At 46.9% G+C, this 72,089-nt stretch overlaps 2 protein-coding genes and 1 long non-coding RNA gene across 6 annotated transcripts; 2 read left to right on the top strand and 1 right to left on the bottom strand.

The window, feature by feature from the left end:
- Positions 1-13,887: 13,887 nt before the first annotated feature.
- On the top strand, positions 13,888-17,791 carry LOC125519661. 2 transcript variants are annotated; one of them, XM_048684392.1, is made up of 4 exons: positions 13,888-15,874; positions 15,960-16,161; positions 16,268-16,454; positions 17,154-17,253. In XM_048684392.1, the coding sequence occupies exons 1-4, from the start codon at positions 14,114-14,116 to the stop codon at positions 17,236-17,238; spliced, it is 2,235 nt and encodes a 744-aa protein (XP_048540349.1). In that variant the 5' UTR covers positions 13,888-14,113; the 3' UTR covers positions 17,239-17,253. The 2 variants fall into 2 exon arrangements, with proteins under 2 accessions (XP_048540349.1, XP_048540350.1); XM_048684393.1 differs by lacking the exon at positions 17,154-17,253 and adding an exon at positions 17,600-17,791 and having other exon boundaries at positions 13,889-15,874.
- Positions 17,792-18,237: 446 nt separating this feature from the next.
- LOC125521972 lies at positions 18,238-24,544 on the bottom strand. 3 transcript variants are annotated; one of them, XR_007289535.1, is made up of 5 exons: positions 24,064-24,544; positions 23,720-23,960; positions 22,513-22,877; positions 22,117-22,333; positions 18,238-18,685 (listed from the first exon to the last, which is right to left on the bottom strand). XR_007289535.1 is itself a non-coding variant. In XM_048687039.1 (4 exons), exons 1-3 carry the CDS (start codon positions 24,181-24,183, stop codon positions 22,212-22,214), a joined length of 483 nt encoding a protein of 160 aa, XP_048542996.1. In that variant the 5' UTR covers positions 24,184-24,544; the 3' UTR covers positions 18,238-18,685; positions 22,117-22,211. The 3 variants fall into 3 exon arrangements, 1 of the variants encoding a protein (XP_048542996.1); XR_007289534.1 differs by having other exon boundaries at positions 22,420-22,877; XM_048687039.1 differs by lacking the exon at positions 22,513-22,877.
- A 1,412-nt stretch (positions 24,545-25,956) lies between these two features.
- Positions 25,957-28,883, top strand: LOC125521973. The gene is made up of 2 exons (XR_007289536.1): positions 25,957-26,557; positions 27,308-28,883. It is a non-coding gene; the product is annotated as an uncharacterized LOC125521973 (long non-coding RNA).
- The last annotated feature ends 43,206 nt before the right edge of the window (positions 28,884-72,089 follow it).

A 72,089-nucleotide genomic window follows, 5' to 3' on the forward strand; every position in this document is an offset into this window, starting at 1 on the left:
ATTCAGGTTCCATGAAGGCTTCTTCAACTTTCTTGGGTTCTGATATTGAGACGAATGCGAAGTGCCCACAGAAATTTGCTAGCTGAGTTGCCCTTGAACGAGTGAGTGGACCAGGTGCATTGATGCTGTCAATTATTCTGTCAATCTGCACTTCATTGGCAACACGAGGATGTACAGGGCGAAGACTTTGCTCTTGCTGATCTGTGTTGTTGTTGGGAGGAATGTCTTCAGGCTGAGCATTGTCTTCATGTTGATCAGGTGCTGAGATGATAAGTTCTTCTTCAGGATGAGCTTCAGAAGGTATAATCTCTCCAGTTCCCATTAGCTTGATTGATTCACTAGCTGGAATTTGATCTAGCACATTTGGCAGTTGCTCTCTTTGTGAACCACTTGTCTCATCGAACCGCACATCCACTGTTTCAACCACTTTGTAATGAAAGAGATTGAAGACTCTGTAGGAGTGCGAATCCTTTCCATATCCAAGCATAAAACCCCCATGTGCTTTTGGTGCAAACTTTGAGGTGTGGTGGGTCCTTGATCCAGCACCTTGAGCCAAATACTCTGAAGTAACTGACATTTGGCTTCTTGCCAGTTAGGAGTTCATAAGATGTCTTGTTCAGAAGCTTGTGAAGATAAACACGATTGATTGTATGACATGCAGTATCAATGGCTTCAGTCCAGAATTTTCTTGGAGTCTTGTATTCATCTAGCATCATTCTGGCCATCTCAATGAGTGTTCTGTTCTTGCATTCGACGACGCCATTCTGCTGTGGCGTGTACGGAGCTGAGAATTTATGTGTGATGCCCAAGGTATCAAGATATGTATCAAGGCCAGTGTTCTTGAATTTAGTGCCATTGTCACTTCTGATGTGCTTTATCTTGGCGCCGTAATTGTTCATAGCTCGATTGGCGAAGCGTCTGAAGACATCCTGCACTTCAGTCTTGTAAAGGATTATGTGCACCCAAGTATATCGAGAATAATCATCAACAATAACGAAGCCATAGAGGCAAGCAGTAGTAGTAAAAGTTGAGTAGTGAGTGGGACCAAAAAGATCCATGTGAAGCAGTTCGAAGGGTCGAGTAGTGGTCATGATTGTCTTCGAGGGATGTTTTGCCCTCGTCATCTTCCCTGCTTCACAGGCACCGCATAAGTGATCTTTCTTGAACTTGACGCCCTCGATGCCTATGACATGTTTCTTCTTCGCAAGGGTGTGGAGGTTCCTCATGCCAGCATGCCCAAGCCTCCGATGCCAAAGCCATCATTCTGAAGCTTTTGCAAGAAGACATACTGCAAGTTGTGGCCCTGCTGAGAAATCTACCACATACAAATCATCTTTTCGATACCCTTCAAACACTAGAGACTTGTCAGATTCCATTAGTACCAGGCAACGATATTTTCCAAACATTACGATCATGTTCAAATCACAAAGCATTGAAACAGACATTAAGTTGAAACCAAGGGATTCAACAAGCATGACTTTGTTGATCCTTTGAGATTGCAACTCTACCTAGACCCAATACCTTACTTTTACCAGTGTCAGCAAATGTGATGTGGCTCTTGTCGGATGGACGTAAGGTTGAGTCCATAAGAAGGCTTCTTTTGCCAGTCATGTGATTTGTACACCCACTGTCAATAGTCCATTCTGAAGACTTTGAAGACGCTGGTGTCGTACCCTACAGTGCAGTTAGGGGGATAGGCTTCACGAAGAGAATTGTGAAGCAAAAAAATTTGACGAACCAGTGGGTTATGAAAACTTAGATCCAGATTAGGACTAATAGGGAGAGTAGCATGCGATTCAGAAACGAAGTACATAATGATGCCATTCGGGCATTTTATCTTGCGCCCTACAAGATTTTTAAGGTCCCCAGCAATAGCGTCAGAAGATTTTGGTTTTCTGCTGGAGACCTTTCCCTGCAAAAGAGAGTTAAGCTTTCTTAACCACCCACATCTTCAAGGGTGGCTTAGAAGCAATAAGTCTAAGTGCAGCATCTGAAAATTTTGGTTTTGGAGCCCTAGCAAACAGTTTAGCAGGCGGACAATAGTACTCATAAGAATAGGCAGAATAGTTTTTGGTCATATGAACATGCCGGTTTGATAAACCGCTCTCATATTCATATGCCTGAGTATGGTTTCCCTGCAAAACATTTGCGTTAGTGCGACTCAGGTGAGTCCTCTGTCTGTATGAAGCCTTTAGACCGTATGAAGCCTTTGGTCTGAGGTTTGTCTTCTTCATGTGAGGTGTCATGAAGACATTCACAGGAAGATTTTCCAGACACGTTTTCGGAACCCAGATCTTCTTCATAGGCGGTCCATTCCTGCAGTTAGTACCAATGTACCTGGCAAACACTTCACCATTCTGATTCTTAAACAATTTATAGTTTGCATCAAAGGATTCATCAATGATAATGGGGTTAGCACAGGTAAAGCCAGATAAGTTGGATGGATCTGCTGAAGGTTCCTTTGCAGCAACCCATGTGGTTTTGGGGTACTGCTCAGGTCTCCAGTAAGAGCCATCTGCATTCATTTTCCTTACGAACCCTACACCCTCTTTCCTAGGGTTTCGGTTCAGAATCTGCTTTTTGAGGACATCACAAAGTGTCTGATGCCCTTGAAGACTTTTGTACATCCCTGTTTCAAGCAATGTCTTCAACCTAGCATTCTCATCAGCAATAGCAGTGGTATCCTCAGCAGAGGGGTTAGTTACCACATCAACAGTTGAAGATATTGCAACAGAGTAGCAGTGGAACATTCAGCAACAGAAGTGGCATTATCACGCTCAATGCATTTAAGACATGGTGGTTCAAATCCTTCCTGAGCGGAACTGATCTGTTTGGCGTGAAGTGACTCGTTTTCCTTTTGAAGATCTTCATGAGCCGCTCTCAATTTCTCAAGTTCTTGCTTCCTTTGAAGATAATCATAGGAAAGCTTTTCATGAGTTGTTGAGAGAGTATCATGACGATCTTCAAGTTCCTGATACTTAACGTGAAGATTTTTTATGTCTTCAATTAAGGATTCAGATCAAGTCATTTCAGCACCCAACAGATCATCGCCTCTGTCTAACAGTTTTTGAATATGTTCCATGGTTTTCTGTTGTTCAGTTGCAATTTTAGCAAGTGTTTTGTAACTGGGTTTTGAATCACAATCAGAGTCATCGTCACTAGATGTTTGATAGTGAGTAGTGCGTTTGTTTACCTTGGCACCGCGTGCCATGAAGCAGTAGGTAGGAGTAGAGTAGTCCTTGTCATTTGCATCGGTGTCAGTGATGAAATCATTGTCTTCAGTGTTGAAGATGGACTTGGCGATGTATGTTGTAGCCAGACTTGCAATGCCAGAATCAGACTCCTCCTCAGACTCCACCTCTGCCTCCTCAGAAGCGGACTCCTCCTCTGAATCCATTTCCTTGCCAACAAACGCACGTGCCTTGCCAGATGAGCTCTTCTTGTGTGATGAAGACTTTGAGGAAGACTTGGAAGAAGACTTTGTGTATTTCTTCTTCTTCTTGTCGTCTGAGTCATATTCCTTGCTCTTCTTCTTCTTTCTGTTCTCATTGTCCCACTTTGGACACTCAGAGATGAAGTGTCCAGTTTTCTTGCACTTGTGGCATGTTTTCTTCTTGTAGTCATGAGCAGAAGCTTCATCATTCCTTGAGCTTGATCGTGAAGACTTTCTGAAGCCTTTCTTCTTGGTGAATTTTTGGAACTTCTTCACTAGCATTGCAAGTTTCCTTCCAATGTCTTCAGGATCATCAGAACTACTGTCAGATTCTTCTTCAGATGAGGAAACAGCTTTTGCCTTCAAGGCACGAGTTCGCCCATAGTTTGGACCGTAGATATCTCTTTTCTCAGAAAGCTGAAACTCATGTGTGTTGAGCCTCTCAAGTATGTCAGATGGATCGAGTGTCTTGAAATCAGGACGTTCTTGAATCATCAGGGCTAGGATGTCAAATGAACTATCAAGTGATCTCAGCAGCGTCTTGACGACTTCATGTTTGGTGATCTCAGTAGCGCCGAGGGCTTGAAGCTCATTTGTGATGTCAGTGAGTGTCAAATGTGTGCTGGACATTCTCATTGTCATTTCGCTTGAAGCGGTTGAAGAGATTGCGAAGGACACTGATTCTTTGATCTCTCTGGGTTGAGATGCCTTCATTGACCTTGGAGAGCCAGTCCCAGACCAGCTTGGATGTCTTCAAAGCACTCACACGGCCATACTGTCCTTTGGTCAGATGACCACAGATGATGTTCTTGGCAGTAGAGTCCAGTTGAACGAATTTCTTGACATCAGCAGCAGTGACACCTTCTCCAGCCTTGGGAACGCCGTTCTCGACGACATACCATAGGTCGACGTCAATGGATTCAAGATGCATACGCATCTTATTCTTCCAGTAGGGATATTCAGTTCCATCGAAGACGGGGCACGCAGCGGAGACTTTAATTATCCCTGCAGTCGACATAGCTAAAACTCCAGGTGGTTAAACCGAATCACACAGAACAAGGGAGCACCTTGCTCTGATACCAATTGAAAGTGCGTTATATCGACTAGAGGGGGGGTGAATAGGCGATTTTTATGAAAGTCTTCAAAACGTGGAAGTTATGAAGACAAACAGTAGAGATATGCCTATTACTATGCAGCGGAAGTTAGATTACACTAGGCAAGCCATGGTCAAGTATTCAATAGAGTGAAGGCACAATGACAAGTAGCTGCAGTGTAATAAGGATCAGGTAGGAAGAAGTTATGAAGCCAAACAAATCATACAGTTACGTTGTGAAGACAAAAGATATAGCAGGCATGCAATGGCTTCACAATGAGTGCAGTAAGTTAAAGGAAGTGAAGATGAAACCAGTGACTCGTTGAAGACAATGATTTGTTGGACCAGTTCCAGTTGCTGTGACAACTGTACGTCTGGTTGGAGCGGCTAGGTATTTAAACCTTAGGACACACAGTCCCGGAACACCCAGTCCTGAACACGCAGCTCAGGACACCAAGTCCTCACCGTATTCTCCTTGAGCTAAGGTCACATAGTCCTCGCCCAATCACTCTGGTAAGTCTTCAAGGTAGACTCCCAAACCTTCACAGACTTCGTTCACTGGCAATCCACAATGTCTCTTGGATGCTCTGAACGCGACGCCTAACCGTCTGGAGGATGCACAGTCCTCAAGTGTAATAAGTCTTCAGATCACACAGACAAGAAGACCTAAGTGATGCCCAATTCTCTCTGGCTTTGGGTGGTTAGGGCTTTTCTCCTCGCTAGGAATTTTCTCTCAAAGGCTTCGAGGTGGGTTCTCTCAAACGACAAAAGCCGTGCACTGAAATCTGAGCAGCCAACCGTTTATGGTTGTAGGGGGTGGGCTATTTATAGCCACTTGGCAACCCGACCTGATTTGTCCGAAATGACCATGGGTCACTAAGGAACTGACACGTGTTCCAACGGTCAGATTTCGAACTCACACGGCAACTTTACTTGGGCTACAAGTAAAGCTGACTTGTCCGACTCTGGACAAGATTTGCTCTCATAGTCTTCGCTCGAAGACATAGGTTTTGAATTAGGCATCACTTCAGTCATTCTGACCGGTTCTCTTGGACCCCACTTAACAGTACGGTGGTTCCTATGACTCAACACAAAAGAAAAAGAACTACGAAAGATCTAAGTCTTCGAGCTCCATAGGCTTCATAACGTGTCTTCTTTTGTCATAGTCTTCAATGTGAATATCTTCATATACCACCTTTGGCTTCAATGTCTTCATACATTTTTAGGGGTCATCTCTGGTAGTAAAACCGAATCAATGAGGGACTTCTACCTGTGTTATCCTGCAATTCTCACAAAAACATTAGTCCCTCAACTAGGTTTGTCATCAATACTCCAAAACTAACTAGGGGTGGCACTAGATGCACTTACAGTTTGAAAGGAATTTTTCAAAGAAAGACCTCGGTAAAGCTGCTTACATATTGAGCATCAAGATCTATAGAGATAGATCAAGACGCTAGATAAGTTTTTTCAATGAGTACATACCTTGACAAGATTTTGAAGTAGTTCAAAATGGAACAGTCAAAGAAAGAGTTCTTGCCTGTGTTGCAAGGTGTGAAATTGAGTAAGACTCAAAGCCCGACCACGGCAGAAGATAGAAAGAGAATGAAAGTCATTCCCTATGCCTCAGCCATAGGTTCTATAAAGTATGCCATGCTGTGTACCAGATCTATTGTATACCCTACACTGTGTTAAGCAAGGGAGTACAATAGTGATCTAAGAGTAGATCACTGGACAGCGGTGAAAATTATCCTTAGTGGAATAAGGAAATATTTCTCAATTATGGAGGTGACAAAAAGGTTCGTCGTAAAAAGTTACGTCGATGCAAGTTTTGACACAGATCTGGATGACTCTAAGTCTCGATCTAGATACATATTGAAAGTGGGAGCAATAAGATAGAGTAGCTCCGTGCAGAGCATTGTTGACATAGAAATTCGCAAAATACTTACGGATCTGAATGTGACAGACCCGTTGACTAAAATTATCTCACAAGCAAAACATGATCACACCTTAGTACTCTTTGGGTGTTAATCACATAGCGATGTGAACTAGATTACTGACTCTAGTAAACACTTTGGGTGTTGATCACATATCGATGTGAACTATGGGTGTTAATCACATGGTGATGTGAACTATTGCTGTTAAATCACATGGCGATGTGAACTAGATTATTGACTCTAGTGCAAGTGGGAGACTGAAGGAAATATGCCCTAGAGGCAATAATAAAGTTATTATTTATTTCCTTATATCATGATAAATGTTTATTATTCATGCTAGAATTGTATTAACCGGAAACATAATACTTGTGTGAATACATAGACAAACAAAGTGTCACTAGTATGCCTCTACTTGACTAGCTCGTTAATCGAAGATGGTTATGTTTCCTAACCATAAACAAAAGATTTTTTATTTGATTAACGGGATCACATCATTAGGAGAATGATGTGATTGACATGACCCATTCCATTAGCTTAGCACCCGATCGTTTAGTATGTTGCTATTGCTTTCTTCATGACTTACACATGTTCCTATGACTATGAGATTATGCAACTCCCGTTTGCCGGAGGAACACTTTGTGTGCTACCAAACGTCACAACGTAAATGGGTGATTATAAAGGAGCTCTACAGGTGTCTCCAAAGGTACATGTTGGGTTGGCGTATTTCGAGATTAGGATTTGTCACTCCGATTGTCGGAGAGGTATCTCTGGGCCCTCTCGGTAATGCACATCACATAAGCCTTGCAAGCATTGCAACTAATGAGTTAGTTGTGAGATGATGTATTACGGAACGAGTAAAGAGACTTGCCGGTAACGAGATTGAACTAGGTATTAAGATACCGACGATTGAATCTCGGGCAAGTAACATACCGATGACAAAGGGAACAACGTATGTTGTTATGCGGTCTGACCGATAAAGATCTTCGTAGAATATGTAGGAGCCAATATGGGCATCCAGGTCCCGCTATTGGTTATTGACCGGAGACGTGTCTCGGTCATGTCTACATTGTTCTCGAACCGTAGGGTCCGCACGCTTAAGGTTTCGATGACAGTTATATTATGAGTTTATGAGTTTTGATGTACCGAAGGAGTTCGGAGTCCCGGATGAGATCGGGGACATGACGAGGAGTCTCGAAATGGTCGAGACGTAAAGATTGATATATTGGACGACTATATTCGGACATCGGAAAGGTTCCGAGTGATTCGGGTATTTTTCGGAGTACCGGGTAGTTACGGGAGAAGCAATGGGCCTTGATGGGCTTTAGTGGGAAGAGGAGAAAAGGCCAAGGGGCTGCTGCGCCCCCCCTCCCCTCTGGTCCGAATTGGACTAGGGAAAAGGGGGCCGGCCACCTTTCCTTCTCCTCCACTTCCTTCTCCCTTCCTCCCCTCTTGGTGGACTCCTACTAGGACTTGGAGTCCTAGTAGGACTCCACATCCTGGCCGCACCAAGTGCCTTGGCCGGCCTCCTCCTCCTCCATCCTTTATATACTGAGGCAAGGGGCACCCCATAGACACAAGTTGATCTTCATGATCGTTCCTTAGCCGTGTGCGGTGCCCCCCTCCACCATATTCCACCTCGGTCATATTGTAGCGGTGCTTAGGCGAAGCCCTGCGATGGTAGAACATCAAGATCGTCACCACGCCATCGTGCTGACGGAACTCCTCCCCAACGCTTTGCTGGATCGGAGCCCGGGGATCGTCATCGAGCTGAACGTGTGCCAAGAACTCGGAGGTGCCGGAGTAACGGTGCTTGGATCGGTCGGATCGTGAAGACGTACGACTACATCAACCAAACGCTTCCGTTGTCGATCTACAAAGGGTACGTAGATCACACTCTCCCCTCGTTGCTATGCATCACCATGATCTTGCGTGTGCGTAGGATTTTTTTTTTGAAATTACTATGTTCCCCAACAATGATGACGATGATTTCCCCCTCCGGGAGGGAAGTTCCCCCGATAGAATCGCTCCGCCGGAGGGCAAAAGTGCTCCTACCCAAGTTCCGCCTCGAGACGGCGACGCTCCATCCCGAAAGTCTTCTCTTTATTTTTTCTAGGTCAAAATGACCTATATACCAGAAAATGGGCACCGGAGGTGGGCCGAGGAGGCCACAACCCACCAGGGCACGCCAGGGGGACCTGGTGCGCCCAAGTGGGTTGTGCCCACCTGGTGGCCCCCCTCTGGTGTTTATTGGCTCCAGTATTTCTTAAATATTCCATAAAAAATCCTCGTGGAGTTTCAGCTCATTTGGAGTTGTGCAGAAATAGGTGGCCTAACGTAGCCTTTTCAGGTCCAGATTTCCAGTTGCCAGAATTCCCCCTCTTGGTGTGTACCTTGCAAATTATGAGAGAAAAGGCATTAGAATTACTCCAAAAGGCATTATTATGGATAAAAATATTATGAATAACAGTAAGAAAACATGATGCAAAATGGACGTATCAGGTACCTTCTTGTTAAAGTTGTTCTTGTTGGGAAGAGGCTTGGCCTTGTCTTTGCGAATAAGCTTGCCTCCATTCTCTTCTCTATTCTCATAAGGGCAATCTGCAACAAAAAGTGACTCACATTTCCACAATTGTAGCACGTTCTCATCCGTTGCTTTCCCTTCAAACCACTTGAGTTGTTCTTGGAGAAATTTGGTCGTGTGTTTTTCTTGTTGCCCCAAAATTGCATAGAAGAAAGAGCCATGTGTTCATGATAGGCATACTTGGTGTCTTCAGGACAACACTCCTCTTCTCCTTCTTCATCAACATCCTCAGAAACTTCCGTGGCCTTCAAAGCAAGGTTGGGCTTCTTTGACCATTGAGCACGCGCAAGGGCGTTGTCGGTGGTCTTGTTCAAGATGTTCATAGCAACAAACTCATCCAACACATCACTTGAGGACAAGGAATGAAAGTACGACCTCTGACGGATCACGATGGACATAGAGTTGTTGCGAGGCATGATGTCTTTGAGAAACTTGTGCTTGATCCAAGTGTCATCCGTGTCATTGCTCCCATGGCCTCGGAGTGAGACCGCAAGAGTGGCCAACCTTCGGTAAAGCTCACGAGGATCTTCATCTTCATTCATCACAAACTCATCGGCCTCATCAAGGATCACTTCAAAGTTAGAGCGTTGAATGCTCGAGCTTCCCTTGTACAAAGAGAAAATGTGTTCCCAAGCTTCTTTGGCAACTGTGAACGGCCGCAAGTGAGGGTGCTCTTCTTGAGGAACTACGGCTTGAAGAATCCACAATGCGGAGTGGTTGTATTGGTTGTCCACTTCTTCTCTTGGAGTGAGGTTGTGAGGATCATGAGGATAGAAACCCTGCTCAATAATTCTCCAAAGATGTGTTGAGCTATGATTCAAGTGAGACCAAGTAGGAAATTCTTTGACAACAAGCTTAGGTGGGGGCCTAAGATTGTTTATATGATAGGGCGCGACCGTTCCTCCATGGACTCGTGGAGGGGCAACCGCGGCATGGATGACTGATCCATTCCTTCCAAGTGGGGTGGTAGTATTAATACCATTAGCCCCCTCCTTGTCAGAGTTGGCCTTCGACTTCGATGGTGGGATTAACCACTTGCACCATGTCGGGTGTTTTTAACCCCTCAAAGAGCTCTTTAAACAAGGACTTGACCTTGGTTGCCATGGAGGTCTTAAGTGAAGTAATTGCCTTCATTTAAGTCCTCCCAGGTGACCGTGTCCACTTCCTCGGCCGCGGGAATATCACCAACCACATCCTCTATGTCATCCATACTCTTTAGGCGATGAACCCTTAATAAAGAGACGAGGCTCTAATACCAATCGAAAGGATCGATATGGTTGACTAGAGGGGGGGGTGAATAGGCAACTACCATTTTTTAGCTTTTCTTAAAAATTAGGTTTAGCAACAAATAGGTTGTCTAGATATGCAACTAGGTGAGCAACCTATATGATGGTAACAACAAAGGTAACTACAAGCAAGCAAGGAATACAACACAAAGTAGCTTGCATAAAGTAAAGGTAAGAAGTAACCACAAGTGGAGTTGGTGAAGATGAGGATGTGTTACCGAAGTTCCTTCCCTTTGAGAGAAAGTACGTCTTCGTTGGAGCGGTGTGGAGGCACAATGCTCCCCAAGAAGCCACTAGAGGGCCACTGTATTCTCCTCACGCCCTCGCACAATGCAAGATGTCGTGATTCCACTAGTGCTGCCCTTGAAGGTGGCGACTGAACCTAACAAGGTTGGGGCAATCTCCACAACAAACTTGGAGGCTCCCAACACCACCATGAAGCTTCACCAAAATGGGATGTGGCTCCGAGGTGACCTCAACCATCTAGGGTGCTCAAACACCCAAGAGTAACAAGATCAGCAAGGGATTAGTGGGGGGAATCAAATTTCTCTTCGTGGAAGTGTAGATTAGGGTCTTCTCAATCAATCCCTAGAAAATCAACAAGTTTGATTGGCTAGAGAGAGAGATCGGGTGAAAATGAGCTTTTGGAGCAACAATGGAGTGGAGTTAGCGTAGGAAGAGGTGAGTCTTGGGGAAGAAGACCCGCTTTATATAGTGGGGAACCAATCCACCTGTTATGTAGCTCGCAGCCCGCACACAAGCGGTACTATTGCCCAAGTGGTAGTCACCGGGAGTAAAGGCAATGGCACAAGGCCAGGGGCCAGCAGTGCCGCCGGAGTGGTACTACCGCAGCCCCAACAGTACTACTGCTGGGGTTGCCCTACCATAGTGCGTAGGCAGCGGGGGTTGTGGTAGTACGGCTAGAGCGATACTACCGCCCACGGTGGGCGGTACTACCGCTAATAGCCGGAACTACCACCCCTACTACCGCTGTGAGAAACAGAGCCGAAAGGGGAGAACAGGGCACCGTGCGGTAGTGGCAGCGGTGGTAGGGGCGGTACTACCGCCAATAAGCGGTACTACCATGCCTACTACCGCTCCTACTTCTGCACGCTCTGCTGGGTCAAAAGGGGTTCCACAGAAGTAACCGAGCGAGACTACCGTTGGACTACTGTGGAACCCGACACGAAAAAATCGAGACCCGAGCAGAGAGCGACGTTACTAGCGGTACTACCGCCTATTAGTGGTACTACCGCTGCCGCCCGCGGTACTACCGCTGGCAGCTCTCCACGACTCCATCTACACAACAAAGGGACAACTCCATTGAGGTGGATACATGATAGGGTGCAATATGAGTGTGTACTTGATGATTCCATCCAAACATTTTCGAAGCAGACCCCCTCGATAGTATGGTTTTCCCTACAACTCAAGTCCACCGAAAATGAAACGCGGGAAAGAAAACTGTCTTCACTCTGAAACTCCGAGGGGCTCAAATCGTCTAGTGCCATATGTTTGATTATCTGAAATGCTCGATGCACACGATTAGTCCGCAAACACATTGTCATCAATCACCAAAACCACATAGGGAGAAATATGCCCTAACATACGGTATGTTGTATCAAAAGTTATTGCATCGCCAAAGTAATGGTACTGTGCCCTCCTTGCGCCCATCGACCATAACAGATTTCGTATGCGAATGTCCGTGTCCGGTTGTACTCTGTAGTACAACCCAGAATCTTTGGATCCCAACTCAGCAAAAACTTCCATTGTCTTTCTGACGTCATCATCTGCCTGATCTCGGCTAATCTCTCCACAAAGCCCCCTCAAAGCTCTCTTGATGAAAGGCACACTGCTCATGGAGCCAAAGAAACTGCCAATTATGTTGTACACTTTGCCAATGCTAATATTATTTTCACGCAGCTGCTTGATAACATCTCGTGTGTAAATGTCGATATGTCTATGCGAGGGCCAGTATATTTTCTGTCCGCACTTATCTGTGAGAGAGTGATTGTGGAATGTCCTATGCTCGCTTATGTACCACCTGTTGTCTTTTTAGCGTTGCAACCTTATCATTGCTGGGCATCTACATCGGCAAGACCGTGTGTTACTTATTTCTGGTACACCATGCAATTTTTTTGTCACAACCAACAATACATGAGTTAACAGAGAATTCTATTTTTCTGTATATAAAAACATTGGCAGAGTATGTTCATGGCTGGAATTGGAAAGAATTACTAGCTGAGCAGCCGCAAACTATTTCTTGAATACATTTTGTTCTCTCGACATTTAATCTGCTTTTTTCGTATCTACTCTGAACCCAATTTCCCAAGAATATATATTGTAGTAGTCGTATGCTTATACAAGGGATTGAAAGTTGTCTCCGACAGCAGGGATTACAACAGTTTCCCTCTTTTTTTTCTGCATAGCATCTTAGTGTTTTTTCAAGTGAGCTTATTCTGCCAGCGGCAGGGGCCGTTCAACAGGTGCTCGGCCAACATGGACTCTGTGTGAACAAAAGATGAGTCACTAGTGTGCAAATCAAAATCTTTTTGCACAAACAATTAGCCATGGCACAGGAAATTTTCCAACAGCTAGTAAGAGTAATTCATTTTCCGTTCAGAGCCATGCGATTTTCTGCAGTTTTTTTGGAAATGAAGAGTGTTTTCTTTTTAGTAATACATCAATTGATACCTCTTTCTCCAGCCAGGGGCTTGAGGATCTTTTTGCCTTCTGACTGCTCTGAGGTTGGCCCCAACAAGCTGAGGCCTTCGCAGCTGCTGTTCAAACTAGTTGCATCGTCATCGCATCGTCGCCTACATCAGCAACGCTCGACTGGGCGGTTGTGCAGGCGAGAGTTTTGGTGGCTGCAGCATCCAGTATAGCCTCGCCGCCGCCAAGATCCGGCAAGGGAAACCTTGAAAAGGAGCGACAGCAGCGTGAAGTTAGCCATCAAAATGAAAGCGGACAGTAATAGGAGGCGGAAACCATGAAATATTGAAGGTACCTGTCGACCGGATCTGACAAGAACTCGAAGCCGCCTCCTCCGGCATCCGTCGTCGCCATTGCTCTGTTTTCCAGTTTGGTGGGGGAGGGGGGTCCAAGCAATAAGTGTTCCTATTTTTTTTCCGTCGCTGGCCGTGCCCGGGCGGTGGGGTAGGTGGAGGAGCAATGCGGCCAAGTATACGATGCGCCACGTAAGCATATGAGTCGACCAGACCACCGTATGCGTGCCGGTCCGCAAACACCGGGCAAACGATGTGTACCGGTACTCCGGTGATATTCAATTGGAACATGTAGAGACCTTTTTTTGTGTGTGTGTGGGAAGGGGGGGGGGGGGGGGGGGGGGGGGGATGGGGGATGAGGGCTTTATTCAAACGAAAGTGCTCCTGCACTGTCAGCCATGAGAGTGCTCCGGTAGCAACCTGCCGTGACGGGATCAGTAAAGCCTAAACCGGATCAATAAACGTATATCTGCCGGCGAGCGCACCGTATACGCCTGTTCCACCGTACCTATACATGTGTGTTGGCCCTCTGACCGCATTGAATGCCCGGTTCCACTCGCCAGTGTTCGGTTGGCACACTTACTTAGCGTGAGCAGGCAAGACCGTGTGCACCATCGCCACTCTCTATCCTCTTAAAAAGAATCTCATCCTCTCCCCGCAAACCCTAAGCAACTCGCCACCGCCCCCCGCCCCCAAATCCCATCTCGTCCTCTAAGCAACCCGCCGCCTGCCGGCCGGCCATCCCCCGCCCCCAAAAAACGCTCCGCCCGCCAGATCGCCGCTGATGGCTTCTGGATCTACTTGTTCCGGCTCTGTTCCCCTTGGGAGGAGGGGGCTGGTGTCTTGCGCGCACAGCCTCGACTGCCGCGCCGACGACGCGCCTCCTCTCCCCCCCGACCTTGAAAAGGTCGTCTACGAGCTCATCGTCGGCTTCTACGACCAGGCGTTCGACCGGCTGCCCTGCGAGAGGATTCCGGGCCTCCTCGACCTCCTCGCCACCGGCGGGTGCGGCACCTGCCCCGGCCTCCTCGCCCCCGTCTCCACCATCATCCTCAACACCCCCGCCCTCCCCCCCGAAGGCGCCGCCGCCGCAGCTTCCACCGCTCCACCCGCCACAAAGAAGTCCAAAAGACTAGTGCGCAACGACTGGCACGAAATTGCAAACAGGTCCTGCCAAAGTCTCCTGGCCTTCCTCATGGTATACTTCGGATGCCTCGAAAAGGAACAGGCCGCCCGCTACCTCTACTGGGCCGACGCCAATCTCAGCCTCGCCGTCATGCTCATCCAACACGATCTCTATGTGGAGGGTGAAGAAGCAGTACTGGACCCTGAATCCGACAGGACGCAGGCTGCCCTCGAGTGGGCGGCCACCATGGCAGGTCACCCTTCGCCCGGCGTTTTGACTCAGCTCATGTCATCCCGGCTCAAAGAGGACGACTTTCACCTTCTGGAGAAGCTACTCTTTTCAGCAGCAGATGGCCCTCTCAAGGTTGATGATGTCGGAGCCATAGACCGCATATTGCGCATGATGATGAGCCCGCCCTGTGTTGCCACCATAAGCAGAAAAGGGCCAATTCTCCATGTCCGTAAGAACCTCGACGCTGTGTGGTCGACCACCCCCTCCACTACAGAGGACACCGCCACCGCCCTCTGCTGGGACGGAAAACCCATCTCGTCGCTGCAGTGCGGACTGTCTGACAAGCTGCAACGTTGCCTGGGAAGAGCGGATGGCCTGGAACAATATTTGAAGAAGACCCCGTGCAGCGTTGACGCCTGCGATTACCTGCAGACTCTCAAGATGCGCCTCCACGGTATGATTCACAACTTCTGCATCAAGGCGCTCAAGCTGCTGCCCACACCATCGGGCTCGCCTATGTGTGGCTTCCTCATGGCCGGCCACTGCTACGGCTCCATGGACCCTGTCTCTAACATCATCGTCAACTCCATTTGGTACAACTTCCTTGGCGGTCCTCTCCCAGCGTCTGAAGGCAGCAAGATTGAGCAATACAATGACATACTTGACCCCCTATCTCTGCTCCGCACACAGGTCCACTCCCTCAAGGGCCTTATGGAGCTCGCCACATTCGCCGGCCCCCAGTTCTCAACAGAGGCTTGTGCTCTAGAGTTGCTCTGCGGTACAAAATGCGACATTGTTGACATGTTACAATCATCGCTAAAGATGATTAAAAAGAACCACTTCCATGAAGCTGCCAAGGCCGCTGGACACCCTCTACCGCTTCAGCTGGGTGAACTGCACCGGCTGCTGGTGGTGTTCCCCGAGCAGCGAAGCGTGCTGCTCTCCTTTATGACCGAGGCTCGAACTGACGGTACCGTGTTGCGCCTTGATGACATGACACTTCATATTAGGGGCATGTGGAGCAGATACTCGAAGGTTCGTGTCGGCTGCTATGAGCAAGCTCCTGATCTTTTTCCAGAGTCTCGGAGGTTGGTGTCTAGCATGAGATCACAGTATGAGGAGGGGAGGAGCTGGTTCCGTTCAAAGATTGAACAGGTGCTGAAGGATTACACGACCCAGCATTTTTGGGTAGGTATCCTTGGCAGCTATGTAGATTTGCTTTAATTGCCTTCATTTGGCCTACTCTCTTACTTGACTTGCTTGCTTGTTGTAGGAACCACAGTATAAACTTGATATTATCTGTGGCGTGGAGGAAATCAACCAAAGCTGCCCCCCCTCGGGTAAGATGTGCTACCGCGTGAACTTCACTGCTACTTCTGATTTGCAGCTTCAGAGGACGCTATTCTTCGCCGAGTTTTTGTTCTCAGGTGGGCCAAGGCCAGAGACCTGCTGCCCTCTACCCTATGAGTATGCAGGTAAGCCCCCTCTAGTTTCTCTGCGGCACGGCTGATTGGCTTTTTATTATCGTGTGTTGTAGTAGTCTCACTGAACCATGCATGGTCGGGTTTAATTTTTTGATAGGCCGTTGCTACTCTGGCGTGCTTACCGCAAGGAAAATCGTGTATCCAGATGACGCCAAATACATCCCGCACGATATCACCCATGACGGTACCTGCCACGTGGATGACATGCTAGAGATGGACTTCGTCCTCAGTTCCGAGAAAGACGTGGAGCTTGTGGAGAAACTCAACAAGATGCACACTGAAGAGTGAGTCGCGGCGGGCAAGCTTGTGTGTGATATTATCAGCTGTGAAGTTGGACCATAGTACTATGCTTCCTGCTGTGTGTTATGATGTTCTAATTAATGAGCATCCTGCATTGTAGTATTATCTAGACTGGATGACATTCTTCAGCATGCATGTTTGGTTGCCTTGAGCTACTCTTATGCACGTCTCCGTGCCTAGCTTGCTTGCTTGGCCTTGTTAAATTTGTGTGTAAACCAAGTTGCTATCGTTATGATGAACTATATATAGCTTATTCATCATTATTTGCACTGTGATCTAAGCTGTCCTGTCTAATTATTTTGACACTCTTGCTTCAATACTCGCTTTTCTTGGCTTCACTCAATAGCAGATACACATGGGCGCTGTGCTAGTCAAGGAAATGTTGAATTTTCTTCAGCAATTCCATGAAGTTTAACACATACATAAAAATACTCTTATATTATGAGACGGAGGGAGTACAATATTCGCATAAGATAGAGAAATGGTTTTTTTGAAGGAAGGCCATCATGGCTAGCTTTATTAAACTCAAATAGGAATTACATCGTCTAGGAGTTTGGAAACCAGACAAGCCCCATCAGTCCATGAACTACAAATCTTATTACAAAAACAGTAACTAGCTAACAAAGATAGAGAAATGGTTTAATAAAACGTTACAGCGTGTTTCAGCCATCTTTTACTCACAGGACTACTCGTGGCTTCAGTGGCAGCAACACACAAGCATTGTGCTACTATAAATTTTCAAATGAGAAAGGTGTGGTAACTCTTTAATTGAAATGTTCATGTTACCCTGTATGTTTTGGAAACGAGTCGAAAGAGTGCATTTTTTTCAGTATAGGATTGTATGGAAATGAATGATTCTCTTCTGAATATTGCAGTTTTTATGACAAATTGTTCAATGTTGTTAATTTGCAATAGAAGCATTTTCAAGATTGCAAGAAATAACACTCTGGAATTGCAAAAAAAACAAACAATTGTGCTCTGCAATTTTTAATCAAACTTATCATTTCTTCACTTAGATAAGCATAGATCATTTTCAAGTAAGAGAATTATAATAGTGCAAGCTCTAGATTGCTGCTTATAATTCAAAATACTCTTGTGTTGTCTTGATAAAGTAGTTTTTTACTTGCAGGATGTGGGGTTACAGTTGGAAGGGATAAACCTTGCTGGTTATCGCCAAGCATTTGAAGAACATGGTGCCAATGGAGAGTATCTGTTATATGATACAGAGAGATTGTACCACACATAGTAAAATGTTGAGCCACATTACATGTTCTTCCTTACTATATTTTACGACATATCAAATTCACAACATACACCAATTTGCCAAACAGTTTCCACCAATGACAGCAAGATAGGAGGGAAGGGAGGCGCTGGGGTCGCCATTCGTGTCACTCGAGCAATCGACATGGGGGCCTTTTCTTTCTCAAGAACGGACTTCCATGACTGACACAGGTGTCAGTATCTTTCTTGAGCAGAGACCTCCACAAATAGGCTCACATCTGTAGTAATATTTATGTAGACATACGTTGCACGTGCACACTTACTAGTCCCATAAACATGCCACTTCAACAGACCGGTACATTAAACGACTCTAGTACTCCATTTATAGTGATCAAGCTATCAAAAGTCGGATCACAGATCAACAGCAGCTGAATCATACTCCCTCCATCCCAAAATAAGTGACTCAACTTTGCACTAACTTTGATAGCTTGATGCAAAGTTGAGTCACTTATTTTGGGACGGAGGGAGTATTAGATTGCCACAAGATGAATACTCGCTTGCCAATAATATTATGAACAGATCAATATCCGATGATGAACTGATACAACAACATCGATCCATCATCGCAAGACCCTTTTCTTTACAATTAGAATAAAAGCAAAGCCGGAACCAAGGTAGCCAGTCATCATCCCCAAAAGTCAAACAGGGCCCCAAACAAGACACATCAGAAATACTACTAAGCCATTACAGCGCCTGAACCTGGAGCATCACAAGAACGATGCTACCACCATGCCAACTGCTACTTGACATTACCAGGACCAAAATATTATATAGGCCGCAACCAAAGCACTGCTGCGAGAACTTGGGCACCCAAGCAGCCGGAGGCAATGAGCCGCATAGACAGCCGGCGAGCGAGGAATGTCAAGCCCTTGTTCCTTCTAGTCCACACAAGCATCTCATTCTCCAAAAGCACCGAATTTATCCAAAAACGAACCTGTAATGAAACAGTAGCATAGCGGATCAAATCTCAATAATCTGGAAATACTCTATCTAGCGATGAACACAAGGAACATTACTGGTTTAGATAAGCACTTGCTGAAGCAATTTGCAGGAGCACAAACGCTACCAGGCTGATGGATTTGAAGCCGTTTACGTGCCAACGTGGCATCATAAACAAACTAGCTAGCCAGATAAATAAGCAGCAGGACATGCATTTCAAACACAAAACACCAGCAATTTATCCCTATATATAAGGCACTATTGTGTTGAATCACAAAAGATTAATCACTTTTATCTACTAGACCAACAAATGCAACCAGTAAATAGAAGCTCAACACTAAATAGAAATCTGGTTTAAGAAACAAGTCAAGCTCCAGATTCAGCAAACATTGAATACAAGCCAGGTTTAAGGTTGAGGTTGATTAAGTCGACCAAACCAAGCACACAAGTTAATTTGAAAGACACATCTTACAATCTATTTCAGCCCTCAAAGCCGACGCACAGCACATAGCCCAGCCGAGACAAAAACCCAATGGGCATACCAAAAATAAAGCAACATGTGGATAACATTGACTAAGAAGTGACAGCTAGTATAAACACCAAGTAAATCAGAAACCAGCATCAAGAACCATATCCTGGCCACATGATCAAGTCGTAGAATTCAGATTTCATAGACAATGTCAATCACTTAACTACTTGTTCATTTAATTTAAAGGTCAAGTTTAGGGTTGGTTTCAGTGGTGATACACAGTTCCCAAGTCAGGCAACAAGTAGGCGATGGTTTAGAGCACTAAAAAAAAAAAGGAAATGCATCTTTCGATAAGCATCAGCATTTGCATCTCATACAAGGCAACAGAGCAGAATTCATCTTAGCCAGCATTGTGTCGAATCACGAAAGAGCTTACCCAAGTTTGATCATTCAAGTCCAAATCAGCTAATAGAAGTGCAACCAGCCACAACCTTACAGCAATACCAAAATCTTTACTATTAAATGGGAGTTGGTGATGGTGGTACGTCATCATTCAACACTCAACACTTATCATCGGACATATTCAGACCGTTCCATCTACATCCAATACACAAAAATGGTAAGGTCTAAAAGTAACCACCGGCCCACAGCAATACCAATTAGCTAGGGCTGATTAGCCTTGGAAGAAAAAGCTAGATACACTGCTGTTTTAAATTAAGAAAGCTAGCTGTCTGCCCTAAAAGAATGTCATGGTGATTAGCTACGCTGCAGATTCTAAAAAAATAACTAAGCTTCTCTAAGAAAATCTAGATACACGTACCTAAAAAAATCTAGCTATACCTACACAAATGATTTTCAACATTTATAAAAATCCAGTGTGTATCTACATAAATAAAATTGAATTCACAGAATCAGAGTGAACAAAAGTTTTGGGGATGGGAATGTTTTTTAGCAACAGATGAACAATTATGTGACCAACAGTGAACAACTTTTCTCTTAGGCAATGGGAATATGTTTTAGAAGTATTTGAATAAATATAGTAACCGCTACTATCAGTTTTTCTTTTCCAAAAGATGAATAGTGTGGAAAAGATAAATTAATACCATGAACATCATTCTTGGCAGTGAGAGCAATTTTGCACAAAAATGAACATTTTTAGAGATTACTTAGAAATGAGAAAAGGATATTTTTATAACAATCCCCACTTCATAGAAAATTTTTATGAGCAGCATTGAAGAAATTTCTTTCTTAGTTTATGAATAATGAATAAAGGAAAATGTATAAGAAATAAATCCATGGCTAAAGAAATAAATCTCAGGAGGGAAAATAAACGAATTAACACATGTAAGTTCCCATGTTAAAAAAAGCCGGCCGAGTAACGCTATGATGTAAGGGATACCGCCATATTGTCAACTTTAAATTTTTAGTACCATATGAATTTTTGTCTGTATTGAGATTTTTATACCAGTGAAATTGATGTTGGTGGCTATTTCATACCACACTTCTTGAAAAGCACATGCGCCCAAACTGGGACGAGTGTGCCATAGGATCGCAACAGTCGAAGGCTGTGGGTGAAGACGACTATGTGAACTTAGACATAGATATAACCGCCAACAATCATTTTTTGCAACAGGTAAGAGTTGGAGAACAAAAGACGAACACCCTAGGTGGAAAATGAGGATGGCAAGAAATAAAAAAAAATGGAGAGGCAGAAGGTCATGTGTTGGTTGCCGACAAAGAAGTTATCGGAGAAAGAACACCAACCATTATCTTGATAGTTGAAAACTACATATATCACGTTTCACGCGCACCTTGATGAAGTACAATTGTTTGTTTTTCCATGCAGCGCACGGGTATTTAGCTAGTACTATTAAATATGAAGAACTCAAATCTCCAGGTTAAGCCACATTAAATGAATGGTTAAGGTTAAGCCACATTAAACTCAACCAAAACCAGGACAGAGCCATATAGTCAAGCACGCGATAATGCTAAACACACGGACCCTATACAGACGTTTACAGACTCCTTCCATCTATCTAAACTGGCCCCCCTGATTTTCCGCTGGGGTGGGGTGCCCCCCTCCCCCTTATCCAATCACGTTTTGCCAACTGGAACTACCCCTGTAAAACCCCCGTAAAAGTCCGTCATCACTACTCTCAGGCACATGATCAATATGCAGTCAAGTTTGAGCAAAATGACCATCGACTAACTCAAAACCTACAAGGACTGGTATTTGAGCAAATCATCAATATTATGCTACCAATTGATCAGTTCAACCTAGCAATGATTCTAATAAATAAATAATTGAAACCAAAACAGTAGCCAATCTACTTGATAGAGCACCTAATCAAGCCAAGTAGAGCAAAAAAAAGTAAGGACTTACTAAACTGCAACAATTACTAGAACCAAATTAACCAAGACCAGTGTCTAGTGAACCAGATCAATCAAGACATGCCTATCAAGAGTAACCAAGGGATGTAGCATTGTTTTGCTCTGGAAATCATTCCAGCAAAACACATACAACAAAGACTACATATTCACATGTTCATCATCACCTCGGTATCAAACATCAACTCCACTGCTTACTACAGTACTTACTTAATCCTCAAAGTGGAGAAAAGCTTAAGTTTCAGTGCAGATGAATGATCTACAATGGTGCATATGTATATCAAGACTATTGTGTACCACTATAAAGTGGAAAAACAGCCAAGTACAGTGGCATATAATTCTGGTATCTCCTCATAGTCAATCAATTTATCTTCTTAGAAAATTACCTATCTTTTTAGTGGACAGCACAAACCAAATACCAATATGTATGATGCAACCAGAAAACACTTGGATCTAAAACCTTTACATCACAGATAGGTATAAACAAAATCAAACCGCATTTCTACACAAAAATACATACAAGTCGCAGTTCAAGGAAAATAGGGAGTAATCGAGAGAGAACGAGAGACCTTCAGTGGCACGCCAGTGGGGGCGCGGTGCTGTAGGAGGTACCAGTCGAAGAAGGCAGGGGCAGCATGTCGTAGTCGACGCCAGCAGCAGCAGCTCAGCGGACACGGACGTCGACAGCACCAGCAGGAGATCCGGTGGACAGCACCACCACCACAGCACCCCTGGATGTCAGCACCGCCACCGGAGGACCCACCACAACCACAACATCACCGGGACCTGAGCAAAAAATCAAGTTAAAGCACACATTGATCAACTACAAATCTACAGTAGCATTACACACTAGTATGGCTGTTGGTGAATACCTATTTGCACTTTAGCAGGACTGCTAAATATGGCTATTCTTGAGTCACAAAACAGGGGAAAACTTCTACACACGAGATGAGCAAGACATGGACCTGGCATTCATGCCGCGACGTGGTAGTGGCTCAATCAGCAGCAACCTGTCCATGGTTGACATCAGAGAAGCAGGAGCATGGTTTTCAAGTCGCGGCTCATCCGAGTCGCTCTGGGGTAGCGACTCGGAAAAAGTCGAGCCTGCAGTTGTGACTAGTCGTGACTCGCGACTCGAGTCGACACTAACAAGTTGAGTCGATATATTTTTGTGACTCATCGACTAGTCGCGCGACTCGAAAACCATGAGCAGGAGTAGGTCGACCTAGTTGTCGCCGCTAAGGCAGAGCATCTACAAATGGTCCTTCTCCCAGAAGGCAAGCGATGCCGCAGTACACAGCCGGTCAGAGATGGAGCCGTGCCAGGAAGCCTGCACCAGACCAAGATGATGAGATCGTCATAACAATTCAAGATCAAATCCCTCTCTACTACAAACAGGTCATATATTGCAATAATGCGTAGATTGATACTAGCAAAGAGCATACTTATGCATCAGCGTGCTCTATGTAAGTTTATGCCAATATGACACAGCAGGAAAAAATGCAAGTCTCACAAATGTTCTGCATGCTTCCTTCAGCCAAGCAATATTACTACTCACTATAACGCCAAGGCGCAACCAGCAAAGAAGTGCACAACATGAAAAAACAACAGATTCTGTGGGTAAAAAATCCTATGCTATCAGAAGAAAGCAGAACCAAAAAAAAAGTGATGCCACACAGTAAAGATAATGTGCATGTACGTGGCTGCAAATGCTCCAGATTTGATTTGTCAGCACAATTATCAAAATTTTACAAGAGCAATGAATTAATGTGGATTTAAATTACTATCTTAGTGGTAAACTCATTAAACAAGGTAAATAAATAAAAGAACACACAGGTTGGGATCCCCACTTACTTACATTTCCGGTAAGACAAAATACATTACTTATATTGTTCCAATCTACATCGACACCCACACTGACCAAACCTTACAGCAAGAGAGAAATCACAGTAGATTTACACAGAATTACGAAACAAACAAATCAAATTACTAAACAAAATGACACCTGTTTGATAAGCATTAGAATTATACACAAGAACTAACTAAACGAATCACAATTAGCAGAACAATCTTCATTTCTCAAATGCATCAGATCTACAAAATAACTAACTGACAATCTATATATTTCTGAAATCAAAGTTGCATAGGGATGAATCAGAACAGGAACACGACCTTGATGACGTCGGCAGTGACGGAGCTGAACAAGGTGCGGCAGGAGCTCCGGTGGGCAACGGAAGCAGCTCCGATGGACAGCACCACCACCACAGGAAAACCACCGTGACCAAACCAAAATCAGCAGCCAATCCACAGCATCATCGTCAGAGAAGAGCGGCACCAGGAACTCCGATGACAGACAACCACCGGAAGGCACCACCGCCAACGGAAAACCACCGCCTAGCAACAGCATCATGACCTGACCAAAACCACAGGACGCATTCAACGCGGATACGTTGCAAGCAGGCGTATACAAGACGGAATCGAGGTTAGACGGGAGGGAAAAGAGAGATAACTGCTACCTTTAAGGCGGAGCTTGGGGTCGTCGGAGCAGCGAGGTCGCCGAGCGGGACAGGGAGCACGGTCACCGGAAGGTGCAGGAGGGAGGCGGAGGCGAGCACCTGGTCATGGGACTGCGCCATGAGGCCCCGCGGCGGCGGCTGCTGCAGCTCGGCTAGGGTTTCGGGTCCGGGGGCGCACTGGCTCGGCGGGGAGGACAGCCAGCTTTGGGGAAGTCTGCCGGCCGTGGAGGGGAGGGGGTGGCCGGCGAGGCTGAGCTAGGGTGAGGCTGGTCGGCGGCTCGATGTGGATCGGGGTGGAGAGCGGCCGCACGGTAGAGAAAGGGGGCGATGGGGAGAGAGGGGCGGTGGGCTGCGGGAGAGAGGGTAGGGCGGCGGTGGCCGGAGGTGGGGAAGACGGGTGGCCGGCCGGCGGCGCGAGAGGGGAGCGAGGCGTTGTGGTGGAGGGGAACGAGGGAGCGTCACGAGGGACAGTGACGGTCTGTTGGGATGTGTTTGGTTCATGGGATAATTTTAATGGATGTGGGTACCCCCAACCATCCGGCTAGGCATAGCCAATTTTTCTGTTTGGTTGGTGTGGATGATGTTATCCTGTATTTTGTTTGGTTGGAAGGATAAGTCATGGTTAGGGATGGCCATTGGAGTGTTCTGAAAAATTAAGAAAACTCAACATGCACAGCTTCTGTCAAGCAATTCATAGTAGGAACATTAGGATATAGCAAACATGTGAAACAGAAATTGGACAGAAACTCTGGGAGAGGGGATCCCGTTCATGTTTTCCCTGTCGCCTTTGAGCTGATGCATTACAAAAATCAATCAAATCAGCCACGCACACAGCACTCAAAGTCTCAAACAACACTCACGGTCACGGATCCGTGTGGCAAGCACAGCGCGCAAACACAGCACGCACAACAAGTGCACCACGCACAACAAGTGCACGCACACTATGCCTGGCGCGCGCGTATCCACGCGTGCGCAGCCGACGCCTACGCTATGACAGTTGCGGTTGTACCGGCCGGAGAGAGGCGCCTCCATTTACAAGGCACTGGCTGCCGCACGCGGCAATGACTTGTCCGCTGCCATCGCCGCCGCCCCCGCCATGACTCCGATAGCTTGCAGCTCAAGCATGAGAGAGAAGAAAGGAAGGAGAGGGCGTGACAAGGAGGAAGATGAAGAAGGAGAGAGGCATGCCGCTGCTCACTCAACCTCCGCCGTCGCGAGAGATGCGCTGCCGTCGCGAGAGAGGAAAAAGGTAGCGTTGGGGCCGTTGGGCTTTTCAGGGAGGCTAGTAAGCGTGCACGTGCAACGCACGTCTTCATTAACACATAAATTGTACTCATTTATATGCAATAAGGGCATACACACATAAAAATATGGAAGTGGCCAAGTGTAAATCGACTGGAAATGGAAATATAAACCGGGCCAGTCGATTCTTTCCGGCCATCCGATGCAAAATGAACAATACCATACCTTGTTCAGCCTCGGGAGTTTCTTCTACCTCCGACAATTTCTTTCCCCAGCCGTCCCATGGACCACCGGCCGGACCGGCAACCACCACCGTCCGGCCCTTCCTGGAACCTCCTCCCACCGCCGTGCCGCCGCCGCCCCCAGCCATCCCTCTAGCCCCGGGCCTTGCCTGTTTTTTCTTCGGGAATCTTCATCATCGCCGTACTGCCGCCCCCCCCCCTGTCGTGCTGCCTCCCCCACCCCAACCCTAAGATAGATGATGAGGTAGCTTGCCAGCAAGCTTCTTCCTCCCCTCCGGTGAGCTTCTTCCTCCTCTTCGCCTGTTTCTCCCTTCAACCAAAATCGACTGACCCGAATTCAAAAGTCAGGCGACTAACATGTAGCTATTGTGTAAATATATATACCTCGTGCACATCAGAGATCATTTTTACTGTTAAAATAAATGTATAGAGGCGGAAATATCATCTATTGATAAAAAAAAACTAAATTGGACAAGACCGGATGCTAACTTGACCAAAAGGGCTAAAAAAACCAACTAAAAAAAGAGAAGGTAAAAGAAAAAGACACACCGGACGCCCCCTCAGTTCTCCTCGCCTCATCACCTACCTTCCCTTATCCTCTCCCCACTGCTCCCTATTCCATGGTGGCCACAAGCCCACAACTCTCTCTCTCTCTCCTCAAGCCGCCCCTCCTCTTCGTCCCCACCGCCGGCGCGAGGTCTCGCACTCTTCCCACTCTTCTCAGCCCCTCCTCGTCGAATCGGTCGCCGAAGTGCCCGAGGATCCGCTCAAGCTCGGTCTGGTTGCTGGGCGCCGGACGAAGGCTGACGCGGAGGCGCGGGAATTGCCTCCACCAGATCGGCGGCTGTGGCAATCATGTGTCGCAACCTCCGCGCCTGGTGCCTTCCTTTCCATCTCGCTCGTCGGCGGCTCCCACCACCCTGTGCGTGCGACTGCGCTGCGCCCTGTAATGCCCATGTGCGGCAGCTGTGCCGCGGTGGATGGTCCCTTGCAAGTGCAAGCCGGTGCCGGTAGACGATCTATTCCCCACTTCGGCTTTCATATCTGCTTATTTCTGATTTGAGATACTCCCCATTACCCACTTCTGCTAATCCCTAATTTCCATCCATTCCTGAATATACATAGGTAGCTCAGTAGTCTAGTTTAAGTATGAGTCATTTTAGAATCAGGGAGAAAAATTAGAAGTTGTTCGATTAGATGTTCTTAACTTGGTTGCAGCAACTGTTATGAGTGGGGATTCTAGTTAGTTAATATTATTGAGGCAACCATGCTGCGATAAAGTTGATTGATTGGTAGATTTGAAATCTGGGTGGCTAGGGGCGCTAGGGACCAAGACAGATGAGGTTGATTTGGCTTGATCCTGCCAAAGAAATTTACTTCTTTTTTGAAAAATGAAAGCATGTTTTTAGAAGTTCCCAAATGCGAGCTTTATAGCAAATAAAAGAGGATCAAGAGAAGCATAGTAGGATAAGTATGTATGACTCTAGGATAATACAGGTTGAAGAGTGAATAATTGATAGTGTAGGATAATGATGATGCTATGGCTGTCATATAGAGGACGGTGGTTGGCTAAAAGAGCTTATCACCTCAAAAATTCCTTTTCTTGGAATAACTTGCTTTATTAGAAGTCCATAAACATCTCTGGCATCTTCAGTACTACTTACGACAGCTACACAAGTGGTATTCATGATGTAGCACAACCTTTTAGATATATTTCTTGTTGTCCCGGAACCCCGGTTATATCAGAAGTGTGTTTGCAGGCTTACAAGAAATGGATATTGAAGACCATCTAAGAGTCAGGGAATTTGTTCGATCCTAAATTTTTGGGACTCTGAAATAAACACAAAGATGGGAATGGGGAGGCATACCTGCCTGCCATATACATCAACCCGAAGCTTTTGAGCATTGTACAGAACAAGTAATTGACAGGTTTACTTCATGATAGTCTAGGATTTGGTTTGGCCAAAATGATCAAGTACTTACTACATAATTTCTGAATTTACCAATTATTTTTTGAATGCATCAGTTAGACAACGGTGATACATCAGAGCGCCTCTTTAATAGAAACGACTTAATTTTGGAGGAGGACTACCCCGTTCCCAAATCCTAGCTCCGCCGTTGATGAAACCTGAATTTACTTTAGTAGATCTTCTCTTGTAAAATCCAAACTGTTTCCGAGCCTATATGTTTTGTTTCATATTGTTGTTTATCATGCAATACTTATCCTGCAGCCATCTGATATGCAAATTTGATAATAGAAGATGACCAAATTTGTGTACAGGAAAATGCATATTCTTGGATTGGGTTTTCTTCTCCACTCTATTGGACCAAGTTACAAATAGATCATACTTACTGGGTTTTATTCATTCAGTCATACAGATTCGAGCACTATACTGTTAAAACAATATGATGGAGGGCTCCAGTTTGATGCACTGTTAAAATTCATGTTCAAGTCATAGGAGGTAGATCTATTATGGTTTGTACAAAATTGATACATTCGTCATCACACTATTGTAAATATGCAAATTTGAGAGTGAAGAGCATTGTTATAAAGATGCAAATTTGACAGGGATTAGGGAAGCAATGAAGTATGCACATATATGTTAAATAGAATTTCCTTTAAAATCAGGAACTGATCGGCCCTATCACATTAACCCAATTGAATATCCTGTAAAATTATACCATGTTCCTTTGGTGCAGGCAGGTGCGTTGCCTGAGGAGTTCGTCGGCGTCGATGTCGGGGCCTGTGGCTGGGCGGCGATGGCCAACAGTGGCTGGGCGGCGAGGGCACAACAGTGGCTTGGCGGCACCGACGTCTGACTGTAGTGTGCATCTAAACGGCGACATGAAAGAAGACATCGAGATTAACTGGGATGGAACTGGCCACGTATTGCGCACAAGAGGATAGTCTGCACCTGCATTGGCGAGAAGCGCGTCGTAGCGGGCGTCGTCCGCTACGCATGGCGGCGATGGCGCACGGCTGGGCGGCTGCGACGTACGTCCGGGTGGGCTGATTCCCGTAAGTTTAGAAATTTGTTGTGAGGCAGACGTGTTAATTCCCATTAATTGTGGCTAATTTTCTGTAGTTGATTGGACGCGAACGCAAAGGGTGGAACTGTTTTTTTTTTTTCGGGGGAGGTGCAACTGTTTGATCGATGGCAGAGTTTCGTCCGCTCATGTAAATCGCTAAACGTACACAGGGGAGGTCTGACTTTTATGTGGACGGTTAGATGCCTGATCCTGGGGATGGTAATTTGTCTTGTTTGGCCTGTGTACGTTTAACCGGGTGGACATAGTGGAGAATATGTTTGCTTGTTTAATAGTAGTACAGATACAGATACAGAAGTACAGATGAACGAAGGAAAGACGAGGCCGCAGAAAACGTTTCGCGCCGTGAGTGCGGGATGGCCAGGTCCGCGACATTTTCGCGTCGCTGCGGAGCCGGATTTTGAACGAATATTCCAAGCATCTGGATGTCCGTATCCCTCCTAATCCCAGCTCGCCCAAGAACCAAACAGATGGCATCCATTTAAAAAACTGCTATCCCTGTCCAAGAAGGGATAGCCCAACAACCAAACACTTGGTGTTCGATGCGCTGGATGATGGGTCTTGGCCAAATTTTCGTCTCGGGCGGGCTAGTAGCATGTCAGGTGAGGTTGGAACAAGAGTTTCCATACTATAAAAAGAATGATTCTTTGATGGAATTATTATGAATGGGTGCGCCTCTCGTGGATTTCTTCGATTTTACTCCTCCGTCCCAAAATACTCAACTTTGTACTAACTTTAGTACAAAGTTAGTATAAAATTGAGTCATTTATTTTGGGACGGAGGGAGTATGAATGAAGAGAGAAATATGAGAGCACCTCTATCAAACCCCACTCTTAAAGTGAGTATAATGTCCACGGAAAACGTGTTTTGAGTATTCTGTTTTACATTTTAGTCTTGTGGAGTCTGTTCGGCTGTAGCCCGCGCTAGCCCTCAAACCGAAAAAAAACATATATATTAGACAATTTGACCGCAATTCCAACAAATGGCTACAAATTAGAACATAGTTTGCGCGGAAATTAAACATAGTTTCCATCCATGGTCCAAAAGAACCTCATGCAAAAGCCACTACCACCTCCATGACCATCATGACCATCATCATCATTGTCCACCACCCGTCGTCGCTTGGTTCCTTCTCTCCAAGATCTTCCTCCTTGCGATATCATGCCATTCTTTGATGAGGTCATCCATGTCATCGCGGTTCATCGTCATGATATTATTCTCCTATGCAAGAAGCTTGGCCAAGGCCTTGTTCTCCTCGGCAAGGGCACTTTTCTCCTCAATGGCGGCCTTGCGCAACCCCTCTTCTTGAGGAATTGCTCCTTTTCTTGCTTCTCTTGTGCCTTCTTGTTGGCCAACTCCTTCTTTGCCTCCAATGTCTTGGCCATCATCAACTCATTTGATTGCACCATGGCATCTATCTTGTCCCGCAAGTTTGATGCCTCCGCTTCTCTCTTGATCTTGTCCTTGACCTTTTTGTTTCCATCAGGCTTGTTTTTGTTTCTTGGGCCATCGTCATCTTCATCATCATCATCCAACTTGGTGAGTTAACCTCTCTTCGGCAGGGATTTTTTGTCAATCAACTACCAGTTGTGATATTTTGAAGAATTTTCCAACAACGCTCTGCTATAAATGACTTGTCACTGGAAGTTTTCATGTCCTTCTATCTTTCTTGCGCAATTTTGGGCTACAAAATGAAAACAATGTCAAAGTATGTCACATGCAACCACTCGCATAATCATTTGCACTACTTGGAATGTGAAAACAAACTCACATAATCGGCTTCAACAGTACCATTTGGAGGTGCATTGTGGATTTGCTCCAAGCAACCACTCCAACGGCTATAAATCGGCTTGATCACATCCCAACGACCTTGGAGTGACCTATAGGTGTGTGGCGTACTCAAGGGATACTTTGTCATCATTCGGAAGAAATTGGTCCTCTATCCTTTGCCAATATTGTTTGGCGGCTTGGTCAGTGTCGGTGCACACATCAAGATTCTCCTTCCAGAATTTGGTTTCTTGCATATTGGGACATATTGCACCCATGGTTGAGGGCATCTCCAACGACAACCAGCAAATTTCCTGGATAGAGGTACCAGTTCGCGGATACTAATGCCAGTGACTGCCATCCGATAGTGCTCACATACATTTCAACAACAATTGGAACCAACCGGACAAAAATTGTGCAAACACAGCCGAATTCATTCAAGTTCGACTATAATTTACATAAAAAGGTTGATATTTCGACAGTTTAACAAAAACTAGAAAAAACCTAAACCCTATATCGAACGACCACCTTGTACATGTGGCCATCCTGCCCTGCCGTTGTCATCGTTGTGGTCTCTCGAGCGGTGGAACAGCGCCGGAGGGTCGCAGCGGCCTTGTCTGACGGCTGCCTGCTGCTCGTGGAGGAGCTGCTCCGCCTCCTATTGTGTCGTGTGGAGTGCCGCCGCGGCCACTGCTGACATTGCCTTCGGAGCCCTGCCGGCGGCCTAGCCGTGACCACTCCTCGCCAACCTTGGCGAGCTCGCCATCAAAGTGGCAGCGGCGCCTAGCAGCCGTCTCTGCGGTGGTCACGGAGCAGTCGAGCGCCACTCGTTATTACTATCACATATGATTTTTCTTATTTACACTATATGCCCGTTAGAGCACACAATTCCCAGCACACAATCGTATGCGGTATCACGTGTTATCACACACATGTTTACATAAGGAACCATATGTATAACTTTTAAATCATCACCCACGAGTATTCGCACAACTCATCATATGTGATGCTCCTAACCATCGCAAACCATTACTTTATACAAAGCGTTTGCCAATAAACACACACGCTTCTAACAATGCCCCCTGCGCATTACGATTACATATCACACACATAATGTTTCGTCTAAATGTCTGCTCTCTATCACACGCGGTCTACATATCATCATCGTGCCCGATGGATGGGCGGTCACACACGTTTTGTTTTCTGGCACACGTATATATTTTATTATCGTTTGCGATTCATGCATCACACACAGTTTGGTCGAATGGTCTCCTATACATGTGTCGTCTTAGGACCTTCCGACAGTAGTGTACCGTGCTTGTATCGCTGCTTGTTTTCGTTGGGTCTCTGTAACTCCCCTACATTTAGCGGTAATACCGCTCCCTTGAGCGGTAGTACCGCTTGAGCTTTTCCAGAACATAATGGTTGGATCCTCCTATGTCGGACACAGGTGGTGCATGGTTGTCGTCAGCTCGTGCCCTAAGGTGTTGGGTTAAGTCTCACAATGAGCGCAACCCTCGTGTTTAGTTGCCACTATGAGTTTGGAACCCTGAACAGACCGCCGGTGTTAAGCCGGAGGAAGGAGAGGACGGGGCCAAGTCATCATGCCCCTTATGCCCTGGGCGACACACGTGCTACAATGGGCGGGACAAAGGGCGCGATCTCGCGCGGGTGAGCTAACTCCAAAAACCTGTCCTCAGTTCGGATTGCAGGTCGTAACTCACCTACATGAAGCAGGAATCACTAGTAATTGCCGGTCAGCCATACGGCGGTGAATCCGTTCCCGGGCCTTGTACATACCGCCCGTCACACTATAGGAGTTGGCCATATTTGAAGTCATTACCCTTAATCCTAAGGAGGGGGATTCCTAAGGCTAGGCTTGCGATTGGAGTGAGGTTGTAACAAGGTAGTCGTACTGGAAGGTCCGACTGGTACTCACTATATAAGGTGGGTCTAGTGTATCACACAGTAAGTGCATAAGTGGTTTACCTTGCTTAGCATAAGTGGTTGGTGCACATTGTTGAGCCTACTGTATTTAGGTTTTGTGCTTGGTAATTTAAATAAACGTTAGTTTTATTTCACTTTTATTCAAGCCTAAACCGTAATTGTTTTAAAATGCCTATTCACCTCCCCCTCTAGGCGGCATCCGCGTTCTTTCAGTAGCCTACATCAGAATCATGGCCATTGACCTTAAAGTTGCATGCTGAAGCATCCCCATTTTGCAAGCCTTGTGAAAAGAGGAGATCTGAGCGGTCCCATTCTCTCGAAATAGGCTTTCACATTGCTTTATAAAAAAATCCACCACCACGTCCATACAAGTGTTTTAAGTGCACCGAAATAGAATATTCTACTAGAGCAACAACACAAACATGCCCAAGGAAAGCATAAAAGAAATAAAGAAAAAGGCCATCAAGTGGTCGCGGTCTTAGGGGGGCTGTTGCGAGGTAAGGCGGTGAGCAGCATCATACATAACGTCCATCATTAGTCCCAGCCACTCGCAGTCGCGCTGCCTAGACAGCAGGTGCCAGTGCTGCAAAAAACATCAGGAATTTGAAAATTGAGTCAGAGACCCGTCGATAGTTTATTTAATCTGTATTCATTCGTTGCATATCATTCATAACTGCTACACACCTCTATTACATGTAGTTTCACATCATTCTACATTGCTCTCGTTAAGATCAGTCCTTCGGTTGTTAGTTATGTTTACGTATCTATCTCTGTTAGATTCAAGCGTTTGCTCTGTGCTTGTTCATCTTCATCATCTTAGCTATTCATAGTGTATTTCCCTCATATCCCTATCACTTGTTCCATCATGTTTTTGTTCATGTTAGCCTGTTGTATTGTCATTATTATTCTTAAGCCTGTGGTGTATCTGTTATTGCTACCTACATTGATGATTTTGTTCCTCAATAGAGTGCTTGATTGTTCTTCTCTCTACCAAAACTTAATTCCGCTGCTATGTGTGGGGTTACAAAACATTCTAAAGAATTTTTAACTCTCCCATTCACCCCCTCTGGTCGATATACTCTCGGTCCTTGATGAAGACATGTACCTAGGGTAGGGACACGGACCTGACCAAAGAGTCCTACTCTAGGACACCCCTAGGAGAAGTCACCTTTCAATCGACTTGAAGGTATCCCACTCGACGGGTTCAAGACACTCGACCAAGAAGCTATCACTCGACCATGAAGCCAACCACTCGACCGCCAGGAGACCTATAGTCACTCCGCAGGCAAACGGTCAGCTGTTAAGTAGTCTTTATGGTCATTATAGCACTTTATTAGGGGCGTTACCAGTAACGCTCGACCTTAATGTACCTTAAACCCTGCATTACTGAGGGCAGGAGGGAGCCGGCGAACTCTATATAAGCCACCCCCTCCTCAGTATGAAGGGTTCGCACCCCTGTAATCCATACACGCATAATCCAGTCGACCGCCTCCGGGCTCCGAGACGTAGGGCTATTACTTCCTCCGAGAAGGGCCTGAACTCGTAAACCTCGCGTGTAACAACTTCCCAATAGCTAAGATCTAGCCTCTCCATATTCACCCCCCTACATCACTGTCAGAGTTAGAACCACGACAGTTGGCGCCCACCGTGGGGCAGGAATCTTAGCGCTTAGTTGGAGAAGTTGCGATCTTTTCCGATCCCTTTGATCATGTTTTCTTGCGGAGTTTTGGTGGAGGACCGCGAGATCCGTCTCGGCGCGCTCACCTTCATCGTCGATGACTCCGCCTGGCTTCAGGAGGCACCACTCGACATCGACGCGCTCCCCGTCCGCGGTGCGATGCACTTCCGCGCATGCATTCGTGGCATCCTCCTGCGGCAGCCATTGACCCAGTATCGGTCGGCCCCTGCGTCGTCTCCCCGCCCTGTCTCCCACCAGCGCAAGCGCTCTGGTCGGTCAAGACTTCAGCGGTGGGTGAGGCATGCCGTGGCCCGCCAATCGGCAGCCCCACAAGTCGCGGCAATCGAGCCCGTCGAGTCCCTCTACGGCCTATTCGACCTGTCGACTGGCTCCGTGGAGACCGCATCCGAGTGCGACAGCAGCGATCCATCGGCTGAGGTTCTGGCGATCGATGGAACACACAGTCCCCCCGGTTTCCCTCGCACTGATGGAGGCACGGGTGGGGGCGGTCCATCGCATCCCCACGATGAGTATCTCCCCGAACCTCTCACGTCATTACAGCGAGAGGAGCTTCGCCGCCGGAACATGGACTCGCTCCGCACTCCTATCGTCGGAGAGACCCCCGAGGCCCGGGCCTTGGAGGACGCGCGTTTGGCCAACTTGGCCGAGCGCACTCGACTGGAGAATCTCCAGCGAGCACTCGACGAGCAAGCGCGTCAGCGGGCTCCCGAGTCTAGTCGACGCCAGCTCTTCCCGCCGACGCAGGTATATCGAACCCCAGTTCAGAATTTGGCCGCCGTGGCCCGTATAGCAGAATCGATTCAGCCCTCCCAGTCGGAGGCTGGCAGGGGCTTGTTACAGATCAGAGCATTGCTCCGGGCGGCGGGAAACCAGAATTCCGCTGTCTCTCAGTCGCGGAATAGGATCCACAGTCGATCTGTCACAACAGATACAGTCGAGTCGGCTCACAGCCCGAGATCGCCCCCGAGGCATGAGGGACGTGGTGACCGGCATGATCAGTACAGGAGGAATGAGCAGTATGATCACCGACTCGACCGTGATGATCGACGTCGAGTGCCAACCCCTCCCCCGAGGAGTGGGTCATATGCGCCTCGACGGAAAGATGACAGACGCCCTCATAGTGTTGGGCAGAGGATTCCAGTCGACCCCAGGGACCCTGGCTTTGATGCGAGATCCATCCTCGTTCAAGGTTTGGTTGACAGGAACAGAGCTCATCGAGAAGGCCACAACAGAGATGCGCCTGCCAGCAGCAGAGTACGCGCTTCAGGGCCAGAGTGTTTCAGTCGAGCCATCAGAGCCGCAGTGATTCCTCCCAATTTCAGGTTGGCGACTGGAATCAGCAAGTTCACCGGTGAATCTAAGCCTGACACCTGGCTCGAAGATTACCGAGTGGCTGTACAGATTGGCGGTGGGAATGATGAGGTGGCCATGAAGCATTTGCCTCTCATGTTAGAGGGCTCGGCCAGAGCGTGGCTAAATCAGTTGGCACCCAGCAGCATTTACACTTGGGAGGACCTCTCCCGAGTGTTTATAACCTTTGAAGGAACATGCAAGCGACCTGCAGGCCTTACAGAGTTGCGGTCTTGCGTGCTGAAGCCGAATGAAACTCTGAGGGAATACATCCAGAGGTGGATCACGCTGCATCACTCGGTTGAGAATGTGCCAGACCATCAAGCAGTTTGTGCCTTCAAGGAAGGTGTTAAATACAGAGAGTTGAATCTGAAGTTCGGTCGAACTGGAGAGATGTCTCTGAATCGGATGATGGAGATTGCCACCAAGTATGCTAACGGAGAAGATGAAGATCGACTCCGGAGTGGCAAGCAGAAAGCAGTCGCCCAGGAAACCGGAGGCAATTCCAGTCGGAAGCAGAAGCGGAAGGCCGAGCCAGCCGCTCCTGGGGAGGCCCTGGCCGTAGCCCAGGGAAACTTCAAGGGAAACCCAAGGGCACCTGGAAGCCCAAAAAAGTCAAGGATCAAGACGGAAATGATGTTTTGGATCTGCCATGTCACATCCACACCAAGAAGGATGAAGAGGGTAATTTTATTTACCCAAAGCATACCACTCGACAGTGCCGGCTCCTGATCCAGCAGTTCCAAGGAAAGCAGTCCAAGGATAAGGAAAAAGAGTCGGACAGAGTCGAGGACAAGGAAGACAGTGACGATGGATACCCCCAAGTCAATTCCACCCTGATGATTTTTTCCGATGTCGAAAGCAAAAGTCGACTGAAAGTCATTAACCGAGAGGTGAACATGGTTGCCCCGGCAACACCCAGTTACCTGAAGTGGTCTCAGACTGCCATCACATTCGACCAGTCTGATCACCCGACGCACATTGCCACCCCTGCGAGGCAAGCTTTGGTGGTCGACCCAATTGTTGAAGGCACTCGACTGACTAAAGTCCTGATGGATGGTGGCAGTGGCCTGAACATACTGTATGCTGAAACATTGAAAGGAATGGGCATTCCGATGTCCAGGCTCAACACCAGTAACATCAGTTTCCACGGAGTCATTCCTGGGAAGAAAGCCCAATCACTCGGCCAGATCGCTCTTGATGTGGTTTTCGGTGATTCAAAGAATTACCGCAAGGAAAAGTTGACATTCGAGGTTGTGGATTTCCAAAGTGCTTATCACGCCATTTTAGGCAGGCCAGCTTACGCACGCTTCATGGCCCGGCCATGTTACGTGTACCTCAAACTAAAGATGCCTGGCCCCAAAGGTGTGATCACTGTTATGGGCAATCAGAAGAAGGCGGAAGAGTGCTTTCAGAAGGGCTCAAAGATTGCAGATGCTCAGATGGCAGTGGTCGAGCTGCAAGAGTACCAAAAGACTGCCGATCCAAGCGAGTTGCTACGAGCCAAGAAGCCTGCTTCAGAATCAGCTTTTCAGTCGTCCGGTGAAACAAAGACAGTCCACATTCACCCGACCGACCCCGATGCTGCCCCGACTCACATCTCAACGACGCTTGACTCCAAATAGGAAGAAGCGCTCATCCAACTCCTCCGTGAGAACTGGGACATCTTCGCATGGAAACCCTCTGACATGCCTGGAGTTCCCAGGGGGCTGGCTGAGCACCGTCTACGGGTCGACCCAAAATTCAAGCCTGTGAAGGAACATCTTCGACGGTTCGCCGTCCAGAAGAAGCAAGCCATTGGCGAGGAGGTGGCTCGGCTCTTAGCAGCAGAGTTCATCCGAGAAATTTACCACTCCGAGTGGCTCGCCAATGTAGTCATGGTCCCCAAGAAAGACAAGTCACTTCGCATGTGCATTGATTTCAAACATATCAATCGGGCCTGCCCGAAAGATCATTTTCTTCTCCCTCGCATGGACCAAATAGTCGACTCAACTGCGGGATGCGAGAGGTTGTCTTTTCTAGATGCTTATTCCGGGTACCATCAGATCCGTCTGTATGGACCCGACGAAATCAAAACAGCTTTCATCACCCCATTTGGATGCTTCTGTTATGTCACCATGCCGTTCGGCCTCAAGAATGCCGGAGCCACGTTCATGAGAATGATTCAGAAGTGTTTACTCACTCAAATCAGTCGGAATGTGGAGGCATACATGGATGATATTCTGGTCAAGTCACGGAAAGGTTCCGACATGCGGGCTGACCTCGCTGAAACCTTTGCCAACCTCAGGAGGTATGATATCAAGCTCAATCCATCAAAGTGCACGTTCGGAGTTCCAGGTGGAAAGTTACTCGGTTATCTTGTTTCCGAACGGGGAATCGATGCCAATCCTGAAAAAGTTGGCACCATACTCCGGATGAAGCGTCCTGTACGCGTGCACGATGTCCAAAAGCTTACAGGCTGCTTGGCCGCTCTAAGTCGATTCATTTCTCGTCTCGGTGAAAAGGCGCTGCCTCTTTACCGACTGATGAAGAAGTCTGACAAGTTCGAGTGGACTCCAGAAGCTGACGCAGCATTTGCAGAGCTCAAAGCTCTGCTCTCCACCCAGCCGGTGCTTGCTGCCCCAATCAGCAAAGAGCCTCTGCTGCTTTACATTGCAGCCACAGGACAAGTTGTCAGCACAGTACTTACGGTCGAGCGGGAAGAAGAAGGAAAGGCCTTCAGAGTTCAGCGCCCAGTCTATTATCTGTCCGAAGTTTTGACCCCTTCAAAACAAAGATACCCTCACTACCAGAAGCTTGTATATGGGATTTACATGACCACGAAGAAGGTCGCACATTACTTCTCTGACCACTCCATTACAGTCGTCAGCGACGCCCCACTGTCAGAGATTCTGCATAACAGAGATGCAACTGGTCGAGTGGCCAAGTGGGCGATTGAACTCCTTCCCTTAGATATCAAGTTTGAAGCAAAGAAGGCTATCAAGTCCCAAGCAATCGCAGATTTCATCGCCGAGTGGATTGAACAGCAACTTCCGACTCAAGTTCACTCGGAGCACTGGACCATGTTCTTCGATGGATCTAAGATGTTGAATGGTTCCGGTGCTAGGGTAGTTCTAGTCTCCCCCCGAGGAGATAAGCTCAGATATGTTCTCCAGATTCACTTCGATTCCTCCAACAATGAAGCAGAGTATGAAGCACTTTTGTATGGGTTGCGCATGGCCATTTCACTCGGCGTCCGTCGCCTCATGGTCTATGGCGACTCAGATTTGGTGGTTAATCAGGTGATGAAGGAGTGGGACGTCAGAAGTCCAACTATGACTGGTTATTGCAATGCAGTGAGAAAGCTAGAAAAGAAATTCGAGGGGTTAGAGCTTCATCACATCCCCCGACTGAAAAACCAAGCAGCTGATGATCTGGCAAAGATAGGCTCCAAGAGAGAAGCCATTCCCAGCAATGTGTTTTTGGAGCACATCCGCTCGCCGTCAGTCCAGGAGGATCCTTTCACAGAAGAAGCCCCACAACCGAAAAGTGCCACAGATCCGACTGAAGTCGAAGTTCCTGCTGTGGTCGACCTAATCATGGAAGTCTTGGCAATCACTCCCGACTGGACGATACCATACATCGCGTATATCCTAAGGAAAGAGCTCCCAGAAGACGAGGAAGAGGCTCGACAGATCGTCCGCCGATCCAAGGCCTTCACAGTCATAAAGGGCAGTTGTATAGAGAAAGCGCGACTGGAATCGGTCAGAAGTGCATAACACCAGAAGAAGGTCGGATAATCCTTGATGATATCCACTCGGGAACCTGTGGCCACCATGCGTCCTCTCGGACCATTGTGGCTAAAGCATACCGAGCGGGATTTTACTGGCCTAGAGCAAATGAGATGGCAAAAGAGATAGTCGACAAGTGTGGAGGCTGCCAGTTCTACTCCAACATGTCACACAAGCCTGCATCAGCCCTGAAGACCATTCCTCTCGTCTGGCCATTTTCTGTCTGGGGACTGGACATGGTTGGTCCACTGAGAATAGGCAGGAGCGGATTCACGCATGTGCTTGTGGCAGTCGACAAGTTCACCAAATGGATTGAAGCCAAGCCTATCAAGAACCTCGATGCTGGCACTGCTATCAGTTTCGTCAGAGGACTAACATTCAGATATGGAGTCCCTCATAGCATCATCACTGACAATGGGTCAAACTTCGATTCGGACCAGTTCAGAGCTTTTTGCGCCTCTCAAGGCACACGAGTCGACTACGCGTCGGTCGCGCATCCTCAGTCGAATGGACAAGCTGAAAGAGCAAATGGTTTGATTCTCAAAGGACTGAAGCCTCGGCTGATGCGTGATCTCAAGCACGCGGCAGGTGCTTGGGTCGACGAGCTTCCGTCAGTTCTGTGGGGATTGAGGACCACCCCTAACCGATCGACTGGAAGAACTCCATTCTTTCTAGTTTATGGAGCCAAAGCGGTTCTGCCAAGTGATCTTCTTCACAACGCGCCCCGAGTCGAGCTTTACACCGAAGATGAAGCATAACAGGCCTGGCAAGACGCAGTCGACCTCCTAGAAGAAGAGAGGGAGATGGCCATGATCAGATCGACCATTTATCAGCAAGACTTGCGTCGATTCCACGCCCGGAATGTGAAGAGTCGAGCATTCCAAGAAGGAGATTTGGTCCTCCGAGTGGATCAACAGAAACCACACAAGCTTGCTCCTACTTGGGAAGGCCCCTTCATCATCACCAGAGTCCTCCACAATGGAGCGTATCACCTCTTCAATGTTGATCGCCAGATCGACAAGAAAAAATCCTACCGAGTGGAGAGCGATCCTCCCACTCAGGGGCTTAGCTGCAGTCCAGCACTCACCTAAGTTCTCTTGCCTAGAGACTTAGCTGCAGTCCGGCACTCGCCTAAGTTCGAAAAAATCCTACCGAGTGGAGAGCAAACCTCCCACTCGGAGGCTTAGCTGCAGTCCAGCACTCACCTAAGTTCTCTCACCTAGAGGCTTAGCTGCAGTTCGGCACTCGCCTAAGTTTGAAAAAATCCTACCGAGTGGAGAGCAAACCTCCCACTCGGGAGCTTAGCTGCAGCCCAGTGCTCGCCTAAGTGTTTGAAAAAATCCTACCGAGTGGAGAGCGATCCTCCCACTCGGGAGCTTAGCTGCAGTCCAGCACTCGCCTAAGTTCTCTCACCTAGAGACTTAGCTGCAGTCCGACACTCGCCTAAGTTTGAAAAAATCCTACCGAGTGGAGAGCAAACCTCCCACTCGGGAGCTTAGCTGCAGCCCAGTGCTCGCCTAAGTGTTTGAAAAAATCCTACCGAGTGGAGAGCGATCCTCCCACTCGGGGGCTTAGCTGCAGTCCAGCACTCGCCTAAGTTCTCTCACCTAGAGACTTAGCTGCGTACGACACTCGCCTAAGTTTGAAAAAATCCTACCGAGTGGAGAGCAAACCTCCCACTCGGGGGGCTTAGCTGCAGCCCAGTGCTCGCCTAAGTGTTTAAAAATCCTACCGAGTGGAGAGTAAACCTCTCACTCGGAGGCTTAGCTACAGCCCAGTGCTCGCCTAAGTACAAGACTCGACCCAATCCGCGAGTCGACCGCTACCTTCTCCCTCGGAGCTGCGTCGCAAATACAAGATTATTCCGAGTGAAGATCAAGTTCCACTCGACGAATCAAACCGTGAAGATATCCAACGAGAAATCAAGTTCAGAAAAAGCCCAAAAAGTCCTAGACCTCAAAGCACTTGAGCCCTCGGCTCGGCAGAGTTTAAACGGTTACAAATCCACTCGGCATCCCGAGGTAAATTCAAAGTTTTTCACTCCTCGGGAGGAGGACTGGAAGGGGCGACGAACTCATCCAAGTCGATCCCGTCGGCAATGCGGGTGGCAGCAGCGATGAAGGTCTCCATGAAGTCTTGAAAGCTGTGCTTCCTGGTATTGGCAACTTGGATGGCCGCCAGCTTTTCTTCTCGCGCCTCCTTGCAATGGACGCGGACCAGAGACAGAGCGACATCAGCACCACATCTAGCAGAAGATTTCTTCCATTCCGCCACTCGACCTGGGACTTCGTTAAGTCGAGCCATCAGAGACTCGAGGTCGTTCTGAAGCGTCGTCCCAGGCCATAGTGATGTGTCGATCCGCGACATCGCCACTTTCAGCCAAGCCAGATAGTCAACGACGCTGGCAGTACGAGACTCCAGACGGAGCACGTTCATTGCAGCCTCGTCCTTCACAAGAGAGTTAACAGGGTCCAAGCTTGGCTCCACTCAACTGGTCTCCTCTTCAAAATTCTGGCAAAGCTCTGCATACACGATTCAAGGATAAGACAATTTTCATAGACTGAGTCGACACAAAAACCAGTCGGAACTGAATGTGCACCTTCAAGCTTAAGGTACAACTTCTTGGCGAGGCTCCCCAAGTAGCTCTCCAGGTCGTCCCTCCCGCGAGCGATGCCTTCCAGCTTCTCGCTCAGGGTGAGGTTCTCCTTCTTCCAACGTGAACACTCCCTGTTGGCTTCATTCAGAGCAGTCTTCAGCTTGGTATTCTCTTGTTCTAAGTGGTCGACCGAAGCCAGGTTCTGTGCGGCCAGAGCGGTCTTGTCATCAGCCTCCTTACGGGCAGCAGCCAAGTCCTGATCCTTCTTCGCCAGAGCTTCGTTCAGTTTTTCTGCGAAGAATTGATGATTGAATCGGAAATAACAAAAGGGTACTCAAGCCTAAAGACTAACCAATCGACAAAGTCGCGTTACCTGCGGCGCCGTCTCTGACCTTCTGCAGCTCTGTTCTGGCCAGCTCCAGATCAAGGTTCAGTTGAATCTTCTGCTTCTCCAACTCAGTATAGCGAGCTACGAGTTCGCAAGATTTCTGTAAAAGCAAAATCAGTGGACAGACGTCCAAGATAAGTTGCTCCCGAGTAGCTAAGAGACAATGACGACGTTTCTAAGACCACAGCCGAATCAAAAACATTCGACAGTAGTCTCGGGGACTACACCCAGTGGGTGCACTCAGCGTGCCCCCACTGGTTCGACCAAAAAAAACAAAGAGAAAGAGAGAAAAAGTCGACTGCCCCAGTCGACCGGATACAGTTCCACTCGACCTGGCCCGACCCAACCGAGTGAAGAAATACAGCTACAGCAACACAATGTAAAGACTACAGTCGACTGCCAGCAGTCCACCGTAGTCTCGGGGACTACACCCAGTGGGTGCACTTAGTGTGCCCCCACTGGTCCAAAGGATTGGCAGACACACCCATTGGGTGTACAGATACAGATGCAAAAGATCTTCGGAAAAGAGACTCTCCAAACAGCATATCATAACAGACCAAGTGTCGAGTCGACTGACCTGGACGTTGCTCTGAAGAGCCGAACTCGCGTCATAGGCTGCTTGGCTGGCCTCCCGAGCCATCTTCACTTGCTCCATCATCATCCCCGCCTGGCGTATAGCCTCCTTTGCAGCAGCCGCTTGGTCCTCAGGTACGGGGTACGCAGCAAAAAGCGAAGGTGGATCCGCAGTCGATGCCGAGGGCCGTGCACTCGCCAGAGGAACGGCGAAGGTCACAGAAACCCGAGTGGTCTCACCACCATCCCGAGCCACGGCCTCGGACGCCGGAGCGGATTGGGGGGTCTTGTCAGCCGACGTCCTCTTGTGCCTCCTCACTCTCAACGGACCGTCGTCGTCGTCATCCGGGAGGTCGATAACATGAGGAGGAGCTACAAGGAAAACATTCAATCGAACAGAGTAGCAATAAAGGTTCAGTCGACTCAAAGGCAGGACGTCAGCAATCATACCAGGGTTGGAGGTAACAGCGTCCTCCATCTCTTGGTCGTCGTTCCTGGCGGAGACCTCAGAAGTAGCACCGCTGCAAATCTCGAAAGTTAATCAGTTGGTTCAGTGAATCGACCAAGGATCCGTCCACGGTCGACAAAGGAAAGCAAGTCTTATTATTACCCGGAAATGGTAGGAACAGCTATCTTCATCTTGGGCAGAGCCTTGGGCGGCTTGGATGGCGTCGCTCGTGGATGTTTGGGAGCCTTCCCAGTCGGCGGAGGAGAAGAGGTCCGAGGGCATTTCAATGACTGCCCAACAGGAGCAGTCGCCTTGCCACGTTCCCGCGCTGGATCGTGGGTGAGCTTGGATCGCCCCTCCGGGCGGCGGGGGGGGGGGGGGGGGGGGGGGGGGGGGTTCAACCTCCTCCTCCTCCCCTTCGCTGGAGAAGATGTCGTCGCCTCCCTCTCCCTCACCGTCGGACTCCCACTCGCCCTGGTCGTCCCCGCTCTCGCCTCCGCTCGCCTCCCCTTCCTCAGTCGACCCCTGTGCCCCGTTGGGCGTCGAGTACATCTTGGTGGTCACCTGGAAAACAACAGACAAGACGAAGGTCAGTCGACTTATTAAAGAAGACCAATGCAGAAGACAAGATATCAGTCGGGAGCACAAAGACATACCTGGTCCACCTCATACGAGTTGTCGAGTGGGTTTACCCTCCTGGCTCCTCGGGGGTTGTCTTTGTTCCCCGTGATGCTCGACAGCCACCCCTCCACCATCTCGTCGGTGACCTCCTCCGGGTGGACCCGAGTGGTGTCGTCAAGACCCGAATACAGCCACATCGGGTGGTCGCGGGCCTGGAGCGGTTGGATGCGCCTTTGAAGGAAGACCTCCAGCAGGTCCATACCAGTCACACCCTCGCGGACAAGCTCAACCACTCGACCTGCCAGCACCTTGACTTGGGCCTTTTCCTCCGGCGCGACTTTTAGAGGGGCAGGCTTCTCGGCTCGGTCGAGGGAAAAAAGAGGAAGACCAGTCGACTGTCCTGGGGTCGCCTCGTCCTTGCTGTAGAACCAGGTCGACTGCCAGCCACGGACCGACTCCGGGAAGGTGATAGATGGAAAACAACTCTTCCCCCTCGTCTGGATCGCCAGGCCCCCGCACAGCTGGATCACCTGCGTCCTCTCGTCACTCGACTTAGCCTTCTTGACCGACTGAGAACGGCAGGTAAAGATGTGTTTGAAGAGTCCCCAATGGGGTCGACAACCCAAGAAAGCCTCACACATGGAGATGAAAGTAGCGAGGTAGACAATGGAGTTGGGAGTGAAGTGGTGGAGCTGCGCTCCGAAGAAATTTAGGAAACTCCGGAAGAAAGGATGGGGCGGCAGAGAAAACCCTCGGTCGATGTGGGTGGCTAGGAGCACGCACTCACCGTCGCGGGGTTGAGGTTCGATCTCTCCCTCCGGAAGACGCGCAGCTTCGTGGGGAATGACTCCCCCCTCGACCATGTCGTCAAGATCCTCTTGCCGGAGCACCGATGGCATCCAGTCGCCCTGGATCCAACCTTTGGGCAGAGCGGTCCTGGAGGAGGATCCGCCCCGAGCAGACCTCTTCCCTTTCCCCCCCGCCGCCGCCTTCTTCGCGCGCTCCAAAGCAGTGGTCTTGCCCTTCAGCATCGTCGCCAGAGAGATCTCGCACGGGCTCGCGGCGCTAGGGTGAGAGCGGAGGTAGCGGAAGGACTGGCAAAGGGAGAGAGGAAGAAGGAAGGAGAAGAGAGCGCGCGGCTTGGAAACCCCGAGCCGGCAACTTATAAGGGGCCGCTCCCGAGTGGCTGACTGGTAGGCCCAGGCTATCCAGTCAAATCCCGCAACAGACACACGCGCAGTACGTGGCGAAAAAGGCGACGTGGAGATCGAGGAACTTCCGCTTTATCGCTTTCGATTACTGCGGCTGCTCCCGTCCCGCGCGCTTCCCAAAATCCGAATCCCGCGACATCCGCGAGCCGCAGAACAACTTGCTAAAAATAGAAGACCCCGATCGCGCCGGCGCTCGGTATGTCACAAACAAAGAAATTCACTCGACGAAAGGCCTGGAATGGATCAAGGCGACTGAAAAAGGTTGGCAACGTCATCCGTGACGATTGACCCAGAACGAGACGCTCACATAGCCCGAAGAACCAGTCGGAAAGATCTCCAACTCTTTCCCCACTCTAACCTCGATCCATTCGGGGGCTAATGATGAAGACATGTACCTAGGGTAGGGACACGGACCTGACCAAAGAGTCCTACTCTAGGACACCCCTAGGAGAAGTCACCTTTCAATCGACTTGAAGGTATCCCACTCGACGGGTTCAAGACACTCGACCATGAAGCCAACCACTCGACCGCCAGGAGACCTATAGTCACTCCGCAGGCAAACGGTCAGCTGTTAAGTAGTCTTTATGGTCATTATAGCACTTTATTAGGGGCGTTACCAGTAACGCCCGACCTTAATGTACCTTAAACCCTGCATTACTGAGGGCAGGAGGGAGCCGGCGAACTCTATATAAGCCACCCCCTCCTCAGTATGAAGGGTTCGCACCCCTGTAATCCATACACGCATAATCCAGTCGACCGCCTCCGGGCTCCGAGACGTAGGGCTATTACTTCCTCCGAGAAGGGCCTGAACTCGTAAACCTCGTGTGTAACAACTTCCCAATAGCTAAGATCTAGCCTCTCCATATTCACCCCCCTACATCACTGTCAGAGTTAGAACCACGACAGTCCTAACAAAAACCAAGATATCATCAACCATTACTCCACTAAAAGATAGGCCAGTGACCTTTAGGACAGATTGTGGTTGCTTATTGAAGTGTGTGTCAAAAATTACAATTTCATATGTAGGAGTGGTTCAATTCAAGCCGGTGGCAATCAATCACATGGCCGATTAAAAAAACATAGTTATGTCTAAAAGAATCTGTATGGATCAACTATACTGAATCCACAAATCCAGTTTATGGTATATTTTATCTAGGGGTGGACCTGCCAAAATACTCACAATCTATATAAATATATCAACCATCAGTGGAAGTAGTTGACAACAAACTATGATCCTAAAAAGTAAGACTAAAAGTTTTTCAATCAATGTAAAAACAGAAACACATTTATAGATCAGCAAACAAAGGAGATGCCAACAGTGAAGTAAAACTTCATCAAGAATCATATTTTCAGTAGAGAACAAATAGTGTAGACCTTGTAGTATAACTGTAAAAAGTATTGCTAGGGTGGCCTAAAGATAGTAAAAGCCTAAAACTTGCCAATTGTAAACAAACACGAAAGCAAAAGACATCACAACAGAAGTAGTAGTACAACTCCCAGATCTCTGGAATAATTTTTGCTTCGTTATATTTTCTCTTCGGAAATATAGTCAAATCCTCACTTTTGGTAGCGCATATAAGCATATCATTGAGATATCGAGGGACGAGGCAGGCAAAGGAGGGAGCTCAGCAAGAGGAGGAAAAGGGGGAACTCACCTTGGCTGCATATAAGCATATCACTGGAAGCAACCAAGGAAAACAATTGCACCAATCGAACAAGCACCTCAACCATTGGAGCTCGTTGGCGTCGCCCAAGGCGTAGCTGGTTGCAACGACGGCGGCGTTGTGACGCCCCGACTTAATCGTGCACTAATCATACACGTAAATGTGCATGATCAAGATCATAGAGTCACGGGAAGATATCACAACACAACTCTAGACACAAATTAAAGTCATACAAGCTTTATATTACAAGCTAGGGGCCTCGAGGGCTCGAATACAAATGAGTCAGCGGAAGCAACAATATCTGAGTACAAACATAAGTAAACAAGTTTGCCTTAAGAAGGCTAGCACAAACTTCAACAATAATCTAAAAGGCAAGGCCTCCCACCTGGGAGCCTCCTAACTACTCCTGGTCGTCGGCAGTCTCCACGTAGTAGTAGGCACCGTCGGGGTAGTAGTAGTCGTCGGTAGTGGCATCTGGCTCCTGGGGTCCATCATCTGATTGCAACATCCGGAAATAAGAAATTAGGGAGAAACATGTAGCAAAGCAACCATGAGTACTCATCCAAAGTATTTGCAAGACTTACATCAGATATATGCTAAATATGCATCAGTATCAAAGGAATGGGGTTGTATCTTTGGACTGAACTACAAAAATCACTACAAAAAAATACACTTCCATGATTATATGTGTTTGTCACAGTAGGTCATGTTTTCTGTCATGCATGTACATACATGACAATTTTATGACAGAATCAAGATAGTCGTACCTGTGCTGTCGTAGAAGTGTTCCATGACATTACCAAAATTATCATCACGGAAGTGTCCACTTCTATGACGATAAATCGTGCGTCATAAAAGTGCTTTCGTCAAGGGTGACCGACACGTGGCATCCACCGTAACGGAACACCGTTAAGCTATCGGGTCCGGTTTTGGATCCGATAACCCGTTAACAGCCCCGACCAATGGGGATTTTTCACGTGTAAAATCATCATTGGCTGGAGGAAACACGCGTTGGCTCACCGTTGGGACAGATGTCATCCACTCATTGGACCGAAGGCGCCTATGATACGTCGATACATGGTATGGCCCAACAGAGGCCCATTCCTGTGAAAAGACCGGCCCGTTTGACTTGGTCAAAAGGTGGCGGGCCGGCCCACGGAAAGCCTGTTAACGGCCTGTTCGCATATAGCCTATTTACAGCCCGCTAACCCAGGGCCTGTTATGACCTATCCAAATTAGGCTCAGTAGCGTCATCTGGGCCGTCCAATATGATTCCAGCCCGTTTTAACTTTCGGCCCATGTATGGCCCATGACGTCTTTCGGCCCATATGAGGCCCTTTGTAACTCTTGGCCCATTAACGACCCATGGTGAAACTGGCCCGTAATGAACAGTGTATCGCTTTATACCCATTAACGGCCCACTATTCCATTGGGCTGTTTCCAGCCCATGTTATCTTTCGACCTTCTCAGGGCCCATTTATTCTTGGGCTCATTTCTAGCATTCATTTACTTACGACCCGTTACTGTCATTTTCTGCTTGTAGGCCAAATTCAACCCGTGGTTACAGTCGGCCCATTTGTGGCCCGTTAATATGTTGGGCCGTTTTCACAGCGTCATCAAATACGGCCGATTAACGACGGCCCGTTATGGTCCGCCCATGAACGGACGATTCCAACTCTAGCCCGTTTACGGCCATAATGCAGGTTGTTATTGGCCCATGTTTGGCCAATCGATCATACGACCCGTAGAAGGCCCATTGATGATACGACCCGTAGAAGGTTCATTGTGTCTACGGCCCGTAGAAGGCCCATTGTTTTTACGCCCCTTAGAAGGCTCATTGTTTCTACGGTCCGTAGAAGGCCCATTATTTCTATGGTCCTTAGGAGGCCCATGGTAACTACAGTAAATATGTAGCCCATGGTTATTGTGGCCTAGCAAATATGTAGCCCATTAAAAAATAGGTTATTGCGGCCACTAGCAAATCGCGGAAAAAGAACTGCACTGACTACAAGCAAACAAATAAACAAGACAACAAGGAAATAAATAAGCAAGCAACTTGCGCTAGGCTATCACGGCTATTACACATATTACATCCACTAGGAATCAAAGTTTGCCACCAGTGCAAATATAGGGAACAAAGCAGCATATCATATTGTTGGGGATCGTAGCAGAAATTCAAAATTTTCTACGCAACACCAAGATCAATCTATGGAGTAATCTAGCAACGAGGGAAGGAGAGTGCATCTACATACCCTTGTAGATCGCTAAGCGGAAGCGTTCAAGTGAACGGGGTTGATGGAGTCGTACTCGTCGTGATCCAAATCACCGATGATCCTAGTGCCGAACGGACGGCACCTCCGCGTTCAACACACGTACAGCCCGGGGACGTCTCCTCCTTCTTGATCCAGCAAGGGGAGAGGAGAAGTTGAGGGAAAACTCCGCCAGCACGACGACATGGTGGTGATGGAGCTTGTGGTTTTCCGGCAGAGCTTCGCCAAGCACTACGGAGGAGGACGAGGTGTTGGAGGAGGGAGAGGGCTGCGCCAGGGGAAGGGTGCGGCTGCCCTCTCTCTCCCTCACTATATATAGGGGGAAGGGAGGAGGGGGAGGCGCCCTAGGGTTCCCTAGGGGAGGGGCGGCGGCCACAGGGGAAACCCTAGATGGGTTTGGGCGCCCCCACCCCCTAGGAAACTTGCCCCCCAAGCCGGGAGGGGCGGCTGCCCTAGGGGTGGCGCCCCCACCTCTCCTGGTTACATGAGATGGGGTGGGAGGGGCGCTCAGCCCCTTAGTGGGCTGATGTGCCCTCTCCCCTTGGCCCATAAGGCCCCCCAACGCTTGTCGGGGCCTCCGAAACCCCTTTCGGACACGCTGGTCATCACCTGGTACGCCCAAAACAATTCTGGACTCCAATACCCTTCGTCCAATATACCGATCTTCACCTCCGGACCATTCCGGAGCTCCTCGTCATGTCCGGGATCTCATCTGGGACTCCGAAAAACCTTCGGTAACAACATACTATTTCCCATAACAACTCTAGCGTCACCGAACCTTAAGTGTGTAGAACCTACGGGTTCGGGAACCATGCAGACATGACCGAGACAACTCTCCGGCCAATAACCAACAGCGGGATCTGGATACCCATGTTGGCTCCCACATGCTCCACGATGATCTCATCGGATGAACCACGATGTCGAGGATTTAATCAATCCCGTATTCAATTCCCTTTGTCCAGCGGTATTGTACTTGCCCGAGATTCGATCGTCGGTATCCGATACCTTGTTCAATCTCGTTACCGGCAAGTCTCTTTACTCGTTCCATAACACATCATCCCGTGATCAACTCCTTGGTCACATTGCGCATATGATGATGTCCTACCGAGTGGGCCCAGAGATACCTCTCCGTCACACGGAGTGACAAATCCCAGTCTCGATTCGTGCCAACCCAATAGAAACTTTCAGAGATACCCGTAGTGTACCTTTATAGCCACCCAGTTACGTTGTGACGTTTGGCATACCCAAAGCATTCCTACGGTATCCGGGAGTTGCGCAATCTCATGGTCTAAGGAAATGATACTTGACATTAGAAAAGCTTTAGCATACGAACTACACGATCTTTGTGCTAGGCTTAGGATTGGGTCTTGTCCATCACATGATTCTCCTAATGATGTGATCCCGTTATCAACGACATCCAATGTCCATGGTCAGGAAACCGTAACCATCTATTGATCAACGAGCTAGTCAACTAGAGGCTTACTAGGGACATGGTGTTGTCTATGTATCCACACATGTATCTGAGTTTCCTATCAATACAATTATAGCATGGATAATAAACGATTATCATGAACAAGGAAATATAATAATAACTAATTTGTTATTGCCTCTAGAGCATATTTCCAACAGTCTCCCACTTGCACTAGAGTCAATAATCTAGTTCACATCGCCATGTGATTAACACTCACAGGTCACATCGCCATGTGACCAACATCCAAAGAGTTTACTAGAGTCAATAATCTAGTTCACATCACTATGTGATTAACACTCAATGAGTTCTGGGTTTGATCATGTTGCTTGTGAGAGAGGTTTTAGTCAACGGTTCTGCAACATTCAGATCCGTATGTACTTCGCAAATCTCTATGCTATATTTGGAGCCATTTCAAATAACTGTTCTACTTGGAGCTATTCTAAATTGTTGCTCCATTATACGTATCCGGTATCTCTACTCAGAGCTATCCGGATAGGTGTTAAGCTTGCATCGACGTAACTCTTTATGTCGAACTCTTTATCACCTCCATAACCGAGAAACATATCCTTATTCCTCTAAGGATAATTTTGACCGCTATCTGGTGATCTACTCCTAGATCACCTTTGTACCCTCTTGCCAGACATGTGGCAAGGCACACATCAGGTGCGGTACTCAGCATGGCATACCGTATAGAGCCTATGACAAAAGCATAGGGGACGACCTTCGTCCTTCCTCTTTCTCCTGCCGTGGTTGAGCTTTAAGTCTTAACTTCATACCTTACAACTCAGGCAAGAACTCCTTCTTTGGCTGATCCATCTTGAACACCTTCAAGATCATGTCAAGGTATGTGCTGATTTGAAAGTGCCATTAAGCGTTTTTGATCTATCCTTATAGATCTTGATGCTCAATGTTCAAGTAGCTTAATCCAGGTTTTCCATTGAAAAACACCTTTCAAATAACCCTATATGCTTTCCAGAAATTCTACATCATTTCGGATCAACAATATGTCATCCACATATACTTATCAGAAATGTCGTAGTGCTCCCACTCACTTTATTGTAAATACAAGTTTCTAACAAACTTTGTATAAACCCATAAACTTTGATTACTCCATCAAAGTGTATATTCCGACTCCGAGATGCTTGCTCTAGTCCATGGAAGGATCGTTGGAGCTTGCATACCTTTTAGCATCCTTAGGATCGACAAAACCTTTCTGATTGTATCACATACAACCTTTCCTTACGAAAACTGGTAAGGAAACTTGTTTTGACATCCATCTGCCAGATTTCATAAATGCAGCTTATGCTAACATGATTCCGACGGACTTAAGCATCGCTACGGGTGAGAAAATCTCATCATAGTCAACTACTTGAACTTGTGAAAAACTCTTCACCACAAGTCGAGCTTCATAGACGGTGACATTACCGTCCACGTCCGTCTTCTTCTTAAAATCCACATGTACCTAACAGCCTTACGACCATCAAGTAGTTCTTCCAAAGTCTACACCTTGTTTTCATACATGGATCCTCTCTCGGATTTTATGGCCTCGAGCCAATTTTCGGAATCCGGGCCCACCATCGCTTCTCCATAGCTCATAGGTTCATCATTGTCCAACAACGTGACCTTTAAGGCAGGGTTACCACTTAGAAGTTGTACACACCCTTGTCAACCTATGAGGTTCGATAGTAACTCGATCTGAAGCTTCATGATCATCATCATTAGCTTTCTCTTCAACTGAGGCAGGTGCCACAGAAACATTTTTCCTGTGCTGCGCCACTCTCTGGTTGAAGTAAAGGTTCAACAACCTTATCAAGTTCTATCTTCCTCCCACTCAATTCTTTCGAGAGAAACTCTTTCTCGAGAAAGGACCTGATTCTAGAAACAATCCCTATTGCTTTCGGATCCGAGGCAGAAGGTATACCCAACTGTTTTGGGTGTCCTATGAAGATGCATTTATCCGCTTTGGGTTCGAGCTTATCAGCCTGAAACTTTTTCACATAAGCGTGGCAGCCCCAAACCTTTTAAGAAACGACAGCTTAGGTTTCTCTGAACCATAGTTCATACGGTGTCGACTCAAACGGAATTGCGTGGTGCCCTATTTAAAGTGAATGTGGTTGTCTCTAATGCCTAACCCATAAACTATAGTGGTAATTCGATAAGAGACATCATGGTATGCATCATATCCAATAGGGTGCAGTTATGATGTTCGGACACACCATCACACTATGGTGTTCCAGGCTGTATCAGTTGTGAAACCATTTCCACAATGTCTTAATTCTGTGCCAAACTCGTAATTCAAATATTCATCTCTATGATCATATCATAGATATTTTATCCTCTTGTCACGACGATCTTTCAACTTCACTCTGAAATCACTTGAACCTTTCAATAATTCAGACTTGTGATTCATTAAGCAAATATACTTAGCATCTACTTAAATCATCTGTGAAGTAAGAACACAATGGTATCCACTACATGCCTCAGCACTCATTGGACTGCAAACATCAAGATGTATTACTTCCAACAAGTTGCTTTCTTGTTCCATCTTACTGAAAACGAGGCCTTTCAGTCATCTTGCCCATGTGGTATGATTTGCATGTCTCAAGTGATTCAAAATCTGTTGGAAATATGCCCTAGAGGCAATAATAAAAGGTTTATTATTATATTTCCTTGTTCATGATAATTGTCTTTTATTCATGCTATAATTGTGTTATCCGGAAATCGTAATACATGTGTGAATAACAGACACCAACATGTCCCTAGTAAGCCTCTAGTTGACTAGCTCGTTGATCAACAGATAGTCATGGTTTCCTGACTATGGACATTGGATGTCATTGATAACGAGATCACATCATTAGGAGAATGATGTGATGGACAAGACCCAATCCTAAACATAGCACAAGATCGTATAGTTCGTTTGCTAGAGTTTTCCAATGTCAAGTATCCTTTCCTTAGACCATGAGATCGTGTAACTCCCGGACACCGTAGGAGTGCTTTGGGTGTACCAAACATCACAACGTAACTGGGTGACCATAAAGGTATACTACGGGTATCTACGAAAGTGTCAGTTGGGTTGACACAGATCAAGACTGGGATTTGTCACTCCGTATGACGAAGAGGTATCACTGGGCCCACTCGGTAATGCATCATCATTATGACCTCAAAGTGACCAAGTGTTTGGTCACGGGATCATGCATTACGGTACGAGTAAAGTGACTTGCCGGTAACGAGATTGAACGAGGTATTGGGATACCGACGATCGAATCTCGGGCAAGTAACATACCGATTGACGAAGGGAATTGTATACGGGGTTGCTTGAATCCTCGACATCGTGGTTCATCCGATGAGATCATCGAGGAGCATGTGGGAGCCAACATGGGTATCCAGATCCCGCTATTGGTTATTGACCGGAGAGCGATCTCGGTCATGTCTACATGTCTCCCCGAACCCGTAGGGTCTACACACTTAAGGTTCGGTGACGCTAGGGTTGTAGGGATATGTATATGCAGTAACCCGAAATTGTTCGGAGTCCCGGATGAGATCCCGGACGTCACGAGGAGTTCCGGAATGGTCCGGAGGTAAAGAATTATATATAGGAAGTGCTATTTCGGCCATCGGGACAAGTTTCGGGGTCACCGGTATTGTACCGGACCACCGGAAGGGTCCCAGGGGTCCACCGGGTGGGCCACCTATCCCGGAGGGCCCCATGGGCTGAAGTGGGAAGGATCCAGCCCAAAAGTTGGGCTGGGGCGCCACTTCCCCCTAGGGCCCATGCGCCTAGGGTGGGGAAACCCTAAAGGGGGGCGCCCCCTTGCTTGGGGGGCAAGCCCCCCACCCCTTGGCCGCCGCCCCCCTAGGAGATTGCATCTCCTAGGCCCGGCGCCCCCCTAGGCCCCCTATATATAGTGGGGGGGGGGAGGGAGGGCATCTAACCTATGCCATTGGTGCCTCCCTCTCCCTCTCCAACACCTCCTCCTTCTCCATAGAGCTTGGCGAAGCCCTGCCGGAGTACTGCAGCTCCAACACCACCACGCCGTCGTGCTGCTGCTGGAGCCATCTTCCTCAACCTCTCCTTCCCCCTTGCTGGATCAAGAAGGAGGAGACGTTATGCTGACCGTACGTGTGTTGAACGCGGAGGTGCCGTCCGTTCGGCGCTAGGATCTCCGGTGATTTGGTTCACGTCGAGTACGACTCCCTCATCCCCGTTCTTTGAACGCTTCCGCTCGCGATCTGCAAGGTACGTAGATGCATCCAACCACTCTTTGCTAGATGAACTCATAGATGGATCTTGGTGAAACCGTAGGAAATTTTTTGTTTTCTGCAACGTTCCCCAACAGTGGCATCATGAGCTAGGTCTAGGCGTAGCTCTCTATGCACGAGTAGAACACAATTTGTTGTGGGCGTTGATGTTGTCAACTTTCTTTCCGCTACTAGTCTTATCTTGCTTCAACGGTATTGTGGGATGAAGCGGCCCGGACCAACCTTACACGTACGCTTACGTGAGACCGGTTCCACCGACTGACATGCACTAGTTGCATAAGGTGGCTGGCGGGTGTCTGTCTCTCCCACTTTAGTTGGAGCGGATTCGATGAAAAGGGTCCTTATGAAGGGTAAATAGAAGTTGACAAATCACGTTGTGGCTTTCACGTAGGTAAGAAAACGTTCTTGCTAGAACCCTATTGCAACCACGTAAAACATGCAACAACAATTAGAGGACGTCTAACTTGTTTTTGCAGCAAGTGTTTTGTGATGTGATATGGCCAAAGTTGTGATGAATGATGAATGATATATATGTGATGTATGAGATGTTAATGCTATTGTAATAGGAATCACGACTTGCATGTCGATGAGTATGACAACCGGCAGGAGCCATAGGAGCTGTCTTTATTTTTGTATGACCTGCGTGTCATTGAGAAACGCCATGTAAATTACTTTACTTTATTGCTAAACGCGTTAGCCATAGTAGTAGAAGTAATAGTTGGCGAGCAACTTCATGGAGACACGATGATGGAGATCATGATGATGGAGATCATGGTGTCATGCCGGTGACAAGATGATCATGGAGCCCCAAGATGGAGATCAAAGGAGCTATGTGATATTGGCCATATCATGTCACTATTATTATTTGATTGCATGTGATTTTTATCATGTTTTTGCATCTTGTTTACTTAGAACGACGGTAGTAAATAAGATGATCCCTCATAATAATTTCAAGAAAATGTTCCCCCTAACTATGCACCGTTGCGACAGTTCGTTGTTTCGAAGCACCACGTGATGATCGGGTGTGATAGATTCCAACGTTCACATACAACGGGTGTAAGACAGATTTACACATGCAAACACTTAAGTTGACTTGACGAGCCTAGCATGTACAGACATGGCCTCGGAACATAGAAGACCGAAAGGTCGAGCATGAGTTGTATAGAAGATACGATCAACATGAAGATGTTCACCGATGTTGACTAGTCCGTCTCACGTGATGGTCGGACACGGCCTGGTTGACTCGGATCATGTTATACTTAGATGACTGGAGGGATGTCTATCTAAGTGGGAGTTCATTGAATAATTTGATTAGATGAACTTAATTATCATGAACTTAGTCTAAAATATTTACAATATGTCTTGTAGATCAAATGGCCAACGTAGTCCTCAACTTCAATGCGTTCCTAGAGAAAACCAAGCTGAAAGACGATGGCAGCAACTACACGGACTGGGTCCGGAACCTGAGGATCATCCTCATAGCTGCCAAGAAAGATTATGTCCTACAAGCACCGCTGGGTGACGCACCTGTTCTCCCTGCAGAACAAGACGTTATGAACGCTTGGCAGGCACGTACCGATGACTACTCCCTCGTTCAGTGCGGCATGCTTTACAGCTTAGAGCCGGGACTCTAAAAACATTTTGAGAGACACGGAGCATATGAGATGTTCGAAGAGGTGAAAATGGTTTTCCAAGCTCATGCCCGGGTCGAGAGATATCAAGTCTCCGACAAGTTCTTCAGCTGTAAGATGGAGGAAAACAGTTCTGTCAGTGAGCACATACTCACTATGTCTGGGTTGCATAACCGCTTGACTCAGCTGGGAGTTAATCTCCCAGATGATGCGGTCATTGACAGAATCCTTCAGTCGCTTCCACCGAGCTACAAGAGCTTTGTGATGAACTTCAATATGCAGGGGACGGAAAAGACCATTCCTGAAGTATTTGCTATGCTGAAATCAGCAGAGGTAGAAGTCAAAAAGGAACATCAAGTGTTGATGGTGAATAAAACCACTAAGTTCAAAAAGGGCAAGGGTAAGAAGAACTTCAAGAAGGACGGCAAGGGAGTTTCCGCGCCCGGCAAGCAAGCTGCCGGGAAGAAGCCAAAGAATGGACCCAAGCCCGAGACTGAGTGTTTTTATTGCAAGGGAAGTGGTCACTGGAAGCGGAACTGCCCCAAATACTTAGCGGACAAGAAGGCCGGCATCACAAAAGGTATATGTGATATACATGTAATTGATGTGTACCTTACCAGTACTCGTAGTAGCTCTTGGGTATTTGATACCGGTGCAGTTGCTCACATTTGTAACTCAAAGCAGGAGCTTCGGAATAAGCGGAGACTGGCGAAGGACGAGGTGACGATGCGCATCGGGAATGGTTCCAAGGTCGATGTGATCGCCGTCGGCACGCTACCTCTACATTTACCTACGGGATTAGTTTTAAACCTCAATAATTGTTATTTAGTGCCAGCTTTGAGCATGAACATTGTATCGGGATCTCGTTTAATACGAGATGGCTACTCATTTAAATCCGAGAATAATGGTTGTTCTATTTATATATGAGAGATATGTTTTATGGTCATGCTCCGATGGTGAATGGTTTATTCTTAATGAATCTCGAGCGTAATGCTACACATATTCATAGTGTGAGTACCAAAAGATGTAAGGTTGATAATGATAGTCCCACATACTTGTGGCACTGCCGCCTTGGTCACATAGGTGTCAAACGCATGAAGAAGCTCCATGCAGATGGACTTTTAGAGTCTCTTGATTACGAATCATTTGACACGTGCGAACCATGCCTCATGGGTAAAATGACCAAGACTCCGTTCTCAGGAACAATGGAGCGAGCAACCAACTTATTGGAAATCATACATACTGATGTGTGCGGTCCAATGAGTGTTGAGGCTCGCAGTGGCTATCGTTATGTTCTCACCCTCACTGATGACTTGAGTAGATATGGGTATATCTATTTGATGAAACACAAGTCTGAGACCTTTGAAAAGTTCAAGGAATTTCAGAGTGAGGTTGAAAATCAACGTGATAGGAAAATCAAGTTCCTACGATCAGATCGTGGAGGAGAATACTTGAGTCACGAATTTGGCACACACTTAAGAAAATGTGGAATAGTTTCACAACTCACGCCGCCTGGAACACCTCAGCGTAATGGTGTGTCCGAACGTCGTAATCGCACTCTATTAGATATGGTGCGATCTATGATGTCTCTTACCGATTTACCGCTATCTTTTTGGGGCTATGCTTTAGAGACTGCCGCATTCACTTTAAATAGGGCTCCGTCGAAATCCGTTGAGACGACACCGTATGAATTATGGTTTGGGAAGAAACCTAAGCTGTTGTTTCTAAAAGTTTGGGGATGCGATGCTTATGTCAAGAAACTTCAACCTGAAAAGCTCGAACCCAAGTCGGAAAAATGCGTCTTCATAGGATACCCTAAAGAAACTATTGGGTATACCTTCTACCTCAGATCCTAAGGCAAGATCTTTGTTGCCAAGAATGGATCCTTTCTAGAGAAAGAGTTTCTCTCGAAAGAAGTAAGTGGGAGGAAAGTAGAACTTGATGAAGTATTACCTCTTGAACCGGAAAATGGCGCAACTCAAGAAAATGTTCCTGAGGTGTCTGCACCGACTAGAGAAGAAGTTAATGATCAAGTTGCTACTGAAATTCGTAGGTCCACAAGGACACGTTCCGCACCAGAGTGGTACGGCAACCCTGTCTTGGAAATCATGTTGTTAGACAACGGTGAACCTTCGAACTATGAAGAAGCGATGGCGGGCCCGGATTCTGACAAATGGATGGAAGCCATGAAATCCGAGATAGGATCCATGTATGAAAACGAAGTATGGACTTTGACTGACTTGCCCGTTGAGCAACGAGCCATAGAAAATAAATGGATCTTTAAGAAGAAGACAGACGCGGATGGTAATGTGACCATCTATAAAGCTCGGCTTGTCGCTAAGGGTTATCGACAAGTTCAAGGGGTTGACTATGATGAGACTTCCTCACCGGTAGCGAAGCTAAAGTCCGTCCGAATCATGTTAGCAATTGCCGCATTCTACGATTATGAGATATGGAAAATGGACGTCAAAACGGCATTCCTTAATGGTTTCCTTAAGGAAGAATTGTATATGTTGCAGCCGAAAGGTTTTGTCGATCCTAAGAATGCTGACAAGGTGTGCAAGCTCCAACGCTTGATTTATGGGCTGGTGCAAGCATCTCGGAGTTGGAACATTCACTTTGATGAGATGATCAAAGCGTTTGGGTTTACACAGACTTATGGAGAAGCCTGCGTTTACAAGAAAGTGAGTGGGAGCTCTGTAGCATTTCTCATATTATATGTAGATGACATACTTTTGATGGGAAATGATATAGAACTCTTGGACAGCATTAAGGCCTACTTGAATAAGAGTTTTTTAATGAAGGACCTTGGAGAAGCTGCTTATATATTAGGCATCAAGATCTATAGAGATAGATCGAGACACCTCATAGGTCTTTCACAAAGCACATACCTTGATAAGATATTGAAGAAGTTCAATATGGATCAGTCTAAGAAGGGGTTCTTACCTGTGTTACAAGGTGTGAAATTGAGCTCAGCTCAATGTCCGACCACGGCAGAAGATATAGAAGAGATGAGTGTCATCCCCTATGCCTCAGCCATAGGTTCTATTATGTATGCCATGCTGTGTACCAGACCTGATGTAAACCTTGCCGTAAGTTTGGTAGGAAGGTACCAAAGTAATCCCGGCAAGGAACACTGGACAGCGGTCAAGAATATCCTGAAGTACCTGAAAAGGACTAAGGAAATGTTTCTCATTTATGGAGGTGACGAAGAGCTCGTTGTAAAGGGTTACGTCGACGCTAGCTTCGACACAGATCTGGATGACTCTAAGTCACAAACCGGATACGTGTACATTTTGAATGGTGGGGCGGTAAGCTGGTGCAGTTGCAAGCAGAGCGTCGTGGCGGGATCTACATGTGAAGCGGAGTACATGGCAGCCTCGGAGGCAGCACATGAAGCAATTTGGGTGAAGGAGTTCATCACCGACCTAGGAGTCATACCCAATGCGTCGGGGCCGATCAAGCTCTTCTGTGACAACACTGGAGCTATTGCACTTGCCAAGGAGCCCAGGTTTCACAAGAAGACAAGGCACATCAAGCGTCGCTTCAACTCCATTCGTGAAAATGTTCAAGATGGAGACATAGATATTTATAAAGTACATACGGACCTGAATGTAGCAGATCCGTTGACTAAACCTCTCCCTAGAGCAAAACATGATCAACACCAGAATTCCATGGGTGTTCGATTCATCACAATGTAACTAGATTATTGACTCTAGTGCAAGTGGGAGGTTGGAAATATGCCCTAGAGGCAATAATAAAAGGATTATTATTATATTTCCTTGTTCATGATAATTGTCTTTTATTCATGCTATAATTGTGTTATCTGGAAATCGTAATACATGTGTGAATACTTAGACACCAACATTGTCCCTAGTAAGCCTCTAGTTAACTAGCTCGTTGATCACAATAGATAGTCATGGTTTCCTGACTATGGACATTGGATGTCATTGATAACGAGATCACATCATTAGGAGAATGATGTGATGGACAAGACCCAATCCTAAACATAGCACAAGATCGTATAGTTCGTTTGCTAGAGTTTTCCAATGTCAAGTATCAGGAGTGCTTTGGGTGTACCAAACGTCACAACGTAACTAGGTGACCATAAAGGTATACTACGGGTATCTCCGAAAGTGTCTGTTGGGTTGACACGGATCAAGACTGGGATTTGTCACTCCGTATGACGGAGAGGTATCACTGGGCCCACTCGGTAATGCATCATCATTATGAGCTCAAAGTGACCAAGTGTTCGGTCACGGGATCATGCATTACGGTACGATTAAAGTGACTTGCCGGTAACGAGATTGAACGAGGTATTGGGATACCGACGATCGAATCTCGGGCAAGTAACATACCGATTGACGAAGGGAATTGTATACGGGGTTGCTTGAATCCTCGACATCGTGGTTCATCGGATGAGATCATCGAGGAGCATGTGGGAGCCAACATGGGTATCCAGATCCCGCTATTGGTTATTGACCGGAGAGCGATCTCGGTCATGTCTACATGTCTCCCGAACCCGTAGGGTCTACACACTTAAGGTTCGGTGACGCTAGGGTTGTAGGGATATGTATATGTAGTAACCCAAATATTGTTCGGAGTCCCGGATGAGATCCCGGATGTCACGAGGAGTTTCGGAATGGTCCGGAGGTAAAGAATTATATATAGGAAGTGCTATTTCGGCTATCGGGACAAGTTTCGGGGTCACCGGTATTGTACTGGGACCACCGGAAGGGTCCCGGGGGTCCACCGGGTGGGGCCACCTATCCCGGAGGGCCCCATGGGCTGAAGTGGGAAGGGATCCAGCCCAAAGTGGTCTGGGGCGCCACTTCCCCCTAGGGCCCATGCGCCTAGGGTGGGGAAACCCTAAAGGGGGGGCGCCCCCTTGCTTGGGGGGCAAGCCCCCCACCCCTTGGCCGCCGCCCCCCTAGGAGATTGCATCTCCTAGGCCCAGCGCCCCCCTAGGCCCCCTATATATAGTGGGGGGGGGGAGGGAGGGCATCTAACCTATGCCATTGGTGCCTCCCTCTCCCTCTCCAACACCTCCTCCTTCTCCATAGAGCTTGGCGAAGCCCTGCCGGAGTACTGCAGCTCCAACACCACCACGCCATCGTGCTGCTGCTGGAGCCATCTTCCTCAACCTCTCCTTCCCCCTTGCTGGATCAAGAAGGAGGAGACGTTACGCTGACCTTATGTGTGTTGAACGCGGAGGTGCCGTCCGTTCGGCGCTAGGATCTCCGGTGATTTGGATCACGTCGAGTACGACTCCCTCATCCCCGTTCTTTGAACGCTTCCGCTCGCGATCTACAAGGTACGTAGATGCATCCAACCACTCGTTGCTAGATGAACTCATAGATGGATCTTGGTGAAACCGTAGGAAAATTTTTGTTTTCTGCAACGTTCCCCAACAAAATCAAGTGAGCCCAAACTATCCATCAACATGGAGCTTCTTCATGCGTTTTATACCAATATGACTCAAATTGCAGTGCCACAAGTATGTGGTAATATCATTACTATCTTATATTTTTGGCATGAACATGTGTATCACTACAATCGGGATTCAATGAACCATTCATTTCAGGTGCAAGACCATTGAAGGTATTATTCAAATAAACAGAGTAACCATTATTCTCCTTAAATGAATAACCGTATTGCGATAAACATAATCAAATCATGTCTACGCTCAACGCAAACACCAAATAACAATTATTTAGGTTTAACACCAATCCCGATGGCAAATGGAGCGTGCGATGTTTGATCACATCAACCTTGGAAACTCTTCCAACACATATCGTCGTCTCACCTTTGGCTAGTCTCCGTTTATTCTGTAGCCTTTTATTTCGAGTTACTAACACTTAGCAACCGAACCGGTATCTAATACCCTGCTGCTACTAGGAGTACTAGTAAAGTACACATTTAATATAATGTATGTCCAATACATACTTCTATCAACCTTGCCAGCCTTCTCATCTACCAAGTATCTAGGGTGGTTCTGCTTCAGTGACCGTTCCCCTTTATTACAGAAGCACTTAGTCTCGGGCTTGGGTTCAACCTTGGGTTTCTTCACTAGAGCAACTGATTTGTTGTTTCATGAAGTATCCCTTTTTTTGCCCTTGCCCTTCTTGAAACTAGTGGTTTTACTAACCATCAACAATTGATGCTCCTATTTGATTTCTACTTTCGCGGTGTCGCGAATAGCTCAAGGATCATATCTATCCCTGATATGTTATAGTTCATCACGAAGCTCTAGTAGCTTGGTGGCAGTGACTTTGGATAACCATCACTATCTCATCTGGAAGATTAACTCCCACTCGATTCAAGCGATTGTTGTACTCATACAATCTGAGCACATGCTCAACGATTGAGATTTTCTCCTTAGTTTGCAGGCTTAAGAAACTTGTCAAAGGTCTCATACCTCTTGACGTGGGCACTAACCTGAAATCCCAATCTCAGTCCTTGGAATATCTCATATGTTCTGCGATGTTTCAAAAACGTCTTTGGTGCCTCAATTCTAAACCATTTAGCATTACGTACTGAACTATCATGTAGTCATCAAAACGTGTATGTCAGATGTTCGCAACATCCATAACCGACGTTCGAGGTTCAGCTCACCGAGTGGTGCATTAAGGACATAATCCTTCTGCGCAGCAATGAGGAAAATCCTCAGTATACGGACCCAGTCCGCATAATTGCTACCATCAACTTTCAACTAAATTTTCTCTAGGAACATATCTAAAACAGTAGAACTAAAGCGTGGGCTTCGACATAATTTGCAAAGTCCTTTTGACTATGTTCATGATAATTGAGTTCATCTGATTATTTCATGGACTCCCACTCAGATAGACATCCCTCTAGTCATCTAAGTGATACATGATCCGAATCGACTAGGCCGTGTCCGATCATCACGTGAGACGGACTAGTCATCATCGGTGAACATCTCATGTTGATCGCATCTTCTATACGACTCATGTTCGACCTTTCGGTCCTCCGTGTTCCGAGGCCATGTCTGTACATGCTAGGCTCGTCAAGTTAACCTAAGTGTTTCGCATGTGTTCCGAGGCCATGTCTGTACATGCTAGGCTCGTCAACACCCGTTGTATTCGAACGTAGGAATCTATCACACCCGATCATCACGTGGTGCTTTGAAACGACGAACCTTCGCAACGTTGCACAGTTAGGGAGAACACTTTTCTTGAAATTTTAGTGAGGGATCATCTTATTTAAGCTACCGTCGTTCTAAGCAAATAAGATGTAAAAACATGATAAACATCACATGCAATCAAATAGTGACATGATATGGCCATCATCACTTTGCTCCTTTTGATCTCCATCTTCGGGGCTCCATGATCATCATCGTCACCGGCATGACACCATGATCTCCATCATCATGATCTCCATCATCGTGTCTTCATGAAGTTGTCTCGCCAACTATTACTTCTACTACTACAGCTAACGGTTAGCAATAAAGTAAAGTAATTACATGACGTTTATGTTGACACGCAGGTCATAAATAAATTAAGACAACTCCTATGGCTCCTGCTGGTTGTCATACTCATCGACATGCAAGTCGTGATTCCTATTACAAGAACATGATCATCTCATACATCACATATATCATTCATCACATCCTTTGGCCACATCACATCACAAAACACTTGCTGCAAAAACAAGTTAGACATCCTCTAATTGTTGTTGCAAGTTTTTTACGTGGATGCTATAGGTTGCTAGCAAGAACGTTTCTTACCTACGCCAAAACCACAACGTGAATTGCCAATTTCTATTAACCCTTCATAAGGACCCTGTTCATCGAATCCGATCCGACTAAAGTGGGAGAGACAGACACCCGCCAGCCACCTTATGCAACTAGTGCATGTCAGTCGGTGGAACCGGTCTCACGTTAGCGTACGTGTAAGGTTGGTCCGGGCCGCTTCATCCCACAATGCCGCCGAATCAAGATAAGACTAGTAACAGTAAGTAAATTGACAAAATCGACGCCCACAACTACTTTGTGTTCTTCTCGTGCATAGAAACTACGCATAGACCTAGCTCATGATGCCACTGTTGGGGATCGTAGCAGAAATTCAAAATTTTCTACGCAACACCAAGATCAATCTATGGAGTAATCTAGCAATGAGGGAAGGAGAGTGCATCTACATACCCTTGTAGATCGCTAAGCGGAAGCGTTCAAGTGAACGGGGTTGATGGAGTCGTACTCGTCGTGATCCAAATCACCGATGATCCTAGTGCCGAACGGACGGCACCTCCGTGTTCAACACACGTACAGCCCGGGGACGTCTCCTCCTTCTTGATCTAGCAAGGGGAGAGGAGAAGTTGAGGAAAACTCCGCCAGCACGACAGCATGGTGGTGATGGAGCTTGTGGTTTTCCGGCAGAGCTTCGCCAAGCACTACGGAGGAGGACGAGGTGTTGGAGGAGGGAGAGGGCTGCGCCAGGGGAAGGGTGCAGCTGCCCTCTCTCTCCCTCACTATATATAGGGGGAAGGGAGGAGGGGGAGGCGCCCTAGGGTTCCCTAGGGGAGGGGCGGCGGCCACAGGGGAAACCCTAGATGGGTTTGGGCGCCCCCACCCCCTAGGAAACTTGCCCCTCAAGCCGGGAGGGGCGGCTGCCCTAGGGGTGGCGCCCCCACCTCTCCTGGTTACATGAGATGGGGTGGGAGGGGCGCTCAGCCCCTTAGTGGGCTGATGTGCCCTCTCCCCTTGGCCCATAAGGCCCCCCAACGCTTGCCGGGGCCTCCGAAACCCCTTTCGGACACGCTGGTCATCACCTGGTACCCCCGGAACAATTCCGGACTCCAACACCCTTTGTCCAATATACCGATCTTCACCTCCGGACCATTTCGGAGCTCCTCGTCATGTCCGGGATCTCATCCGGGACTCCGAACAACCTTCGGTAACCACATACTATTTCCCATAACAACTCTAGCGTCACCGAACCTTAAGTGTGTAGACCCTACGGGTTCGGGAACCATGCAGACATGACCGAGACAACTCTCCGGCCAATAACTAACAGCGGGATCTGGATACCCATGTTGGCTCCCACATGCTCCACGATGATCTCATCGGATGAACCACGATGTCGAGGATTTAATCAATCCCGTATTCAATTCCCTTTGTCCAGCGGTATTGTACTTGCCCGAGATTCGATCGTCGGTATCCGATACCTTGTTCAATCTCATTACCGGCAAGTCTCTTTACTCGTTCCGTAACACATCATCCCGTGATCAACTCCTTGGTCACATTGCGCATATGATGATGTCCTACCGAGTGGGCCCAGAGATACCTCTCCGTCACACGGAGTGACAAATCCTAGTCTCGATTCGTGCCAACCCAACAGACACTTTCGGAGATACCCGTAGTGTACCTTTATAGCCACCCAGTTACGTTGTGATGTTTGGCACACCCAAAGCATTCCTACGGTATCCGGGAGTTGCACAATCTCATGGTCTAAGGAAATGATACTTGACATTAGAAAAGCTTTAGCATACGAACTACACGATCTTTGTGCTAGGCTTAGGATTGGGTATTGTCCATCACATGATTCTCCTAATGATGTGATCCCGTTATCAACGACATCCAATGTCCATGGCCAGGAAACCGTAACCATCTATTGATCAACGAGCTAGTCAACTAGAGGCTTACTAGGGACATGGTGTTGTCTATGTATCCACACATGTATCTGAGTTTCCTATCAATACAATTATAGCATGGATAATAAACGATTATCATGAACAAGGAAATATAATAATAACTAATTTGTTATTGCCTCTAGAGCATATTTCCAACACATATACACTGGTTGTCAAAGTAGGCGACCAGCGCAAATAAACTCCGCAGCGAAACAAGTCCAGAACTGAAACCACTTCAGAAGAGCTCAAGAAACAATATCCTGGGTACCCATAATGCTGGCAAGATGCTTAGCAAGCTTATTAACTTTCTCTTGTTTGGCGCTTAAATCCTCCAGCACTTACTGTTGCACCAGAAAGTATGCATCTGAATTCTGCAGGGACTTCCTCAGTCCTTCAGCTTCCTGTCGCATAACATCCGATCGATGTCTTTCAACTTGAAGTTGAGACTCAAGAAGCCAAACTGATTCAGGTAGCGATTTCGAAGAGCTGGTGCCAGCAGTAGTAGCCAGTAACTCAAACACTACATCAAGAAAAGACTTTGTGGTTGTCTGAGTGTCTTCAATATAGTTTTTATCAGCTTTCTTGGAGACCAGCATGGATGTCTCACTATCTTGAACCTTATCTGCATTACTTCCTTTACCATTGCATAACGGGGTACTCTTCTCCAATATTTTATCCGCATTCTAAAAGAGAAACAAACAAACACATCACAGGTTTACAATGTAGTATATGAAACTCATTTTGGTAAACCAGTTCAGTAGTAAGGTGGACAGGATAACAACATGAAACAAACATATATCTATGTAGTATGGTCACTGTATGGTCTATATCATTCTAGTTTATGTTGCCAAATCAAGATAGATACAGTTCGAATCCTATCTATTTAAGACAAAGCAGCATATACAGAATATAAGTGTGGGAAACAACACAGCAATAACAACACTTGTAATGTGCATGGCATGAGAACATACTTGTTTATTCAATTGAAACTAAAATCAACATAGAGCAAGTTACAACAGTAAACATGTTAAAGAAACAGGTTTAAAACATACCTGTTGCACCATTGGAGTTTCAATTGCATCCTTCAAATTTGAAATTAGTTGGTATGAGTAAATACAGTGATGCAAGAGCAAAGTAGTATGAACCATAGCTACGGAACCTGACCTGAGAACAATTCTTCTTCTGCTTTAAGCATTGACTTGGGGTTCAGAGTGGTGGTCCTCGTGCTTTGGGCACTGCAGTTGCCTTACTAACTGCTCGTGTTCGGGTGCTTTGTGGTGGAGACGGTGTTGTGTCAATTGGAACTGGGTTACTATCTGTTGGGGTTGGGGTTAGAAGGGGTGTAGCTGGTTCTCTGTCCAACTGGGTAGGGGTACAATCTGCGTGAGTCTGGGTTATGTGTGGTGGGGCTGGTGTTGGAAATATGCCCTAGAGGCAATAATAAAATGATTATTATATTTCCTTGTTCATGATAATTGTCTATTATTCATGATATAATTGTGTTATCCGGAAATCGTAATACATGTGTGAATACATAGACCAGAACGTGTCCCTAGTGAGCCTCTAGTTGACTAGCTCGTTGATCAACAGATAGTCATGGTTTCCTGACTATGGACATTGGATGTCATTGATAATGGGATCACATCATTAGGAGAATGATGTGATGGACAAGACCCAAACCTAAGCATAGCACAAAGATCGTGTAGTTCATTTGCTAGAGCTTTTCCAATGTCAAGTATCATTTCCTTAGACCATGAGATTGTGCAACTCCCGGATACCGTAGGAGTGCTTTGGGTGTGCCAAACGTCACAACGTAACTGGGTTACTATAAAGGTGCACTACGGGTATCTCCGAAAGTGTCTGTTGGGTTGGCATGAATCAAGACTGGGATTTGTCACTCCTTATGACCGAGAGGTATCTCTGGGCCCACTCGGTAATGCATCATCATAATGAGCTCAATGTGACCAAGGGGTTGGTCACGGGATCATGCATTACGGTACGAGTAAAGTGACTTGCCGGTAACGAGATTGAACAAGGTATTGGGATACCGACGATCGAGTCTTGGGCAAGTAAGGTACCGATTGACAAAGGGAATTGTATACGGGATTGATTGAATCCTCGACATCGTGGTTCATCCGATGAGATCATCGAGGAGCATGTGGGAGCCAACATGGGTATCCAGATCCCGCTGTTGGTTATTGACCAAAGAGGCGTCTCGGTCATGTCTGCGTGTCTCCCGAACCCGTAGGGTCTACACACTTAAGGTTCAGTGACGCTAGGGTTGTAGAGATATTAGTATGCAATAACCCGAAATTTGTTCGGAGTCCCGGATGAGATCCCGGACATCACGAGGAGTTCCGGAATAGTCCGGAGGTAAAGATTTATATATAGGAAGTCAAGTTTTGGCCATTGGGAAAGTTTTGGGGGTAATCGGTATTGTACCGGGACCACCGGAAGGGTCCCGGGGGTCCACCGGGTGGGGCCACCTATCCCGGAGGGCCCCATGGGCTGAAGTGGGAGGGGAACCAGCCCCTGGTGGGCTGGTGCGCCCCCCTTGGGCCTCCCCTGCGCCTAGGGTTGGGAAACCCTAGGGGTGGGGGCGCCCCCCACTTGGCTTGGGGGGAAGCCACCCCTTAGCCGCTGCCCCCCTTGGAGATTGCATCTCCTAGGGCTGGCGCGCCCCCAAGGCCCCTATATAAAGACGGGGGAGGGAGGGCAGCCGCACCCTTGCCCCTGGCGCTTCCCTCTCCCTCCCGTAACACCTCTCCCTCTCGTTGGTGCTTGGCGAAGCCCTGCCAAGACTCTGCTGCATCCACCACCAGCCGTCGTGCTGCTGGATCTTCGTCAACCTCTCCTTCCCCCTTGCTGGATCAAGAAGGAGGAGACGTCTTCCCCAACCGTACGTGTGTTGAACGCGGAGGTGCCGTCCGTTCGGCGCTAGGATCATCGGTGATTTGGATCACGACGAGTACGGTTGGGGTATGTAGATGCACTCCTATTCACTTGAACGCTTCCGCTCGCGATCACTTGAACGCTTCCGCTCACGATCTACAAGGGTATGTAGATGCACTCCTATTCCCCTCGTTGCTAGAATACTCCATAGACTGATCTTGGTGATGCGTAAAAAAATTTAAATTCTGCTACGATCCCCAACAGCTGGTTCTTGGGCAAGTACAACCGTGGTTCTATCTGCATCGACAGGTAGCACGATCTTTTCTGAAGACCGTGTTTTTACTCCCACAGATACTGCCATCACCCCCTCCAATTGAAATGGCTGATAAACAAGAAAAGTAATTGAATGTACAGACATTGTAAGATAGACAAGTGCAACGGATAGTAGGGAAGAAAACAGGGCATGAAATAATTCACATTTATGTTGTCTAACCAAATAGAATAGCAAGACATAATTTCACATATATGATGGCTAATTAAACAGGATAGCATGACACAATTTTATATGTATGATGGCTAACTAAATAGGATAGAATGACATACTTCAAAATATGATGACTATGTAAATAGGATGACATGATATAACTATACGATGTGTCTATTAAAGTGGTTGGCATGCCATAAATCACAAACATGCCGTCGATGGAAACATGATGGCATGATATAATTCACAGATAGAATGACATAATTCAAAATATGATGACTATGTAAACAAGATGAAATGATATAACTATATTATGTCTTTAGAAAATGGGTTGGCATGCCATAATTCAGATACATACTGTCTATGTAAACATCTTGGCATGATATAATTCAAATATATGATTTATATACTAAGCAAGTGAGCAGAGGGAAATCGCATATATGATGTGTCAACTAAGGATATGACATTCAATATTGTGTATATGATGTAAAAACTAAGCATTGCAATACAACATGTGCATGATATGAGTAATATAACCCTGCCAAGTTTAAGCATACACCTTAGGGGGATAATAGGACTGGTCATTTTCCTCTGAATCCTCCTCTGAAGAGCTATCTGTAACCAGCAAAATATCTGCTTCAGCAGGTAGCATTGTCTGCTCTGAAGACCTTGTTTTCACTCCAGATTTCTCCATCACCAATTCAAATGGCTGATGCACATGAAGAGTAGTTGAATATACAAACATTGTCGACAAATGCAACGAGAAATACAAAAAAGGACTGCATGATATAATTCACATATATGACGCTTGGCTAAACAGCATGGCATTGCATAATTCACATATATATAATGCCTTGCAACAAGATAGCATTGCATAATTCACATATATAACGTCTTGCAACAAGATGGCATCGCATAATTCACATATATGGTAATTAGACACTAAACAGGTGGCATTCACACAAAGCATGTCGAAACTAAGCAAATGACATAGCAATGCAAGATACCATACGCACGATATGAGCAACATAACCCTACCAAGTTAGAGCATGCACCTCGGGGGGGGGGGGATAGGACTGGTCATCTGTCTCTGAATCCTCCTCTGAGGAGCTATCCGTAACCATCAAGACATGCGCTTCGTCAGATATCATTGTGTGCTCTGAAGACCTTGTTTCCACTTCAGATTTTTCCATGACTGTGTCGAATGGCTGATGCACAGGAAGAGTAATTGAATGTACTAACATTGTTGACAAATTTAACACATAATAAAAAAATGATGGCATGATATAATTCACATATAAGATGACTGGCTAACCAGGGTGGCATTGCAAAATCTACATATATGATGCCTGGCTTCCATGACCGTGCTGAATGGCTGATGCACAGGAAGAGTAATTGAATGTACTAAAATTGTTGACAAATTTAACACGTAATAAAAATGATGGCATGATATAATTCACATATAAGATGACTGGCTAACCAGGGTGACATTGCAAAATCTACATATATGATGCCTGGCTAAACAAGATGGCATTGCATGATTCACATATACGATAAAGAAACTAAACAGATGGCATTGACACAAAGCATGTCTAAACTAAGCAGATGACATATTTGATGTATACAGTAAGCAATGCAAGGCACCATATGCATGATATTACCAACATCAGCATGCCAAGTTAGAGCGAAGACCTCAGGGGGTAAATATGAGTGGTCTTCTTCTTCTGAATCCCCCTCAAAACAGTTATCTTCCTCTTGATTACGATCCGAAATGGGTGGAGGGGGGCTGCCTTTGTGCCCACCATGGAGCGACGTCTGCATGAAATTTTATTTCCATGCAAGGCTCGTCTCTTTTGCCCTACATGTTTAGTTCCATTGTGTACAATAATTGACATGCATAGGAATAAAATATAGTGAGATTATGTAAGGAGTGCATGCACAAATTCAGAGTGATGGTAGCAAACTGTAGATAGACCCAAAACCAATGATAGCAGGCAGATAATAGCTTTAGTTAAAAAATACAGAGAATGGCTCCTTCAATGTTTGTTGCACCCAACATGAAACTCATAGTAGACACCCGAGATTAACCAGATAGTACTGATTGTTGCCCCAATATGTACCCCACAACCATTTAAAAACTCAAGTTTCAACATTAGTTTGGACCCAACTCGGAGTCTAATAGGTGAATATGATGATAAAGTAGCATGTCATCATATTAAGTGATGCATAACGTAAGCAGACACGGAAGAGTGCGACCTCTCTTGGGGACCCGTCTAATACTTAAGGTCATCTGCTCAGTTGATGATGGTAATGCAGTTGTCGTGGCTGCCGGCGGCGGGGAAGAAGATCTGAGGCGGCGAAAGATAGTCTGGAGAGCGGATCCCTGCTGTGGTGAACCCTTCCGTCGTTGGAGCAACTGAGCTGGGGTGGAACACAGCGCAATAGAAGCAGGACAAGCCACACAAGGTTTTCTTTGACACATATCTGTAACAGAAGTAATTGTGTAAGGGCTTGTTTGAATTTGTGGATTTTAACAATGCAGGGATAGGAAATAGACAGGAATAGGATAGGAATGCACGTGCAAAACAGAGAATTTAAAAACACAGGATTTTTGCCAATCTGGGTGTTTGATTCACAAGAATTGGAAGATCACAGGATGCAAAGAAGCATGGTGAGATTAAGTCAACCCACAAGAAAATGTACGGTTATAATGCTATTATGCTACTATCTCTTAGTCTTGTGCTTCATGAATAGGAATTTGAAGAGGAGGACAAGTGGAAATCAAAATTCCTACGATTTTTCTT

This window comes from Triticum urartu, chromosome 7, assembly GCF_003073215.2.
Source record: "Triticum urartu cultivar G1812 chromosome 7, Tu2.1, whole genome shotgun sequence".
NCBI lineage: Eukaryota > Viridiplantae > Streptophyta > Magnoliopsida > Poales > Poaceae > Triticum > Triticum urartu.

Bases quoted from the DNA above. Each gene is read 5' to 3' on its own strand.
- LOC125519661 (XM_048684392.1), top strand. From the start codon at position 14,114: ATGGCTTCTGGATCTACTTGTTCCGGCTCTGTTCCCCTTGGGAGGAGG. The intron at 16,162-16,267 runs GTAAGCCCCCTC...ATTTTTTGATAG, and splicing joins TCTACCCTATGAGTATGCAG to GCCGTTGCTACTCTGGCGTG. The intron at 16,455-17,153 runs GTGAGTCGCGGC...TTTTACTCACAG, and splicing joins AACAAGATGCACACTGAAGA to GACTACTCGTGGCTTCAGTG.
- LOC125521972 (XM_048687039.1), bottom strand. From the start codon at position 24,183: ATGGCGCAGTCCCATGACCAGGTGCTCGCCTCCGCCTCCCTCCTGCAC. The intron at 23,961-24,063 runs GTAGCAGTTATC...GGTTTTGGTCAG, and splicing joins CCCCAAGCTCCGCCTTAAAG to GTCATGATGCTGTTGCTAGG. The intron at 22,334-23,719 runs GTCGTGTTCCTG...TTTTTTGCTCAG, and splicing joins TCACTGCCGACGTCATCAAG to GTCCCGGTGATGTTGTGGTT.